Source organism: Halichoeres trimaculatus, unplaced genomic scaffold (assembly GCF_033239565.1).
Source record: "Halichoeres trimaculatus isolate MK-OKI-2021-1 unplaced genomic scaffold, fHalTri1.1 fHalTri1_scaffold_14, whole genome shotgun sequence".
NCBI classification, from domain to species: Eukaryota; Metazoa; Chordata; class Actinopteri; order Labriformes; family Labridae; genus Halichoeres; species Halichoeres trimaculatus.
This window is the reverse complement of record NW_027437192.1, coordinates 32,621,750-32,689,301: the sequence shown is the minus strand read 5'-3', so window position 1 is coordinate 32,689,301 and position 67,552 is coordinate 32,621,750. Positions and strand designations below refer to the sequence as shown.

The window sequence follows — 67,552 nt, the reverse complement described above, 5'->3', positions numbered from 1 at the left end:
AGAACCAGCACGTTGTCCTCACCTCCACGTCGTCCTAAACAATGCAGCCATGGTTACATGTAGAATCTCCAGACAAACACAGGAGAAAGGTAGTAAAAATATCACTGAAGCCACAAAAAGTTTGGTGTCCATGACCAACAATGAACCATGCAAAGTGATGATCCACTCCAAATACAAAGATGACGAAAAAGAGACGCAAAAATAAATAAATACAAGAAACGGACAAAGAAGAGGGAGCTGCTGCAACAGGCAGCTACATGGGCAGCGCCTAGCAACGGAAAAAAATAAAAAATAAAAAAAATATATTTTTTAGGGATATGTTACGTCAGCTTGCACATAATATGCCTTCCACCATGATAGGGAGATTAGTTACGTTTTTTTATTAAATGTTGAATTAAAAATTTAAGCTGACACCTAAAACAACAGGACCAAGTTACCAAACATAACTTATCATCACTCGTTAAATTAAAATCTGTTTCTTACATTTCAGCTTATCTTCCTTTAACAGCCGGCTCAGGCGTCACTTTACAGTGCTCTGCTGTTAACTCTGTCTGCCTTCTCAAATGGCTGACTGTGATTGGCTTGATCGCCATTCAATTGGTATAACTTGACCGATATGCTTTCAACAATGAATCCATCTGTAAAGAGTGAGGGAGATCATTTTCTGTGTCTGTGAAAGTGTTGGTGTCCCAGCACCCACATCCCCCACAGTCAGACGCGGTCTGCCACTGCTATTTATCTGATCTGGTATCTGATGAGTGCAGTCTGCTGAATTTACAAGAGATTATTAGCCCAAAATATGGGATGTCCTGGCTACCACGGGACAACTGGCAACCCTAAGTGTAACTGTCAGACAGAAAAAGGACAAAAGCAGAAGAAAGACAAACAGGAGAGAGATAGAGCACAAGCTTAAGGCTAAAGCACAAGCTAGAGACTAAAACCAGGTTAAGCTGTTTGTGCTAATGTTGACTCCAACCCACAGTCAGCAGTTATTCTGCAGTGGTCTGTTCAAACTTGAGAGTCTATCAATAAAATGAAGAGCGAGGTTACGTTAGCTCTGATTGGTAGATGACTGGTAGGACATAACCAGGATTTACTAACGCTACACGTTACAGACATGTCTGCAATTCCAAGCTAAAGGTGTCACTGAACTGAAACATATCTTCCTCACAGCCTCTTTAAACTTTTTATCCTAACATTGTTGAACCTTCATATGGAGATCCTGTCTGTGCGAATGATGTACAAACATGTCTATCTGGTATGAACTTTAACATCTGTCACTTCATCATGGTCCAAAAAGGTTACTCAGTAATATGAAAGAATGGGAAGGTAATGACCTGACTGATAAATAAGGAATTGTTGCTGTTGTTAGATGTTCAAGTTAGCCTGAACCGTTGATACAAGGCAGGATGGATCCATGCTTTCATGTTGTTGACGCCAAATTCTGACCCTACCATCTGAATGTGGAGCAGACATCCAGACTCATCAGACCAGGCAACGTTTTCCCAATCTTCTATTGTCCAGTTTTGGTGTTACTGTGTGAATTGTAGCCTCAGTTTCCTGTTCTTAGCTGACAGGAGGGTCACCCGGTGTGGTCTTCTGCTGCTGTAGACATTTTGTCCCAGAAATCTGCTGCTCACTGGATATTTCCTCTTCCTGGGACCATTTTCTGTAAACCCTGGAGATGGCTGTGTTTGGAAAATCTCAGTAGTTCAGCAGTTTCCATTATTATTGTTGGTTATATAGATCCATATGTCTGATGGGAGGTTTGCCTCTGTGCTGCGCTCAGCATGTGACACTCCTGACCCCGAGTTTCATTTGCATACAACCTTCATTATAAATGAAGGTTACATCCATTATCTGCTCCCTTAGGCCACTTTAACCCCCCACAGTCTCCCTTATCCTTCTCTCAGCCCACTCCCTGCCCAGCAGACACTTTCTGGACTCTATGTGATGACAGTCAAGACCTGCTGGATATGAGCATGGCTCATTAACACACATGCACTCACACTTATCTTGGGTGTTACGAAGCAAGGACTCTTGGGTAACACAGGCTGGTGTAATAGACTCCACTTAAACTCTCCTGCTCATGGTTTTGTATAAGTATAATCTATTACTTTTAACTTTTTTTTCCTTTCAGGATCAGGGGGTGGAGCCTGTTCCAGCTGCGATTAGCCGAGAGGCTAGCTTCACCTTGACAAGTCTTAAGATTATCACAAGACTGACATGTAGAGACCGACAATACAGTAATGTGTTTGAATTGGACTGCAGCGACCCTTTAGCCCAGAGTCCCACACCAACACTGGTGGAAACATGACTCTTAACAAGGCGTGTGTTTGTTTGGGAAATAAATAAAGATTAGATCTTCTTTTTAGCTCAGCTTTTCAGTGTTCAAGACATCTTTTTACCAGATACAACTCCATGAGGTAAGGTTTTTCTCGACAGTTAGGTAGAGCTACACTTTGAAACAAGACAACAAACAAAAGTTGTCAGTTTGTACTGTAGTTTAGTAGCTGGCTATACTTAGCTCTACCCACAGTCCGGTGCTCTGAGACGTGTCTGTAATGTGTAACGTAAGTGAATCCTGGTTCTGTCCTACCAGAGCTCATCTACCAACTCCAACCTCACCAATCAGAGCTAACGTAACCTCACTCTCCATTTTATTGATAGACTCTCAAGTTTGAACAGACCACTGCAGAATAACTGCTGACTGTGGGTTGGAGTCATCATTAGCACAAACAGATTAAACTGTGATTTATCCTTTAGCTTGTGTTTTAGTTTTTGGCTTATGTTTTAGCCTTTAGCTCATGATTTTGCCTTTAGCTTATGTTTAAGCCTTTAGCTTTTGTTATAGTTCTTTAGCTCATGTTTTAGCCTTTAGCCTGTGTTTTAGCTGTAGCCCAGGTTTTAGGCTTTTACTTGTTTTTTTTTTTTCTTTTGCCTGTAGCTCGTGTGTTAGCCTTTAGCTTGTGCTCTATATCCTTCCTGTTTATCTTTCTTCTGCTCTTCTATCCTTTTTCTGTCTGACAGTTAGGGCGACCTGGACTGTTTGGTCCACTTTAAACGGACCAGGGTTCGTTTCCCACGCTGGTCCGGACTTTTCGTGCAGGTGTGAATAGACACAAACAAACCCTGGTGCGGACCAAACAACCAGACCGAGACCCACTTTTTGAGATGGTCTCGGTCCGCTTCCAAACAAACTCTGGTGCGGTTCGTGGTTCTCCGGTGCAGGTCTGAATACAAACCAAGGTCCGTCCGAACCAACTACAGGATACATGTGCCTTTTGGGCCTATAAAGCCACCGTAGTCAAGCATTGTGCTTCTTTGAAGGAGCTGCTCTTGAAACTGGAAATGAGTTTGCAGCTCTAATAAGAGCACAAACACACAGACCAGGAGAGCAGCATGTAGGACTTCCATGTTTACCTCCATTTCCAGGTCTGTATTCTGTGTGCCGCCCTTTGTCAGTGCTGTCCAATGAGAGCACTGATCGTCACACACATGGATGTGTTTACAGAATATAGTCCACTTGCAAAAACTACAATCTGAATACGAACCGCACCAAACGAAAAAAAAAAAGTCCGCTTTTGGTCCGGACCAAACAAGTGGACCAAAGGACTTTTCTGGTCTAAATACAGCCTTAGGCTCCAGTGTCCACCATCACTACAAAACAATCACAAAAATCGTTTTCAGCAGAAAAAAACACAGATCTTTCTTCTGTCTACTAAACTTTATCAGTCAGCGTGGCGATAGTGACTGAGATGTGCCACAAATCAAACTTGTCCTGCTCGACCTGATCAGGAAGCTGAGAAGAAACTCCTCCATGTCCCTTTGACAACTTCACTTCCTTTGCTTTCAGCTTCTTCTTATTTTGGGTATTTGTTTCCAGTTGTTTTCTATTTTTTTCTTTTTTTTTAGTCTTCAACTGATTTTGCATCAATTTTGGATTTGAACTAGTATTAATGAGAGTGCTGACTCGTGACCCCCTAGTACCTGGGGTTGGAGCAATGCTGAACAACATCAGGAGACATTTGGAATTCAGTGTCTTGTTTTTTAGAATTACCAACAGTTAACCGGAATGATTCCAAGGTGGCATCATCCTGGAATCATTCCACTGTCAGAGACACCGGCCTACAACCCCTTCATCAGCAGATCAAAACCAACAATAGAGACGGAGCAGGTGTAGAGTGAGGAGGCCTCTTTCGTACTCCAGGACTGTTTTGAGGACACCATGTGGGAGCTCTTTGAGGAACCAAACATTGAGCTCCATACCTTATCAGTATTGTCTTACAGCAACTTCTGCATGGACAATGTAACCAAGAAGAAGCAGGTCCAAGTATTGAGTACAAGTGCTGCAGACAGAGCAAGAGCAAACTTCAACAGGAACCTTAAAATATTCTACGGCCTCTTTTACACGACAACGTTTTATCTGAAAACACAACGCAGTGAAAAAAATCTGCGTTTACACAGAAAGGCACAAGGACTGAAAACGCTGTGGTAAACATGCCAGGCCTGTAGTCGGCGCTATAACTATCTTGTCCAGAAGCAGCTTTTGGAAAATCTCCACTGAAGTAGAGTTTGCCCGATCATCTGGCGTATTGGTGAATGCTAAGAACAGAGGTGGAGCAACAGATGCTCATTTTGTTAAAGACAGTCAGCAGATTCAGCAGATTCAGCAGATTGAGCAGCACAACCTCAACATGGTAGACCACCACGATCATAACAACGGTACTGTTGGACTGTTGGATGCTCATGCACGAAGCAGAGTGTGACATCAGCATTTCCACTTAAAACCTTGGCTTACTGTTGACACGGCAATGGCAGCGTTGTTTACACGACAACGCAACAAAACTTTTGTGTTTCACCCTAAAACCGTTGTCATGTAAACGGCCCTGAGTTACAATGCAAGCAGCAGATTGAAGTCAGCTTTTGAGTCATCAACCCCCCCGCTCCATGTGGAGGGGGATCAGGAACATCACGGACCTCAAACCAAGCCACAACACCCCCACCTCACCCACTAACACCTCAGAAAACGACCAGCCACTCATCCTGCAGACCCATCAGGTGAAGAGGGCCCTCCTCAGTATAGAATGCAGCAAGGCAGCAGGGCCCTGGACGGGCACTGAAGGCTTGTACAGACCAGCTCGCTGCAGTCTTCACACCAACAAGCCATCGTCCCCACTTGCCTGAAAACAGCAACAATCGTACCAGTGCCAGAAACATTGGCAATCTCAAGCCTGATTGATTATTGGCCAGTAATGATGAAATGTATGGAGGGACTGGTACTGTTACACATCACATCCTCCATTGCCACTGGTTTTGATCAATATCAGTTTGCTTTCAAGACCAACAGATCCACAGACGACACCATCTCACTTGCATTGCACACTGCCCTCACCCACCTGGAACAGCCCAACACCTACATCAGAATGCTGTTTGGAGACTTCAGCTCTGCATCCAACACCGTCCAGCCCAGCAAACCAGTCAGTAGACTGCAAACACTGCAGTTCAGAACCCCCCCTGTGTCTGTGGATCCAGGACTTTTTAACCAACAGACCTTAACACCTCAAAATGGGAGACAACATCTTCTCCACCCTCATCCTCAACACCTGTGTACCCCAGGGCTGCGTCCCCGGTCCAATCCTTTACTCCCTGTACACCAATAACTGCACAACCACCCACAGCTTCAACACCTTCTTCAAATTAGCAGACGACACCACCATTGTACCACTGATCTCCACAGCAATGAGGCCCCGTTTACACTACAATGTTAGTCCAGGAGCAGCTTTTGGTAGATCTCCAGCTAAGTAGAGTTGGGCCGGTCATCTGGTGTATTGGGGAATAATAAGTTAAAAACTGGAGCAAAAGATGCAGATTTTGTTGAAGACATTCAGAAGATTCAGCAGATTGAGCAGCACAAGGCACGACGTGGACCTGTCCTTCCATCCATCGTTGTTGGGAACGTGGGATCTATCTCCGGTGGGATGGACGTGCTAGCCGTGCTTGCCCAGCGGCAGAGGGGCTGCTGGAGGGCAGAGTGGCATCATGCTGTTCACGGACGTGGCTGATGGAGCTGACATCGGACGCCGGTGCCACATTGGAGGAGCTTCGCCTGCTGTGAGCAGACAGGATCCAGGAGACAGAGACTGAACAGACTGCTGGGGAGGCTCAGTCCTGGACCCTGTGGAGGTGGAGACTGTCGTCATCTATTTTCTTGTGGACCTTTTTTGCACTTTCTATACACTTTTTTACTTTTGTTTTCTTGATTGCTGCTGTGACTCCTGAATTTCCCCTCAGGAATAAATAAAGTATTTTCTATTCTATTTCTATTCTATTCTATTCTCTAGTTCTCATCGTGGCGTAAGATGGCGCTACCTCCGCTGCAGAGCCACAGCTGGCTACGAGGTGCTCGCCGCTTAGTGTATCAGTCCGTGCGCTGTGTGCCAGATATAAACAAATGCAGGTAGTCTGCCAGGACGAAGAGACATGATAAGAACTAGAGCTTTATTTAGCGGCGTTTTTGTGTGAAAATAACGCGCTGAAAATTCTCCAAATAAAGCGTGAATGCAGACCCATATCAGATTTGTTTGGTGGGAGTCTGTTTATTTATGTTTTTGGTCAAGTAAAAAATGGCCCCGTCTGAGTGCAGAGGAAACCAGCAGAGGAGCAGGGAGGGGGTGTTTGGTGCGAGCGCTCTTGGCCAAAATAGTTGAAGTGTTGCAGTAATGAGACCAGGTTGCATCAATCAGGGCCTTTAATTGGAATGTGGTTGCACGTTGATTTCTATGCTGTACTGTAATACCTCACACATCCCTGTAACGCTTATCTTTTTTCCTTTAAGAAGACCTTTGACTTTTTTTCTCTGGCCAAAATAGTAGAGGAGTTACGGTAATTTAGAAAAGCAGCTGTCGAATGGGAGCTGATGGTATTAGTGTTAATAGTCCTGTATATACATACATATTTTTTTCTAGGTAACACTTCCTACATTATTCTCCTTCTATTTATTCTTGTTGTAAAAAAATATTTCTGTACTATTCACTCTCCCCGCTATGGGATGGATAAAGGTTTGTCTCATCTTCCACCACTGGTTTCTGCATGTTTAACAATCGGCGTAACATCTTTGTCATCTCAGAAAATAAATATATAAATAAAAGAATAGCAATGAAAAAGAGATTTGATTCCAGATTACAAGGCTCGTCATCATCACATCTATTTTCTGCCGTGCACTCTGCCTGAATGTCCCATGAGCCTCTTGGACAAACTGCACTGTCAACAAGGAACAGCAGGGGGGCGGAGCCACCCTGAATAAGGAAGCAGGCCTGTGGTTGGTCCGCAGGAGGACAGAGGAGAGCGAATAGAGCCGGAGAGCAGAGAGTGTGATTGAATGAGACAGGGGGGAGGGTGGGAGGAGAAGGGGGGGCACTGAGGGTGGAAAAGAGAGAGGCAGAGGGAGAGCTGCAGATGGACTGCTGCACAGCCGGCTGCACACTTCCAAAGGACAGAGTGAAAATGTGACAGTGTGTTTGTTTGCATGCACAACAGACGCTGTGTGTCGGAGGATAGTTCAGAGTTAGAAAGCTTCTTCTAGTCCTGTAAACTTGGATGCAATAATCCTCTTAGATAAAAAGGAGACAGACAAGTGGTCAGGGGACGGAAGAGGGAGCACTCTGAGTCTTCACACTGGGCCTCCCTTCACAGGCAGGTGCAAGCCCAGCATTCACTGAAGTAGATGTCAGGATAAATGCTCCAATCAGCAGCAGGTTTTTGATCATTTCATTCACTTTAAGAGAGCACCATCTTTTTCAAGGGTAGACCAGTGAGTGGAGGTCTAGAGGCACTTTTTCCGGGCACAGAAAGGGGGATCCTCTATGGTGAAGATGAGTCTGGACCCTGTGCAGGTGATGAGTGGACAGGCCAAGGAACTCAAAGTCAGCCCTTCATCCAATGGGGACAGCAGAGGATCATGGGAAGAGAAAGAAGAGTTTGATCAAGACAACTTGGGCCTCACGACTAAACCGAAACCAGTAAGTGAGCTTCACTAGTGTTAGTCACATTGTTTCTGTGTCTGTGTGGGTTAGTAACATCAGGTTTTAGGAGACTCTGACTTCTGCACAGGCTGACTGGACCCTCAGCTTCAAGTGCTGGGTGTGACAGGAAGCAGGAGGGTGAAGACCGTCTGTGTTTTAGGTTGATTTCATCATTCTTTCATAATAAGCATGGAGAGTTTTGCAGTATGCACATGAGACATCTTTGAGACAATAACAGGAAAAAGGTGAAAGTGAGGAAAATGAAGCCAAAGATTCATCATTCTCTGCCCGTGTATGCTGGTTATTTACCACCTGTTGTTAATGTTTGGGTCCTGCTCTCTGAGTACAATGTCCCTGAGCTAAAAGTGGCTAAAAGCTGAGTAATCTTTGCTTGGTGTGGGGGGATTAGTGTGGTCACTGTGCTCTATTTTTAGACTGTCAACATCCACCCTGGTAAACCACCAATCCCAATATTGCTGCTCGTCATTACGGTAATATACGGCCCTGTGGCCTAATGGACGGCATTGATCCATGCCCCCCCTGAAATACTCTGATGTGGGGGATTTAACTGTGCTCATAGGCTACACTTATCCAGCTGAAGACACTTTATGAGAGTGAACTGTGCGAGATTATCCTCCAGAGATAATGGGAGTCACGGATGATAGGTAGATTATAGGTCACGATATGTTCATGAGAACTCAGCAGGGTCTGGTTGTGGAGATGTCCACAGTTGGTCTATGGTCTGTTGACAGACACGGTACTCCACTCTGGACCCTAGTTCTTCTGAATCATGACCGGTGTTTTGGAGTAAATAGTGAACTTGTTACCTGGAGACCTTCACCTGAAGATTTCAGTAATCATTGGCTGACAGTTAACACGGTCACACTCAAATCTGTGACACCACAATCTGTCTCTTAAATGTGTTTTTGTTTCAGCACCAGGTTTAACTGTAAATCGGTCACATTAACTGATGAAACTCTGAATCCATGTTTTACTCTGTGGCATTGATGAAAAGTTGGTTTTGAGCTGAAGTTCTGACCAAATACGACACTTAGGGCTCAACATGGAGAGTGCAATGCAAAAAAAACCTGAAATCTTATTAAGTGTTTTTGTCTTATTTTGAGTAAAATGTGTCTTATTATACCCAATATGAGCCACATTCACCTGACCAGTCCAAAATGGCACAAGAGAAAAACTAGCTTGACACTAGAATAATATCTTAATACGAGTATTTTTTTCTTGTTCCATTGGCAGATTTTTTTTTAACTTGTTACAAGCAATTTAGACCTCATTTTTGTCTTTGAATAACTTGAAATAAGACATTTTTCTGGACAGATCAGGTGAAAGTGGCTCATATTAAGTCTAAAAAGACATTTTCTACTGAAAATGGGACAAAAACACTTGATAGGATTTCAGTTTTTGCAGTGAAGAAGTTTAAATAAACAGACTTCATGTTCAACGTCAAACTACCGTATATTATCAAACTCCTAACTTTAAAAATTATCAGTCTTCGATCACTAAATCATCATAGCTATGATAGATCTGGAGCAGGTTTCTGTCTGGATGTAGTTTTTTGGATTCTTAATTGTGACCCAGGTCTCAGACTCAGCGCTCTGTGAGATGGTCTTTGGTTTGAAAGGGATCATTAACACAAGTTAATGTTTTGATTTTTCAGTCTGAACTTAAGCACAGACAATTTAGTCTTAACATAAAGTCAGTCACAGATTTCAAATGCAACAGGAAGTCATTTGTCATTCTTAAAAGTGAGTTTATTATTATCATTATTATTTATTCATTTATTTACTTATTCTTTAATAAAAAAAATATTTTGCTATTAGTTGTCTTGTGTAGCTTGACAAACTGTTGCACTCAGCTTATTATGGCATTTTATATTTATCAATCAAACAAAAACACAAAAAATAAACCCAAACAAACAAACAAGCAAAATAAATAAATAAATAAATAACAAACAAACAAACAAACAAAAAAACACCAAAAAAATCCAGAAGTAAATTATTTAAATATTCAAAGTTTCTGACCCACTTTTACTCGAGGGCCTGTATGCACATCGAGCCATTGATGATGAAAATAAACCATTTGTACTGATGGTGAAAAAAAAAAATCATTGGTATGCATGAGCCACGTCAACACCCTAAAGCCCAGAGACATGACATTTTTTCAGTGACAGGTGAGATAAGGGAGACAATCAAAGTCTCAAACCATCGAGGCTCACTGCTATCAGTTTTAAAGTGAGATGTTAGTGTTCATAAACTGCTTTAAAAGTTATTCATCGACGTTCTGGGACATTGCTGTGTTACTTTTTCCCCAAAGCAGCTTTCATATTGCTGATTTTATTTTTGAGGTCTCTTCTGTTTGCTCAGAAACATCACATATATTAACTCTGTTCAAGATCTTTATCCAAATGTTCTCCTTTCTCTTTGTCTGATTGACTGCCTGATAACAGCTGCTTGTCCATTCTAGATTCTTCTAATAAAATCTCAATTTCTTCCTCTGATTTTTTTGTTTTCTTGATCTTCTCTCAGCGACACTGTTACGGCTTGACAGGTTTATAGCTGTTTATGTGTAGTAGGCATGCCAAATTCACATTTATTTGATGGGGTTTTCCAGGAGGTTCCCCTGAATTATGACGACCTGCTTCTGCCTAAGTTTCATGGTGAAGTTAGTTAACTGGACGATTATTTGCAGTCATTCATGCGGCTGGAACACTACTGTCATATGAGCCGACTAATGGTCTTGTTTGTGTGATGACTGGACATGCATAAAGCCCTAGTAGTAACTGTGTCCAAAATGAGGAAACTTTAGCTTAAAAGATGCTAAATGCTAACCATGATAATTTAGCATGTCTCTATGACTTCAACAACACAAGTACCATTATGGATTTAGAGTGACATCACAGGTTTAGGTCAGCCTAATTACATTTTGGTTTCTTTTTTTCTGATTTTTTCAAAAAGACCTTTGGTTAGTTTCATTAACAGATGTAGGGCTTGCATGTTGGTTCTGGCAGTTTTGTTTAAAGACCCTGTGGTGACTTTCTAAATGATCTTTGAGTAATATATATTTATATATGCCTGAGATTATTAGCCCCCAAATGCTTATTTCTAGATATTATTGCTCAGTATTTCAGGTTGAGTAAGGCTAAACTGTTTGTGCTAATGTTGATTCCAACCCACAGTCAGCAGTTATTCTGCAGTGGTCTGTTCAAACTTGAGAGTCTATCAATAAAATGAAGAGTGAGGTTACGTTAGCTCTGATTGGTAGATGACTGGCAGGACATAACCGGGATTCACCAAAGTTGCACATTACAAACACGTCTTAGAGCACTGGGCTGTGAGTAGAGCTAAATACAGCCAGCTACTAAACTACAGTACAAACTGACAAAGTTTACTTGTTGGCGGATATGTTGTAGCACCAGGCTACTAGCAGCGCTACATGTAGCTGACATACGGTACAAATTTATGTTCGTTTGTTGTCACGTTTCAAACAAGAGCCCTAACAGTACTGATAAATACCTTACCTTGTGAGGTTGTGTCAGGTAAAAAGTTGACTTGAACAAAGAAAATTTGTTTCAAAGCAGACACGTTAAAGGTCACATCATTACAACAACTTTAATAAAACAAGCAACCTGGTCTGCCTAGGGACGCTGGAAAAAGTGCCAATAAAGCAGAGACGAATATTGTATTAGTGACTGCTGGAAACTAATCCCTGTGGAAGGAATCTGATCAACATTACTAATGCTGTTACTTTTTCCAGTAATGGGTAATCTAATCATTTACTATTTCAAACGTTATAACAATGTTACCATCACCGTCAGTGAAATAAGGCACGTCACTACGTATCCGACCTGGCTCATTCTGCCAGGAACAAGAGAGAAGCTGCAAGTAAAATGTGTGGAAAAGCATCAGACACACAAGTGATGATAAGAACAATCATGTAGACACGTCTTTAACAAAGATCTGATGCTAAAGTCAACTTTTCATCAACAAATATCACACAGCTACCTGTGTGTGTCTGTGTAACCTCAGTCAGAGAGGATCTCCTGCAGCGTCTTTGGATTAAACCAACTCCAGGGAGAGGGGTGGATGCTTTTCCAGGTTTGAATGTAAGGCACAAGTAGACGACTTGTTTTGACTTGAAAAATATCAGAGATGACAGGAGCAGACTTAAAAATAAGTGGTTAATCTGGAGAAATTTTAAGTCGGGAGTGGAACCAGATACAGGGATAAAAAGCAGGAGAATCCCTTCAGTTACTTGTTCAATTACTCTTTGGGGAAACTAACAAGTAACTATAACCAATAACTTTTTTGAACTTATTTGCCCAACACTGGGTAAGAGTCACACCTTTATGAGGGTGGGAAATTGTGTTCATGGGAAACTGGAGTCTTCATTTCAGAAAAAAAACTCTACTGAACTCTGGCCACAGGTGTCACTGCAAACAACACCACACAGAAAGTCCTCACAGAGCCTCTTTGTCTTGAAATCTTGTCCATGTTCAGTGAGTGAATAATACCTCAGTCAGAAATGGCTCAGCTCATGTTTCCGCTCTGATGTCAGCCAGACCAGAACTTCAGAGTTCCCTCTACACTGCGCTCAGTCATACTCCTGTGTCACCATCTCTGCCAAGGTGTGAAAAAACTACATCATCATGTCTGGCCTTTTCCTCGTCTAAAAATATCCCACAACACACACAAACAGACACACACACACACACACACACACACACACACACACACACACACACAGACACACCACCCCATCTCCCACTCTGTCTTAGAATGTCCTCTATCAGGAAACCCCTTCCCTGACTGACAGGAGGAGTTTCCTACGTGTGCAGAGGTGTGAAGAACAGATTACTCATAGATCTGGGTCATGCTCAGATCTGAGTCCTGCTGACCTTGCAGATCGTTGTCTGGATTATCATATGGGATGATGGAGGGTGGAGGGGGAAGGACAGTGATAGAGCTGGTGTTTCGTAGCAGTGAAGAACAGGTTTATATTAAGCTCTAAATTCCCAGAAGGTTTAAATCCATCAACTCACTATCCGTCCACTAAATCAATAGGAGATCCTGGTCACTGGCTCCTGAGCAGAGGAGTCCAGTGAGAGATGCGTTCCCTGTAAGAGGGCAGGCTGTAAACACTTCCAGTATCAAATCACAGCGAGGATCTGGACAGTCGCTCTGCAGACAGTGTGACATTTTACTCATAGTGTAAACCAACTCGAATGGACCAGCTGAATAAAGGTCTGGTATATTCAGAGCTCTCTGAGCAGCATTCAGAGAGCTCTGTGTGTTCCTTGTTTTCCACCATCCTTCTTCATTTGTGACAGTTTCTGCTTCAGAATCTGAGCCGTGCTGAACTTTTATGAGACACATTCTATACTGGGTGTGTATTCAGGGTTGTGAACTTGTTCCCTTGTAAATTCCTGACTTTTGATGATGACCAAAAACAAACTGTCATTGTGCTAAGGTGACAGGAAGACGAGCCCGGAAGGTGGAAGGGGGCGTGTTCTTCGTAAGTATCTCCGCGTGAGGTCAGAGTTCTGTGCCTGTGGCTCCTGAATGACCATCACCACTTCCCCTTTGCCTCCTCCTAACCTCCACTGTGCAGCTTCTGTTGTGCCTGCATGGCCCCACTCCACTAACCACCAACCTGGCCTGATCTTCACCGCATCGTCTCGTGTGTTGTTGTGTTGGTTCATGAAGAAGCAGCATGTTGTTTTTTGATAATTAGACAGACACAGATCTGTGAACCAGTGCTCCTCTGGTTTTGATTTAATTGAATGATAAGCTCCATTGTTGCCAGAAGTAAACTGGTAATAAAATGCATGAATTTATTATAGTTAATATATATATATATATATGTATATATGTATATATATATATATATATATATATATATATATATATATATATATATATATATATATATATATATATATATAACTGAAGAAAGATTATAAAAGGAAATAATGAAAAAATAGGTAAAATGTATTAAGACATTATTCTAGTTTCAAGCAAATTTTTGCACGAAGGTTTTTTGTTCTATTGGCGGATTTTGACCTCATATTTTTGTCTTCAAGAACTTCACACAAGATATTTTTCTGATAAGTTGAATGTGTCCCATAACCGTTACAAAAAGAAAGCATTAAAATTAGACAAAATCGCTTTATAAGGTGTTCGTTTTTTGCGCTGTTTGCTCCTCCATTGAGTGAAACAGAGAACAGACACGAGGGGAGGAGCCCGGCGTACATGTGCTTATTTCATATGCAAATATTTCATGATTTCATCTGAGCTCCACACTGCATTTGATTAAAAACACACAAAGGATCCTGAATTTAGACCCTGTCCCAAAATGACTTTACAAGAGGAAAACTAATTCTGACCACTTTTTTCTGAATTAATACAAGTTATCTTATAGAATTACAAGGAAATTTATTTTAAATAATAATAATAATAATAAAAGAAAAGTTCAGTTACTGTCACTACGGGCTCTAATTTCGTGGCGCAGCGCAGGGGGCGCAAGCCTGGCGCACCCAGCGTAGTGTTAATTTTCTGTGGTGCACCGCCGTGCACTGCCAATTTGACAATTTGGTAGACTGTCTGCACAGAGATAGGTGTGACAGCGCGCCAGGGGGAGTTTACGGCGCACCAGGGGGAGGTGTCAGCAGATTCATGTTGGGGCAGTGACAATTTCGTGCCAAAAACAGTGCAGAAAGTGCACTGAAAGCTCGCCAGCTCCAACCTGGTCTATTCTCGGCGCAAAGTGGAGCGCACCCTCTGCAGCTGTAATTTGGTGACAGGCACACATGTCAACAAAGCCTCAGAGGCAGGTTTCCAGAGTGTCAGGCATATTTTAATGCAGTAAACAATCACAATAATCACTATTTAATGTAACCGTCTGAACCAGCATATACATTTATATCTATATTAAGTGTCCCGTCACATCTGATGTCAGATTAAAGCCGTTTGTCATAATGGAAAGTTAACCTGACGGCAGCTGGAAGTTTGATGCACATCTTACAATTAAACAATAAACAGCCTTAACATCTGATACTGAGTATATATCTGGTTCTCTCATTTCATTTAATTCAAAGAAAAGAGGGAGAGAAAAGACAAAGAAAAAAGAGACAAAATAAATGTGTGTCACTCAGGATTTACCCGTGATTTCCCATATTTCTGTGTTTTAGTCTTTATTTTTAACCTGATCTAAAAAGATGGAGTATATTATTGTAAGGACGATGAGGTGGAGACACCGGGAGAGTTTACAGTATATCACCAAAGGTTCTGCTATTTGGTGATGACAAACCAGGAGTGCAGGTGGATCAAAAGTATTCTGAATGGATAAGCCAGCTGTGTAACTGTCTCTTCATTTTGTTCTCCTATTAAAGACAAAGGAACAGATTAAATCCGTCCCAGGAGCTGGCCCACACGGTAACGCGCTTCGTGTCCTCCGATGTGCCCCGCTGTCCATTCCCCTGCTACAGGGACAGCGGCTCTGACTGTCTCCGCTACCGGGTCTTTCCAGCACACTGTTTCTGCGGTGCTGGGGATCACTCAGACCGATCAGACGCTGCGCCTCGTTGCCGGGCATTTAAAGGAGAGGAAAGGCGCTCATTTGATTGGTGAAAACAGTGCTCGGCTGTGTTAAACCCACTCACTGCTTTTCTCCTCCCTCTCTGCCATTTGCGCAGAGGGGGGCGTGGTCGCGCTCCTCTGTGCTCCTCTGCACCTCTCTGCTCCTTGACTGCGCCTCTCCTGGCACTGCAGGAAACTTGCAAAGTGCGCCGGTCACGCCCTGTCTACTCAGCAAAAGCCGGCGCAGGGCAGGTGCGCCTGCGCTTGCGCCTGGTCTATGAAATTAGAGTCTAATGGCTGAATGAGAAATTTATTTTGAATAATGATAATAACAATAAAAGAAAAAATCAGTTCTGTCTGAATGAGAAATGTGTTTTAAATAATTGTCATAAAAACAAAGTTCAGTTACTGACACCATGTCTGAATGAGACGACTTGCAGTTCAATGAAGTTACTTTGATGAATAAGTTGTTTATAGGTCATGTGTTAGATCCCTTAATCCAGTGCAGGGGTGACAGAGGGAGACAGTGTGTGTTGTTCTTCACATTTTGTCCAAACACAAGCAGCTCTCACCTTCCACACCGCATCAGTGTGTGGTACAAACACACCCTGCACATTTACCTCTGTGTATGTGTGTACACAGACAAACTGAGGGTGATCCTCATTAATGACATTTCTACATTTTCAACACATAAACACACAAAAAGTTTAAAGTTTAGACAACACCACACACTCGCTTTACAATAAGGCATCTGTTTAATCCAATCAGCCAGTCACATGGTGTCAGTTCTGATGCTCAAACTGAGCACCAGAACTTGAGAGACTCTGAATGTGGTGTGGTTGTTGGTCTCAGTATTTAACAAAACATGTCACAAAGTTTAGATCATCTCGAACTGGTTTTTGAACATGTCAGTGAGTTCCCTGGACTCCAAAGGCCTCCACAGTCCAGATCTCAGTCCAGTAGAGCTCCTTTGGGATGTAGAGGAACAGGTGATTATCATCATGGATGTTTAGCTACAAGCAGCATCTGGGTGACACTGCCATGACAATATGTAGAAAAATCTCTCAGGATGGTTTCAGCAGCACAAGAGTAAGAGCAGGTCTGGAAGTTAAAGGTATGGTGGCTGGTGAGTGTCAGATGATTTGCAAAAGCCACAACATGAACGCCAAAGCTACAACAAGATTGCAAGAGCAAAAACACAAACAGAACACAACTGAGGTAAAGTCACAACAGAAGTTGAAGAGGTTAGTTATCCCAACAGACACAGAAATTTAGGGAAATTAAGTACATGATTTTCTTTTTAACTTCATCTATGATAAATAAAGCTTTGTATGGGCCTCACCTTGTGATGTCCTTCATAGTGCTTAAATTTCTTTATTTACTGCAAAAATATGTCATCTTATATTAAACTTCATGTATCACTAACGATAGCATTAGAGCTATATCTATCATAGCTGAAGGTAAAAATGAAAACAATCGTTAATTTACTTTCACAGCTTTGGAAAACTATCCACTTTACTTCTGTTGTGTTGTTGTGTTTATATTTGTGTTGCTGCTTTTGAAAATCGGCTGACACCTACAGGCCACCGTAAAAGGGGGGTCAAGAAGGACCTAATAACTTGGGCAGGGAATGTGTATTTGTGTGTGTGTGTGTGTGTGTGCGTGCGTGTGTGTGTGTGTGTGTGTGTGTGTGTGTGTGTGTGTGTGTGTGTGTGTGTGTGTGTGTGTGTGTGTGTGTGTGTGTGTGTGTCTCAGTAGGTAAGTAGGTGATATGTCAGCAGGCTGTGTAGGAGAAAGGCTAAACAGAGAAACAATGGCTCTCTGCCCTCATCAGTGTGTGGCCTATTTACCAGCACACAGCAAGTGGTGCATGGGAGCAGAGATTACATATCAGTCTGAAAACACACCAAACGAAGGGAGATGTAGATTTGAAGATGGCTGAGATGAAATCTACAAAAGAAATGTTTGGTGTTGTGTTTTGTTTAGCATGGACGTTTTAAATCATTTTTCCTCTAAAGAGTGAAAACTTTCTCCCTGATCATTATCTCTGTTTTTTTTTTTACTGTACAAGCCTCATAAGTGACCTGGATCAACCTTCACACACACACACACACACACACCCACACACACACACACACACACACACACACACACACACACACACACACACACACACACACACACACACACACACACACACACACACACACACACCTCAACCATCCAGGCATCACCTGAGTTCAGCTGCCTGCTGTGGTCACCAAAGCTGGCTGCCCCCACAGGAATGTCTCCTCCCCCCTCCTGACATATGCGCTGCGTGCACACACACACACACACACACACACACACACACACACACACACACACACAAACACACACACGTACACTGGGCAACATTAGCACAACGTGAGCCCAGTGTGCTATCTAGTACTGATCACATGAGCCTTCTGAGCTCATTTTGTCCTCTCATTCAGCCTTTAAGGCCAGCTCAGAAACCAGAGCTTTACAACGCTCCCTGAAGCAGGTGCCACAGGGTTTAATGATGGGAAGTGTTAGAAAAACATGAAATAAGTGAAAACATTTCAAAACGGAGCACAAAATATGTTTTTATCTTAACTTTGTCTCTTACATCTCGTCTTCTCTCTTGTGGATTAGCTTCATGTCTATAAGTATGGTTAATTTCTCCCTCATACAAAATCCTTCTTCATTCAATGGTTTTTGAACTTTAACATTGATCCCAGCTTGAGAGTGCTCTACCATTGTATTAATCTAAATGCAGACACCTTTTTTTTAAGTGTTTTTTTTCTTTCTTTAAGTGGAAAATGTCTTTTTGACTCATTGTGAAGCACATTCACCTGACCAGTCCAAAAGAAAATGTCTTGTTTCAAGTTATCCAAAGGAAAAATAAGGTCTAAATTGTTTGTAACAACAACAACAACAACAACAACAAAAAACTTCCAATAGAACAAGAGAAATGTTACTTGTACAATAGAATAGAACAGAATAGAATAGAATATTCTTTTATTGCTCTCCATGGGGGAATTTTTTTTGTCACAGCAGCTGTAGTCAATACGATAACAATAAGAAATAGAATCATAATAAAAATATGAAATTGCAAATTTGTAGTAAAAATAGAAAAGTAGAAAATATAAAAACAATAGGAAAATATTTTTATTTACATTTTTACCTTAAGAGAAAAATATTTATATTTACATTTCTATTATTCCATTCGCAGCTTTTTAAAATTTTATTTGTTCATTTATTTATTTATTTATTTGTTTATTTGTTTATTTACAAACAATTCAGACCTCATGTTTGTCTTTAATTAACTTGAAATAAGGAATTATTCTGGACTGGTCAGGTGAATGTGACTCACATTGAGTCTAAAAAGACATTTTCCACTTAGAGTAAGAAAATAAACCCCACTTTATATGATTTCAGCTTTCTCCTGTGTGTGCAATAAACTTATCCCAAGGGGCTATTCAGTTTGAGCAGCCTACCCCGACCAGACATACATGTACCAACACCAGGCAAGAGTCTGCCAGAGACAACAGACCTCTAACAAACAGTCAGTACGTGTATAAGTGGCTACCATCAAGGTTAATCAGCCTGAGCTGCGAGAGCTGGAGCTTCAAAGTGATCAGTAAAGTCTACAAGGAGCACCAGAGGAGAGGAGAAAGAACAGGAGCGCTGTGATGTGTCACCCTGAGGACTGGTTTGTTCTTGCTCTGTGAGAAAGTGAGGAGCAGCTGTGCTGTTGTCCTGCTGCCTGTCTGAGTATAAAGCATGAACCCTGTGGCCGTACCTCAGCAGACCACAGACGGCTCCATCCCTCTAATGATGTCTGTTTAACTCTGCGTGTCGGTCAGGAAGGGATGGAAACAGGCATGACGATGTGTTTTCTGTTCTTGCATGTGACTCAGCATGTTTTGTGATGTCTTAATGAAGTTGGATGATGTTCCTCTCTGGGTCACTCGTTAAAAAGTGTTTCCCTCAGGGTTTGTTGGGCTGTCAGCTGAGCACCACAGATTAAACACTCTGCAGAACTGACACCTGTCAAATCTTTCTGTCTTATTTTTAGACATGAGCCACAGCCTTCTTCTTAAATATCTTGAAATAAGAATTTTTCTGGACTTGTCAGGTGAATGTGGCTCATGTTAAACTAATTAGACATGTTTGATTAAAAATAAGACAAACACGTGATAAGGTGTCAGTTTTTCAGTGTCAGACTCAGTCTTTCCTGTCATTCCTCTCACCTCCCTTCCTCCTGTGTCATCTCTTCCTCGTTGTCTCCTCTGTTCCTTGTTCCTTATCATTTCACCTTTTCTTTCTTTTCTTTCCCACAGCCGAAACCAGAGAACGCGGTGACCATCGCCGTTTCCACTCGAGTCTTGTTTCGCACCGACCGGGAGCAGAAGGTGTTTGAGCAGAAAGGGGTGGAGGAGTATCTGAGGTACCAGATCGAGCACGAGAACGAGCCCTTCGCCCCGGGGCCTGCGTTCCCCTTCGTGAAGGTGAGTGTCAGATGGACCTCAGAGCAGTCTTCATACAGACTGTTCTGTGATGCTGACTGCTGTCTTTCCCTCTCTCATCGACCTTACAGGCTCTGGAGGCTGTGAACGCTCGGTTGCGAGAGCTGTACCCTCAAAGCGAAGAGCTCTTTGACATCGTTTTGGTGACGTACAACCACGCACACGTCGGAGTCCGACTCATCAACACCATCAACCATCACAGTAAGCTCTGGTTAGACTCAGGAAATATAAGCCGCCATTAAAGCAGGTACACTCCTGGTCGAGATGTTCGGACCAGATGAAAAAATGTACACATTTATGTTTTGCACTGTTGGATCTCAAAAAGGTTTTAAGTAGAGTTTCAAAATGCAAAAAAAGAAAGAAAGAAAAGGAAATGACACTAAGCCTCTCACAGCGCACCATCTCTGCTGAGGTTGGACACAGTGAGATTGCCATTTTGGATTTCTACAAAGACCCTGAGGGTTAGGGAACAAAAAAATCCAGAGGTAGACCCAAAAAAAAACATTTCGCCAGAGCTGAGCTGGAGGATCTAACTGGCTGTCCATCAAGACATGAAACAATTCTGGTGACAAACTCAGAGGTTGAACCCATATGCAAGACTCCAGAATCAAAAACAAATAAATTTATCAGAAAAGATGAACAAAATTCAACACAAACTTCAGCAAACACCTGGAAGACACTTGGCATGAAACCCGAGGAAAGCACAGGACGAGACGTTACACAACAAACTGACACAGGACTGAGGGAGACACAGATACTTAATACACACAAGGGAAGAGAAGAGATGGAAACAACCAGGAAGATGACAGGAAGTAAAACTGAAAACAACACAACTAGACAGGACTACAAAACAGACATTAAAAAATCAAACTTGACTGACACAGCATGACACCTGGACCCAAATGTAGTCTGTTACTACAGCTGACTGCAGCCCAGTAACCATCAGACGCCATCTGAGAGAGAAGAGCACGTCAAAACACGTCTTCAAAGGCCTCGTCTCCTTCAACACCACAAACTCACTGTTTGGACTTTTTCAGAGAGCAGCAAACATGGGACACTGAAAGTTGAAGAAAGAAAAACCTTGACGTCCTGATGGCTTCAACGTTACTGACATGACCAGGAGATCCCACTGGAGATGTTTTCACGGCGGCACAGTGGAGGGGGCACCATCATGATCTGGGGCTTTTTCTTTCAATGGACCATTGGAGCTTCAGGTTGGTCAGGGGTCAAACGGCGGCTGGCTCTGTGGAGATGTTGCAGAGGGCCTCCTTCATGACTGAGGGCCCTGGTCTGTGTGGGAATGACTGGGTTTCTGGACTTCTTCCAGAGGAATCAGCTCACTCTTTGGACCATCCTGATGTTCACCTGATCTAAATCACTCTGACAACATTTGGGGATGGATGGAGAGGGACGTTTACAGAAATGGACATCAGGTCCAGACAGAGGATGATCCTCCATGAAGACATCTTCACCACTTGGAGCAACGTTCACACAGCCTCCTGGAAACACTCACAGCAAGCATCAACAAGAGCCTTCATTACAGAGTCCTTTTGTTAAACTTTGATTTTAAGGTTTTAGGAGGACTGTGGTCTTATTTTTTTTTTCCGATCAGCTGATTCTCATTTTTTCTCTCACTCCCAAATGAGTTTGTTTGTTGTTTCAGATTAATGAAATGTCTGGAAAATAATCCCACTCCTGCTCAGTAAGAGAAGATCATTTAAAGTAGCAAAGTACAGACTTTTTTCCCAGCATCTTTGTGGCACCAACGTGTTTTCTGACCTGAGGAGCTGAGCTCTAGATGTGGTTCTTCACCAACAGACAGCTTGTCTTAGAGACAAACATTAAAGTGTGTGGACAGCTGACTATCAGGACCCTTCCCAGGGACATTTTCCACCCTGGCATGACGTCATCCTCTGAGACCACTTCCTGTTTAGCTCTCAGGATGTTTTCAGATCCTCAGAACTTCAGGCCCCGATGAGTTCAAGATGAAATCCTTTGGGATGTAAGAATAATCCAAGAGGCCTGAAACACAAACAGGTCCTGGTGGAGCCACCAAAGCAACACAGGCTCCACTGTCAGATCTCTACGGTGGCTCTCTGCATGAGGGGCCCAGCACAGTCAAACAGGCCCCTGAACCCTGACCTTCCTTACCCCACCAAATGGAAACACAGCTTCTTTGAGATCACAGGGGTTTGTCCAACATCATCCACGCAGAGCTGAGCTCCAGGAACCTTCATTTAATGCTTTGCTTTACATTTTCATCTAACCATGAGCTCAGGAGATCACTTCTAACAGTCACTCATCTTTCAGCAGCTGCTTACTCTGGTTATTTTTACCAGCTGCAGGATGAGGAATAAAATGTCACACCCTGTGTTCAGCCACAGAACAGTGAGTGCTCGGACGGCAAGCGTGAAGGTCCAGCCAGCTTTATCATGCATGCACATAGATGATTGGGTGTTTGTATGATGTCATCACCACGCTCTATAGGAACCACAACATGTGCTATCACACGCACACTGAGCTGGTTCACATGGCGGAGCGGTCCGGTCTTTGATGTGACGGCGTCTCTGTAGTCCTGCTGACTTCCTGCTTTCAGATTAGCATGTTTTAGATCTTCTGAACAAGCAAATATGCCTCACAAAGATTTATGATAACAAAACATCATGACCAGAAAAAAGAAAAACATTTTCCCACACTGAGGTTCGGTAGGGACATAAGTCTGCAGGGCCCATCTTAAAACCACGGAGGAAATACAGAAAGGGTCACAGGTTCACTGACAGAGCTGAGCTCACTCACACTGCAAAAACTAAAATCTTATCAAGTGTTTTCTCATTATTTTAAGTAACAATTGTCTTGTTATGCTTCATACTAGCCACATTCAACTTATCACTCCAGAAAATGTCTTGTTTCCAGTTTTTTAAAGACAAAATGAGGTCTGAATTTGCTTGTAACAAGGAAAAAAAACCTGCAAATGAAACAAGAGAAATGTGCAAGAAAATTTGATTAAAACTAGAATAAAGTCTTAGGGCTCTAATTTCGTAGACCAGGCACACCTGCCCTGCGCTGGCCTACGCCGCGCAGACAGGGTGTGACCGGAGCACTTTGCAAGTTTCCTGCAGTGCCAAGAGAGGCACAGTCAAGGCACAGTCAAGGCGCAGAGGAGCGCAGAGGAGCGCAGAGGAGCGCAGAGGAGCGCAGAGGAGCGCAGAGGAGCGCAGAGGAGCGCAGAGGAGCGCATACCAGTAACGGCCCTTTTTATAATCCCATGAATAAGAAACCAATTTAAGATTGTTTTGGCTCTGATGTGCTGCTCCTCTCTGTTTAAAGTCATTTCTCCACCTCCAGCTTGTACCACCCACAGCACCATCTGCTTTTTCTCCCTTTGGAAAAGGATAAAAAGTGATTTCAACTGCAAATATTCAGGAGCTGCTTGTTGCTGCTTCGTTGAAAACATTTTCTCCCTGTCGTTTAGCCAGATATGGAAGCCCTAGATGGCCAAAACGCTCAAACCTAAACCCACATGAAACGTTATTAGGAAATAAAATAATGCATCCAATGCTTTTAATAGGCTGCACAAATTCAATTAATGTTTTAGATAAAAATGTATTTACCGTAGAACACTTTAGGGAGTGTTTTATTATTTAAATTTTTAATTTAACTTTATAAGACTGGGAGCTGTTAATAAACATATACTTAAAGGCATTTAAACAAAGTTAAGTATTGGAGGTTGTATTATTCAAAATCTTGACGCTTATTTTCTTACTTTTACTGCAATCGGCTCCAGATATCGGTTATCAATGTCTTTGACTACTAATAATCAGTATCAGTCCTGAAAAAAAAACAAAAAAACATATGGGCCTATCTCTGATCCTAACTCCCAGAATCAGCAAATCACACAGAGGTCAGGCTTCAGGTTTTGACCCTGAGGTGTAGGTTTGAGCTAAAAGTCGTGATGAATCAGCTTCCTGTCTGTTCTGACAGTTTGCTAATGAATTATGCTGCTTACTCAGAGGTTGTGATTTTCTGACTTCTGACTTCAAAAGAGCACACTGAAGTTGGAGCTCCAACTCTGAAACTCGGAGAAAAATATCCATCCAGACTTTACCAAATCTGGTTCATCTTACATTAGCCAACAATGGCAGCCTTCAGTGAAAGCCACGCATGAACGGTATAAATTATGTATTTTATAGACAGGTTTGTATGTAAGAAGAGTTTATAAATGTAGCTGTCTTGTTTGATTCAGCAGCAAATGATATCAGAGTTTTCATTTCTGAAAATCCTGACAGCCAAGTTGTTTATAACGCAGCAGAAGACCCTCATCTTTATCTTTTTTATTGATAGACAGTGTGATGGTTGGTGAGGCTGAAAATGAGAAATAAGACCTTTCCAATCAGCTCGCTACAACCTCCACCTTCTCTGTTTTAGAAGTGAGCTATTCTCCAGCCTCAGCTCCTCTCAGATATAACATCCACCTCTTTCACAGTGTCAGGCTGATACTCTGTCCACAACAGTCCCTAATCTCCTCTTATCTCTGACCCTCATACATATGAGCTCACTTTACCTGACCGGCTCTGCCAGGATCTAATTACTTCATGTGCGTCTCCCTTCACCCTCTGCGTTTCTCCTTAGCTCTCTTTGGATCAGCCAGCAGGAGTGAAATGAGGAGCCTCTTGAAGCCAAACTGCAAGCGGACACTCCTGCATCGGTCTTAATTCCTTGCCCCTCTAACTGTCCCCCCACCCCCCTTTAGGTTAACCCCCTTCTTTGGACCCCCTCCACCATTTAAGTACTTGTAAGTTTATCCTCCTGCTCAGATCTTACCCCTGTTTCTTCTCCATGTCACCCCCTCTGACCCTGGGGCGTGTTTTTAAAATGCAGCTCATGACAAATCCACAGAAAGTGGATCAGAATTATTTAACCACTTAAAGTCCAGTAAGGTGGAATGAGAACAGGGTACAGTCCTGCACCTGGTCTGTTCTGATCTGACATTTAACACGGAGGAGATGTACTGAAACCTGAAACCCTGTCCCTGTTTGTCCCTCCTGCTTCCAGACTTGTTTATTGAGAGGTTCTGTATGACGGGGGGCAGCAGTCCCATCGGCTACCTGAAGGCCTGGCACACCAACCTCTATCTGTCTGCTGACTCGGAGAAGGTCCGGGAGGCCCTGGCTGAAGGTAGGCACACACACACACACACACACACACACACACACACACACACACACACACACACACATGCACAGATGAAGAGGACCCAGAAACTGGTCTGGTCTCATCAATGAGCTCCTGGTTTATCTTACTGTTCACGTCCCATATAAATCACAGGATGACATTTATCTTTGCCTCAGGATGTGGAAGTGACAGAGCCTCTGTGTTTGTCTGGAGCCCACTGTGAAGGATAACACGTCTGCTAACAGGCCATTTATATGGGCCCCTGTAACAACAGCACTGATTTGCATCGGCATGCATGCCAAACCCCTCCCACTCCCACTTCTGGAGCATTCCTCTTCGCCCTACGCTAATGAGGTTTAGCTTCGTGTTTCAGAGTCAAGATGTCGAAGGTTAGAGCCAGATACGCCAACTGATCCTTTGTGTGATGCACAAACTGACACAGATGACCGGGTTTTGCTGTGCTAGCACTCCATGATCAAAGCAAACAGTGTTTTTTTTATTCTAACAGCAAAATGTTGGCATCAGTGGACTGTACTAATTTGTTCATCTGTTCATCACCACTTAAGCTCAGTCTTCAACACAGAGGGCTCAACATACTGAGGTACACAGAAGGCATCAAGTAGGAGGAGGTGTACCGAGGGTCAAAACTGCCAAAATTAATAATAAATAAAGGTGAAAATAAAAACAAAAGTAAAAAAAAAACGTGCATAAGTAAGTATAACAAATACAGAAATAAATAGAAATACCAAAATAAATGTTGAAATAGAATTAAATATCAATAAATAAAATAAAAGCGCCCTGCTCTCAAATGTATATATTATTATAGTTATCCATTTATTTTTTTGTAGCAGACACTGTCAGCATGAAACACAGAAGAACAGAGAGAGAGAGGAAACATGGGAGTAAAACACACAAGCATCAGGTGGGTCTCACAGCTCCAGAGTTTGAGCGGGTAACCACGACAAAAAAGTGACACTTGGCCTTGTATTTAATCATTGGACTAGTGCGTCCTACAACCTTTAAGAAAACACACACAGAAGTTTCTTGCTGAACTGATTGCAGATGACGCATTCACTGAGCCTTGTAATTCTTCCTCCTATTCAGTCTGTTACAGTATCAACAAGAAAATTCAGGAGAAAACTGTGAGAAATTCCGTATCAGAAGTTCAGAGGGTTTAAAAACGGGAGACTGCAGAAAATGGGAGTGTTAGCAGGCGTGGGTCAGAGAGCAGCAGGAGGAAGAACAGGCGAGCAGGAGATGATGAGTTTCTTTCAGTGTTTTGTTCCTGTCTGTTTTGAGTTGGTGTGATCATGGCCGACAGTTTGATCAGTGAATAAAAACACTTATATTCATGAATCAGCATCATCATCACTGCAGCGTCCAGACAGACATCACATTTATTTTAATCAAGTTGTGCACAACTCTAGTCGTAATGGAAACACCCAAAGCACAATGGTACTTTATGGAAGCTTCAATAATATTGCTTTGACTTGCAATGGAGTCATAATGGAGATGCAGTTACTGAGAGTTGTGTGGTGATTTCCTCTTTCTATGGCTGTTGACAGGTACATCTAGTCCATTTCTGACCTCACTTATAGATCCACCAATAGGCAAACAATGAAAGATCTCAGTGAAAAATTAATGCATCGCTGGATGGATATAAGTCTTGTGACATCGCATGAGCTTATTCAAACAATACCACAGAGAATGTGTGCTGTAATCAAAGATAAGGTGGCCAAACAAAATAATAGAGTATGACCTTTTTTTGGTGACGTCTTTTTGGCCAGGCAGTGTATTTCCAAATGTAACATTTGATCAAAGTTATGAATGGTCGCCAGACTCAGATGAGGATGAAGGAAAGGAAAAAGACCTGGGTACATCAGCCCAAACCATTTGTGCTGATATTACAACATCCGACCTCAACAATTTAAAAAAGAGCAAAAATGTAACACTGTAAGGCAGATAATCTGGGCTCTGAACTGCCTTCAGACGTGGCTGAATCTCAAAAACATCCAGGTCAACTTTCAGTTAGTTACAAAGATTGAGCTGAACACAGTGATGAGGCAGTTTTATGGATCAATCTGGGCAAAGTAAGGGGAGGTCTACAGCAGCAGCAGGTACCCTGGACTCTGGGCTAAAATGTTTTTTTAACAAACCTCCCATTAGCCAGCCGGACCCAAAGTTTATACCAGCTAACAAGGTTTTCAAAGGAATCGTCAAAGAGAAAAGAAGAGCAAGGAAGGACAAAATAACACACAACCCTCTGATCTTACCTGAAGACCAGTGCAGCTTAAAATATCCCACAGCGATGAGTCCATACGATCCCAAAGGCTTACTGAACAAGCTTATAATATTCAGTTACACTTGGTACGCAGAGGCAAAGAGGGGAATCAGGATCTCAAACCTGACTCATTCATCCTTAAATGTGACGACAGCGGAACAAAATATTTCACCATGACGTTCAATAAAGAAACAATAAAAGTAATGAAGACCCATTGGGACCCACTATCGGGGCACTATGTATGAGGAGCATGGAAATGCACTCTACCCAGGAGCGTCTCTTGAAAAATATCTAAAGAAAATTCTCCCTGAATCAAAGGCCCTGTCTCTCCAGTCAAGGAGGGTAACAGCCTCTGGTGTGTTGCTGTTTCCCTGAGAGTAAACCACAGATTTTACCCTGGATATGCCAAAAGGCAGGCACACACGTCTTACAAAAAACACTGCCATGCCGAAAAAATCTCACCAGTGCTAATATTCAGCACAGCAGCACTCCCTCTCATGTGATACTACTTAATCCTGAAGCTCAGGTTACTTTGATAGCAGCCTACAGTTCATTTGTGTTACTGGGTCTGGATTCCCTAATTATCCTCTCGGCAATACCTCAAAGATTCTCTCTGAGGTTTAGGTCCAGAGAGTTTTCTGGAGAATCAAGCACAGTAATATCACAGTCATTCAAACAGCTTTTTATAGTTTTGGCGCTGTGGGCAGGAGCCAGACTATGAAACCAGCCTCTTCATAAAGCTTCAGATCAGAGAGAAGCATGAATGCTCTAAGGTTTCCTGTTCAACAGCTGTGTTGACTCTAGAACACAGTGGACCAACAGCACCCGTACCCCCCACCCCCTAGACTTTGGGTCCCTGACTCAAAAATGTCATGGAAACTGATTTTCAAGACTTCTGACTTCTGAGACAGCTGTAGTCAAACTCTTTGATCTGTCTGAGCATGGTGGCTCTTCATGCTCTGACTCCAGACTCTGTTTGCTCTTTGTGGAGTTCTTGAACAGGTCTGTTATTTTTTAAATATCTTCCACTCCTTTTTCTTGTAATCTGCTTGGATGCAGCTCTCTGTGAACAGCCAGCTTCTTTAACCTTTAGGGCATGGGCACGTGTGGGCCAGGTGTGTGCCTTGAGTCCGGTTTATATTAGAGTAGTTTGACTGCAACCAGAGGTGAGACGGTGCTCTGGGGTGCAAACATGCTTGAGTACAGTGGGGTTTGGCTGGCCACTGTGACCGCACCCTTAGTGTCGTACCCTCCATGTGGAGGGGATCAATAGCTACATTTGGACCATAGGAACCAGGGTCCAAACTTAGCTCTGGAGTAGTAAATATGCCCTTGTGTGGAAACACAGACAAACAATGAGCCAAAGAACTAGTTTAGTTCTGGTTAATGTTTTATATGAGGAACTAAAAGTTCCTGGACCCTCTGGTGGAAATGTAGGATTGAATCTGTCTTCTGTAAACCTGTCAGTCAGCAGACCTCACCTGATTATCCTTAGAGCCGCTTTTAGACACTACTGGATGTGCTGGTTCATACTTTACCAACAAGCATGTGAGTAGATCAACAGAAAACTAACAACGCATGTTTTCTATGGTTGATTGTTGACCGGGGATGTGTTGTCTGCATAATTCAAAGAGATCTTTGAGTTGTCCTAAGTTCAACGTGAGAAATCTCAATGCTTCCTACTTGCAGCAGTTTGTTCATCTAAGCGGTTGACCTCATTTTCATGATAAGGCTTCTTGCACTGTGCTCTGTCGGGATACCACAGGGCTCAATCCTTGAACCAATTTAATTTTCTTTATCCATGTTCTCCTTAGGTCATCTGATCCATCAGACTGGTTGTGTGCTTGATGATCATCAAGATGATCATCAAACTTGTGATCTTCCAAATCTAGCTACTCTGTCCAAATGTCTAGATGTCTGGGTAAAGCCACTTCTTTACCTGAGAACCATTGCTAAAACAGATCTTTCTAATCCTCCCAGGTGATGGGAATGGTTGTGTGTTCCTTTGTATCCTCTGTCTCAACCCAAATAATACTAACCAGTTACCCTTGGTCCATTTCAACAAAGACCTCCCATTGTTCCCACATCACCCTGGCTCTGGTGTTGTTACACTAGCTTTTAATTCAACTTCAGCTACAGGTCCTCCTCGTGGTCAGAAAGGTGATGGATTAATAAAGCCTCATACTTTGACTCGGACCTCAGGTCCTCTGAACAGGGAAAATCTTCCACTGGGAGTCAAACCAGCAAACTCTGTTGGGTGTTTTCAGTAACTGTCTTTTCTTTCAGTGTCTCTGACCTGAACTGTCCATCCAAATCACGACTGAGCTCATCCATCTTTGTTTTTGTCCTTTTATGAGCGCTTTGTAATCTAGGTTTTGACAGGTGTGATAAAAATACAAATTTACTGATGTTTTCTCCTTGATGCCTTTGTCTGTGTGTCTCTGTGTGTGTACAGGGATCGCAGCAGCTACAATGTTTCTGCCAGAGAAGCAGACCGAGGTATCGGAGTCTCAGCTGAGGGTAGCGTTTGATGGTGACGCTGTCCTTTTCTCTGACGAATCTGAGCGCATCTTCAAGGCCCACGGGCTGGACAAGTTTTTTGAACACGAGAGGGACAACGAAGACACACTACTCGATCATGTAGGTAGTTCAGTTTTCAGTTCAGTGACTTATAAAGTAGGGTCCACGAACCATAGCTGGTTCCTAGCTATTATGTTGATAATAATGATGATTATTCAGTGACATCACATCTCTGCTCACTCTGACAGGGTCCTCTGAAAAGTTTCCTGGAGGCGCTGGGGAAGCTGCAGAAGAAGTTCTATGCTAAAGGCCAGCGCCTGGACTGTCCAATCAGAACATACCTGGTCACAGCTCGCAGCGCAGCCAGCTCTGGGATCCGGGCGTTGAAGACACTCAGAGCCTGGGGCCTGGAGATCGATGAGGCCTTGTTTCTAGCAGGAGCACCAAAGGGCCCCATGCTGGAGAAGATCAGGCCTCACATCTACTTTGATGATCAGATGTTTCACGTGGAGGGAGCAGCTGAAATGGGAACCATTGCTGCACATGTTCCGTATGGGATAGCACAAAAACACCCTAAACAACGCGCCAATGTCGGCAAATAGACGAGACAACAGTGACACTATAAGAGACGAGGGCAGCGTGGAGCAAGAGGACTGGAGGAGAAATGGAGAAAGTTCAGATGTTTCAGAGAGCCTGGAGATAAGTGATATGTGGAGATGCATCATTGCCACAGCAGAGCAAATGTTTTTTAACTTTGTTTTATTTCACATAAACTGCCTGAGCTGATGCTGACACGCTCAGGGTTGATCAAGAAGAGGTCTGGAACCTGAGAAGACTTGAATGTGAAATATCCCTCTGCTTTGTATGCAATGATGAAGGCTTCTGATAAGCCGTCTGTACTGCCTGTCCTGGTGAAAAGACACCGCTCTGATGGATGTGAGCCAATGGTTTCAGTGACAATGAAACTGTAAAGTAGAGTACAGACATGTCACTCTGGGTTGTTAAGACAGGAGCCACACACAGAATGTGGGGATGCCAAAGTGCATCTCGGAGGTTTTCTGTCTCAGTCAATTAATGTGTAGAAAGTTATATTCTAGTCTTTGTTTGATGAAACGTATGCAGTAATACATAACAGCAGCTCCTGGAGGCCAGATTTCTTTACCTCTGCGTCAAAAACAGAAGTGACGTGAGCACAGGGGAGCAAATGTCTGACAGTGATAGATCTAAATATTTTTTCACATGTATATGACAGGGTGAGGAGAAAGTGCTGGATGTTCAATCTAAAGATGTTCAGATTTTCAAATCAACATAAGATCTCCACCAGCTGATGGGGTCATCACATGAGGATCTTCATACTGGTTTGTGACACATTTGAGGGCTGGGCCTCAAACACCAAGGGTGCCCGTAGCTCAGCCCCAACAGGTCTCCAGAGGACGGGCCAATTAGAAGAAGGGTGAGGGCAGGAAGCCTTAAAAGCCCCATTTCCACCAAGCAGTCTGGTTTGGATCAGTACAGAGTGGTACAGGTTGGATCAGTAAAGCCTGATGCCGATAGCTGCATCAGTTAAATAATAGCTTGATGCCATAGCAGTGCAACACAGTGTACCCCACTAAAAAATCCAACGAAGAAGAAAAACATAAAGGGCAACGGTGTGGGACAACCAGAATTTTGTTTCAGAGAAGTGCGTACTGTACCGGGACAAACTGAAGAGACAACAGCAGGGTCAGATTAAAGAAGCTCAATCTCTCCTGTGTTTCCTTCTCAAAGGTGCCGTAGGCAGGATTTAGCTAGTCAGTGCTATTTTTTTGTGTTTTCTTTGGATTAAATGTTAGAGTATCCATTGATAACCCTTTATGAGTGTAGTATAATTGCACTACCGCAAGGTCGCAGCATTTCCATCCGTCTCTGTTATGAGCTGACAAGGATTTTCGACCACTCCAGGCATCTTTGACCAATCAGAAGAGCCCCTGAGGCTCTATCCTGATTGGTCAAGGGGCGGTGCTTCGTCCTTCAAAGCTCCTGTCATAACTCCTGGCTCGCATATTTACCTGCCTTGTTGCACTTCCAACCCCCAAAACACCGAGGAGTTAAACGAGGACAGCACAAAAAAGAAGAGAGAGGAGAAGAAGAAGAAGAAGAAGAAGAAGGGCAAAAAGAAGAACCATAAACTCGTGTGTAAACTTCTTGTGGGAGGGGCTAAACTTGCGTAAGGGTGTTATGTCAGAGAACACAGGACGGGAGGGGCTGTGCTGGTTTTCAAATTGCCATCCTACATGGGTCAAATCACCATCTTACCTGGGTAATCCTGCCTACGGCACCTTTAAGTCTTCTATGTTAGTGTTCCTCAAATTATGGTCCCTTAGTGGTCTACCATGGCAATGAGTGTATTGGGTTTTTTAACAACAAAAAAAGACAAGTTCACCAGTATTCACAGAAACTTCCTTGACCCCCAGGGCAAACAGTCAAACTAACCCTTACACACTTAAAATGTTGGGTTAAAAACAACCCAATATGGGTTATTTTTTAACCCAACACTGGTTAAATATTGGACAGACCACATGCTGGGTTATTTTGACCCAACAAGTTGGGTTGGTTTCCTTTAACCAACAGTTGGGTTATTTGAACAACCCAGGCTCAATTTGACTACACTGTTGGGTTCTTTTTACTCAGCCAGTTGGGTTGTTCAAATAACCCAACGTGACCCACAAGAAGCTATCGCTAACGTTAACTACAAATGACCAAGAGCTCACAATCACTGCTTCACACGCTCATGTAAACGGTAAATGGACTTAAGCTTATATAACCCTTTTTCTCGTCTTTGACTACTCAAAACTGCTTTACACCGCAGGTTACACCTACCCATTCACTCTCACATTCATTCAGTGATGGTTTTGAGTTTCTGTGTTAGTTGTCCATCAGTACTCTAGCACATTCAAACCATTTCATGCCCATGTACAACCTTACTCCCACTGATGCAGCAGTGGGAGCAACTTAAACAACTTGAGTCTTGCCCATGGACACACCACCACGTGTTGTCAGGATGGCCCGGATCTGGGCTTGAATCTGCAACTTCCCGATCATTGACCAAGTGCACTATCCAACTGCGCCACTGATGCCTGTGTCACATAGTATTTGGATAGCCAACATACACGGTTACTGCAGTGAGCTTTATATACATTTTATTAATATAAATGGAACATTGTGGTGAAAGAATAGTGCACACGTAGCAAACCTTGCTTGTATAGAGCTGAGTCTCTCAGGGTGTCTCTCAGTATGCGATGCTGCTAGATGGCGGTACTGCACGTAGAAGCCCGCAAAGAGAATCGCGGTTGGGCCATAACAAGACTTGCCCATCCAGTGTCCTGACTGCAAGCAGCTGGGGGGGGGTCGAATGAGTGGGGGTAAACTGGGGGTAGCTGTTGGTCAATCATGCGCGAGCATCAACCCAACATGTTGGGTAGTCGGAAATAACCCAACACAATGTAATGAAAATAACAACCCAACAGCTAATAATTCAACTGCCAACTACAATAACCCAACAATCTGGGTATTTAGATTACCCAATTTACTGAAAACAACCCAATTAAATGAACCAACAGTCTCAACCCAGCTGTTGGGTTGAAAAAATAACCCAACAATTTTTTGTGTGTACTTCATTAGCCTTCTGACAAAACCATTACATGTATTTAAAGGGTTGTAACGTGTATGAGCTGTGACATCGCTTTAGTAGCTGGGCTGTTGCTCTGAGACTATCCAAAATGTGGTCTGTGAGATTTTTTGTTGCTCTTTAATTGGGGGTAGGGGGTGATTAGTCTTTGGTCTGAAACAATTTAGGAAACACTCCTCTGTGTTATGATTGTCTCCATGTATTTTAGCTGACAATGATAGGGGGTGAAACCTATTCACTGCAGTCCATAATAATTCAAGCAGGTCAAAATAGACCTTTGATAAGGTCTGAATGTTCATCATGCAGATTATTTTGTTTATTCTTCACACTGTAACTAAATCTGAAGTCTAATCTATATTTTTAACTAATAAATATTTTAACTGTGGAGGAATCCTCATCTTTGTAAATAAAGTTTTACTTGACTTTGCCCCTTCAGTTTATAAATCCAGATCTCCTTTTGTAAAGCCAACCTTTTTTGCTCAGGCTGATGAAAGTGACATGAAAGAAACCGAGAGAGAGGATGTTTCCTTAAACTGGGCCTCATCATGACACTGACTGAGCACAGGCAGAGTGGGAAGCTTGAGAACTCGTGATGTAATATGACGTCCGGCACAAGGTGCAACAGGAAAGGTTGTTTTGTTTGTTTTACCCTAAATGCTTCATTTTGTCTTGTGAAATGCATGAAACAATAATTAAGTTTCTCTGCAGCTATTTTCAAACAATGTTGTAAAAATTCAACCTGCAAGTTGCACTTTCAGGGATTAAAATGTAACAACAATCTAATGTCACACACAAGAATGTAAAGAACATGCGTTATTACAGAATATTGAAAAACTCTTCAATTGACTGCACAAGTTTTTTTAAAGGAACATTACAGTTGGTGACTCGGTGTCAACGTTGACTGTTTTTCCCAAATGTATATATTTTTTTTATTCCTTAATTTCTTTTGACATTTGAGGGTTTTGTTGACCATGGGAACTTAGGTCTATTTTTAGTTCTGGGCTGATTAATTTACCCCTGAAAATGATCCTCTCTGGGGGGTTGTACTTTCTGGGAACTATGGTGGGCGGGGCTTGCAAGCTTAAAATTTCTAACTAGTTTAATACCTTGCAAACAATGGCCTTTATTGAGCCTGATAGTGTGAATGTGTCTCTGTCAGCTCCCGGTGTTCCAGTTTCAAAAGTGAACCTTTAAACTGGAGACCTTCAGCTGTACATGTTGGGAATGCTCCCTTGTCGAGTCTGATATGTGTGTGTCATAATCTCCTCATTGGATCATGATTTAATGATGAGCTAAAACTATTTGAGAAGGACGCACCACGCTGAAAGTCTTCAATCAACAGGTTTGTTTTTACACTGAAACATGAGTCGATCTCCGTTATCTTCATGGCTTTTTCCAAAATGAAAAAAAACAACAACTTTTTTTCATCAAAATGCTACACACAGCACTCTACAATGACTAATACATTACATGTGCAGAAGTATTCACAGCTTTTACCATGAAGCTCGAAGTGGCGATGTTCCTACAGCTCCATGTGAGTCCACCTGTGCTGAATCCAGCTGATTGGACCTGATGTGGAAAGGCTTACACCTGTCTATATCAGGTCCCACAGGTGACAGAGCGTGTCAGAGCACAAACCAAGCATGAAGTCAGAGGAAATGTCTGTAGACCTCAGAGACAGGATGGTCTCCAAGAACAAATCTGGGGAAGGCTCCAGAAACATTTCTGCTGCGTTGAAGGTCCCAATGAGCCCAGTAGACTCCATCATCTGTCAATGGAAGAAGTCCAGAATCACCAGGACTCTTCTAGAGCTGGACCCTCTAAACTGAGGGAGAAGGGTCTTACTCAGGGTGGAGACCAAGACCCCGATGGTCACTCTGTCAGAGCTCCAGAAGTCCTCTGTGAAGAGGGGAGAACTTTCCAGAAGGATAACCATCTCTGCAGCAATCCACCAATCAGACACCATTGGTGTAACCACGATCAGTTGCCCTTCACATGATAAGTGAATGATAAGTGAAAGGCTTTTCTGTCTGCACCTGCTGCCATTTATTACCTGAACAGGAAGAGAGTACGTTCTGGACAGTCATACAGTTGGCTTGGTCCAAGGAGCACCCAGGCACCACACTACAGACAGTAGAAACTAGTTAGCTAGCTTGTTCATTTACAATGTTTTTTTCTGACATGTAAGCTCATATAATTGACACAAACGAGTCGACACAAACATTGCTGTGTATTCATGAGACCATTAGGTGTTAATATCTACATTATTACATCATTATTGGTTGCAGGGCTGCACACAGCAACTCACCACAGCATGTTTCTCGTAGAGTGGTAAAATAGCCATCATAGATTAGAGTATATGTATTCTGCCTGAAAGGGGCACCACTGAGCCAAGTATAGAAATTGAATAAATCCTATATCGTACAAGTGGAACAATAGACCATTTAAACTCTGGTACACATGTATGGTTGAGTGTCTAGACAGGAGCCACTCCTTGGTAAAAGGCTCATGGCAGCCCACCTGGAGTCTGCCTAAAGGCCCCTGAAGGACTCTCAGACCAGGAGAAAGAAAATCCTCTGCTCTGGTTGGACAAAGATTGAACTCTTTGGTGTGAATGCCAGGCGTCAGGTTTGGAGGAAACCAGGCCCCACTCATCACCTGGACCATACCATCCCTACAGTGAAGCATGGTGGTGTCAGCATCGTGCTGTGGGGATGTTTTTCAGCAGCAGGAACTGGGAGACCAGTCAGGATTGAGGGGAAGATGAATGCAGCAAAGTACAGAGACATCCTGGATGAAAACCTGCTGCAGAGAACTTTGGACCTCGGACTGGGGCTACGGTTCATCTTTCATCAGGACAAAGACCTGAAGACCACAGCCAAGATATCAAAAGAGGGGCTTCAGGACGTCTCTGTGAAGGTCCTTGAGGGGCCCAGCCAGAGCCCAGACTTAAAAATTCAAATAGACTGGAGGCTGTGCCTGCTGCCAAAGGTGAATCAACCAAGTATTGAGCAACATCTATGAATACTGATGTACGTGTGATGTCTTAGTGTTTTATGTTTGATAAATTTGAAAAAATATATTGAAATCATGTTCTCATTATGGGTTTTTTTTGTAAAATTTTAAGGATAAAAATGAATTTATTCTATTTTGGAACAAGGCTGTAATGTCACAAATTGTGGACAGAGTGAAGCGCAAACATTGAGCCACAGAAACTTTGCAGTGTTTTATCATGAATTAAGAGCCACCTTTTGAAACAAACAAACAAACAAAAACTTCGCTCTAGCCGTGCATTGAAATATGTTTTCTGGGAGTTGAGGAAAAAAAAAGTTTTGACTTTCTAAGAGTGAAGATTAAAAATATATAAATAAAAAATAGGGTCTCAATGTCACTTCAACAGTTTGCTCTCTGAATGCAGACAGCTATTCATATTGAAACACCAGCAGCTGCTATTGTTAGAGCAGCAGAAGTTATGAAGACTGAAGTTTCCACATAGCAGATGGTAAACAATCCACCAGCTTGATGTTACTGCCCTCTACTGTGCATCAAGGCTAATACAAGACCATGCTTTGGTTTGCTTTAAAGAATCAGACTACAGACTAACTTATTCTTTTATATAGTTAATCAGGCATTTCAAACCTTGCTGCAGTGGAAGGATCACTTTCTTTGAACCACTCTGAACCATAACAGTGTCCTTCACACAACTGCTGCTGTGTCATTTTAACACATCTGAAACTACACAGAACATAAGTCCTCCAAATCTTCCTGCTACTGATGTTTCATTTCAACCCAACAACAGCAACATTTCCACTCTACACAGCAGCCTTCAGTTATAACACAGAGCTGCACTGCTGTGTTTGTTGGCTGACATTTGCACTGACATGATTGTGAGTTATTAAAGGATAGGGTTTCAGTCTGAACTTCAGGATGACATTTAGGACCAGATGAATGTGACCAGTAAGGTACACTTTAATCTTAATGCAGCTCATTCAAGAAGATTTTATTGAAAATGTGAAGAGGTAAAGGAACAAGAAGTTGTAAACAGAATAATTTTAATCTCTTTCTTTATCCATAGGAACAAACTGTTTAATCCTCTATGGTTCAGGTTTTAAAACAGATCAAATAAGCATAATATAAAGAAATTGTGTGTGTGTATATATATATATATATATATATATATATATATATATATATATATATATATATATATATGTATATATATATATATATATATACATATATTTTTCAACACACTTTCTTTTTTCATTAATGCATGGATAATTCTTCAAAACACTTTACAATGCATGCCATAAAAAGTGTAAAAACTAAAATAGTAATAATAATAATAATAATAATAATAATAATAATAATAAAAATAATAATAATTATAATTATAATTATAATTATAATTATAATAATAATTAATAAAATAAAATAAAACAAAACATTTTTTTTATTTTTTTTTTTTAAATAAGATGTCATGTCTGAACGATGCCTGCAGGCAACATTGTACCGTTGAGGTACATCCCATTGAAATGAATGGGTCAAAGAGTCTAAACACATCCAACTTTGTGTGAACTATTTGACCAAACACTTCACTCCTGTAGCTTTCAGGATACAGACTTTTCATCGTTGGACTGGAGGAAAGCTCCTAAAAGTTTTACTTTGCAGCTCCTCTTTTAAAGGACATGAAATATTAAATGAATTATCAATGAGTTTCACACTATATCTCATAATAGTTGTACCTGTCCTTATTTTGGCAAAAACCTGTCACTGCTTTCACCCTCAGAGTCATCATCATCCTCATTTTCAACCTTTAGGCTCACAATCACTCACTTTCTTTTTGCAGCTCGTTGCCTTCATCACAACTTAATTCTACTTCATTCTCACTAACATCAACGGAGAGTGTTAGTTTAAACTATTTCCTTGCAAAGCCACAGAGTGATGTTGGGTTCATTCTGTAGATGAGGAAAAAAAAGTGTGGTGGATTTGAGCCTGTGCTCTGTAACAAAGGCTCACAAAGTTTACTCGAGTAGACCAGGGCCACCAGTGTGAGCCTGAACTTAAACTATCATCAAATGTATCAAGGTGAAAAAAAAATATTAATGAGCAGTTTGTTTTTGAAAAGTATGTAAACCCAAAGACAGCAGCCAAAATGTTTTCATGGTGAATCTGTAATGGTACAGTGTTGCCTCAGGTCAACATTTGCATTTTTATATTTTACTTAATGAGCAAATAAAGTGAATTAAACCAGACAATTGTACGAGTCCCTCCGATCCGAGTCCCAAGCAAGTAGCAAGTCATTTGGTCCAAGTCTCAAGAAAGTGTCAAGTTTTTCTGTTGCGGGCAAGTCATGTCATGTCAAGACATGTCATGTCAAGTCAAGTCAAGTCATGTCAAGTCAAGTCAAGTCAAGTCATGTCAAGTAAAGTCAAGTCATGTCAAGTCATGTCAAGTCAAGTCAAGTCATGTCAAGTCATGTCAAGTCAAGTCAAGTCATGTCAAGTCAAGTCATGTCATGTCAAGTCAAGTCATGTCAAGTCAAGTCAAGTCATGTCAAGTCAAGTCATGTCTAGTCAAGTCATGTCAAGTCAAGTCAAGTCAAGTCAAGTCATGTCAAGTCAAGTCATGTCATGTCAAGTCAAGTCATGTCAAGTCAAGTCATGTCAAGTCAAGTCATGTCTAGTCAAGTCATGTCAAGTCAAGTCATGTCAAGTCAAGTCAAGTCAAGTCAAGTCAAGTCAAGTCAAGTCAAGTCATGTCAAGTCAAGTCATGTCTAGTCAAGTCATGTCAAGTCAAGTCATGTCAAGTCAAGTCAAGTCAAGTCAAGTCATGTCAAGTCATGTCATGTCAAGTCATGTCAAGTAAAGTCAAGTCATGTCATGTCAAGTCAAGTCATGTCAAGTCAAGTCGGTAGACGGGGCTTGCTGCCATGGATGGAGATTATTTATGCAGTCACAGAGGCTACAGTAGCCCATTTTGACGTTAGCCACAGTGGCAAACTTCTAATTTACTTAGCTTGGTTTCACTTCCTTGGCTTCGTGTCAGTCTTTAAATGGAGGATAAATTTGGATGTTGTTCCCTCTTTTTCCTTTATTTTAGCACGGCATATCTTGCATTGCACATCCCTCCTTTTACCATGCGAGTGGACGTTTAAACCAAGGGCGTAGGTTTGCATAGGGACGGTAGGGACATAACACTACCAACTTTTCAGGGGGCACAAATTGTCCCCACTAACTTTTAAGCAACCTTTTTGCATTATGTAACGACTTCAGTTATATAGGGAATTTAGATTGTCTTCCCATATGTTGTAAGGATAGAATTGACCATTCCGTTATTGAGTAAATTATTTTCATAATGTTCAGACATAAATTTACCCCTTTTCACTCGCTGAATGTACCGGTCCAATTTTTTTTTCCTCAAACGCACGTTAGATTGGCTAATGACCCCCCACCGACACACACACACACACGCACACTCACTCACCCCCGACAGAAATACGTGTCGACAACATGCCGCCTCCTTCGAAGAGGAGGGATATTAGAAGTTTTTTTCGGCCAGCAGCAGCCACTGTAAGTAATGTAAAAAGACGTCAATGTTGTGGAGGCGGGGAACACACCACTAAATTTGATACTGAAAGTCCGACCTGCATCAGAGTTAGCATACTGCGCATGCGCAGTGCTTTCTAGAGCGCTGACTTCTTTCTTTGAGGGACAAAAGTCTTCGTCAGTTCAGAGGTCACAGCGCTGTCTGGAGGGACACGGACTTTAGCAGATCATTGATATCTAACCCGTTGCGGACTATGATGGAATATTGGTGAAAAACACAAGTTTTTGGACGATTAATGCAGTTTTAGGAGCGGTGCTGTCTATGAGTTTGGCTGTGATTGTGGACAAAAGCAGTAGTGTTTTACCTGAAGGAAGGCTCCATTTTTATCTATTTTTGTTATTCTCTGACTAAGATGTTTTTTCAGTTATATTTAATTTATTTATAAGACAGACAATGTTGAGTGGTCTTAAGACAAATGTTTATTTTTTGCATTCAGTAACACGTTTGTATTGTGTATGTTACTATGATTTTAAGTTATGTTCAAATATTGCAATTTAAATTTGCTAATAAAATCCAGACATTTATTCTGGAAGTTTTCAAAATGTTTCTATAGTAGTTTTTGAAAATAAAGGTTTGAATTGAATGGTGTATCAGGTGAACCAATACACATGAAAGTTAGTATAAGTCAATACAGATTTATTTTGCATTGATCATTTAGCCTGTATATCCATTAGGTTCATATTTGTGAGAAATGTAGCCCTGACCCCCGTCCACCCTATCTGTTTGGTCTTATTAATGTCCAGTCCCCAGCAAAAAGTGTACATGCAAGGTATGGTGTTATATTGTCCCTACCAATGTTGAGACCAAACCTACGCCCTTGGTTTAAACTCAAACTACTCGACTTCTAGAGCAGCAGACCTGGCTACAGACTCAGGGGCAGTTGCCATTACTAGCTAACAACCACACTGTGTTGTGCATGCCCATTGGCTGCTTGTGTGCTTGTGATCTTGCTACACGCCTATCTCCAATCAATCAATCAATCAATCAATCAATCAATCAATCAATCAATCAATCAATCAATCAATCAATCAAAGTGTCAGCCTATAGTAGTGAACATGTTACGGATCATCTGAGTCAGCTTGTCTCAGGTCAAGTCTCAGGTTTTTTACCCTCAAGCCGAGTAGAGTTGTAAGTCGTCAAATGCGATTTAGGTCAGTCCAACTCAAGTTGAGTCTCTATGACTCCAGTCTGATTGTCTGAATTAAAATATTAGAGATTCAGCTTTACTAGTCTATTAATATGAACAAATTTGTTTCTAGACTTAGAAAGGCCTGGTAAAAAGTTATTGGACAGTTTCGTGGACTTGGCCAAGTTGGTCCTTGTACGAAAGCAAAAAAAGGGATTCTGCCTGACCTCCAGAGGGTCATATGACAAATTCAAAAACTGTTATTGGTTCCGAAAGGTCTTTTCTCTCTCTCTCTCTCTCTCTCTCTCTCTCTCTCTCTTTTGTATTTAATGGCAACTGGGATGTACTGTATCACTGTAAAGGCCAAAAATAGGTATGGAGCCTGGAGGCAACAAGGTACCATAGATGGTGAAGTCTTTCAGTGATAAACTCGACTCCTGAATAACACATTTAGCTGCACCCCTTCTTTTGACCATCGAGTGGCAGCACTGGAATGATAAATGACTTCCTCCAGCATTTGTATGTATGTATGTATGTATGTGGGAAACTCAAGTTAGACCACCTCAGAGTGGTTTTATAGCATGTAATAAAATTCAAACATATAAGAAAAAAAAAAGTAGCGTGATTTATAGCAACTTTCATAACTTTTAATCCCCACATTAAGCAGATTGTTATTACTGCCCACTCTCTCCAGACAAATATCTGTGATAAATGTGTTCATCTTTTCATTTTCCCCCAGCTGAATTGGATCTTCCGGGCAGAGCAGAGGTAATAAAACCCCGAAGGAGCCAAGATCCAGAGCCGTTCCATCCAGAGCCACACTGCTAACAACAGCATGCAGACAGGCCCTGCTGGTAAACTCTGATGGATTGACTTTCATGTGGATTTTATGGGCTCCCACCCAGCAGGCTGGAGCTGCTGGCAGACACAGTAGAGGGCAGGGGCACAGGGATAAGATGTGGCCAGCTGAAAAACTCGCCTTAGCCAAAGCACAGTTCATAATGGCCCACGTTTACAAGCTGCCAGCTGAATCCACAAACTGACGATACTCACCCTCAGCATGGGAAGAGAAAAGGAGAAGAGAATGGCTCAGTGCTGCCTGAGATGTTCTCTGGGGACAGAAAAGGATAAAAAAAACTCTGCAGCCTGCATCTTTCAGATATTATATTAGACTGTGAATGCTGAAAGATTCTAACAATGCAGAAAATATTCTTAAACATGGATCAAGTTTGAAAAGATTTACATATGTTTATCTTAGAAGTCTGCTTCCCAAAACAAAATTAAGTGGGTTAGCAATATGGTTTAAATGTTAGCTTCTGTTAGCTTCGTGTTGGTAAACAATATGGTTTTAATGTTAGCTTCTGTTAGCTTCATGTTGGTAACCGATATGATTTTAATGTCCATTTCTGTAAGCATCATGTTGGTTAGCAATATGGTTTGAATATGATTAGTCTAAAACTAACATGGCGCTGCCCAAGTAGCTGCCTGTTGCAGCAGCTCTCTCTTCTTTGTCCGTTACTTGTAATTTTTTCGTCTCTTTTTCGTCATCTCTGTATTTGGAGTGGATCATTACTTTGTATGGTTCATTGTTGGTCACGGACACCAAACTTTTTGTGGCTTCAGCAATATTTTTACTACTTTTCTCCTGTGTTTATCTGTTGCAGCAGCTCTCTCTTCTTTGTCCGTTTCTTGTAATTTTTTTTTCTCTTTTTCGTCATCTTTGTATTTGGAGTGGATCATTACTTTGTATGGTTCATTGTTGGTCACGGACACCAAACTTTTTGTGGCTTCAGCGATATTTTTACTACTTTTCTCCTGTGTTTGTCTGGAGATCCTACATGTAACCATGGCTGCATTGTTTACATGTGAAATTAGCTGTTAGCAGCCTGTAGCATGTCAATGCTAACTAGTGTAAGGCTTAATGATTTCCCTCAAGGTGAGGAGGAGGAGGTGAGGACAACGAGCTGGTTCTCAGGTGTGAGCTGGGAGGTGACGACGTGGACCTGTCCTTCCATCCCTCGTTGTTGGGAACGTGGGATCTATCTCCGGCGGGATGGACGAGCTAGCTGTGCTAGTCCAGCAGCAGAGGGGCTGCCGGAGGGCAGAGTGGCGACATGCTGTTCACGTGGCTGATAGAGCTGACATCGGACGCCGGCACCACATTGGAGGAGCTTCGCCTGCTGTGAGCAGACAGGATCCAGGAGACAGAGACTGAACAGACTGCTGGGGAGGCTCAGTCCTGGACCCTGTGGAGGTGGAGACTGGCTGGGCTGGAGAGTGGTGGACGGGATGTCATCATCTATTTTCTTATGGACCTTTTTGCACTTTCTATACACTTTCTTAATTTTGTTTTCTTAAATGCTGCTGTGACTCCTGAATTTCCCCTCGGGGATAAATAAAGTATTTTCTATTCTATTCTATTCTGTTCTATTCTATTCTATTCTATTCTATTCTATTCTATTCTAGTCTATTCTATTCTATTCTATTCTAGTCTATTCTAAATGTGAGCTTCTGTTAGCTGCATGTTAGTAATCAATATGGTTTAAATGTTAGCTTCTGTTAGCTTCATGTTGGTAATCAATATGATTTTAATGTCCATTACTGTTAGCATCATGTTGGTTAGCAATGTGGTTTAAATGTTTGCTTCTGTTAGCTCTATGTCAGGAAACAATATGCTATAAATGTTAGCTTTTGTTAGCATCATGTTGGTAAACCAAATGTTTTTCCTTTTAGCTTCCTGTTGTTAAACAATATGATTTAAATATTAGCTTCTGTTAGCAACATATTTGTAAACAATGTGGCTTAAACATTAGCTTCTTTATCCTCAAATCAGTAAATAATGTGGCCTAAAAGTCCATTTCTGTTAGCATCATGTTGGTTAGCAATATAGCTCAAATGTTAGCTTCTGTTAGCATTATAGTGATTAAAAAATGTTTTAAAAAATAGCACCTGTTAGCATAATTTGGGTTAACAATGTTGCTAAAAAGTTAACTTTTGCATCATATTGATAAATGATTTGAGTTAAACATTAGTTTATGTTGGCTTTGTATTTATTAACAATGTGGCTAAATAATTAGCTTCAGTTTATATCATACAGGTCAGCACTGTGGCACCAGCTGTAACTTGTGTTCTGATTGGGGATCCTGTCCAGCAATCCTAGAGACAGCAGAGGAACAGGTAAGAGAAACTTTATGTCAGCAGTCTCTACAAAGAATATTAACCATGATTGCCATGGCTTCATGGTTTCTTATTAGCTTTTATGTCATATTAGCTAATACGACTCATGAGTTAATATTAATAAAATACCCAGAAATGTAATAAATTTATATTAAAATTTCAGGAGCAAAAAGGGAAACTGGCTTTTAGATGATGAATCCATCATTCTGACTGCCATCAGTGACCAGATGTGGAACACTGTGAACCAAACCATGTCCCTGAAAATAAGCTGCTTTTCTTCCAGATGTGACCCAAAGAGATGACGCTGAGTGAGGCTGTTAGAGCCTCGATCAGCGCTGGAAAAGCCTGTGAAGACAGACAGTGAGAGAACAACGATCTGAATAAAGAGATGAAAGACAGATGGAGAGGAAAACAGCTCTTACCCCAGAGACACAGATAGCAATATGTTGTTTTCCTTCTGCTCGCTAACAAAGCAGAGCGACACTCTAAGGCAGAAGACGAGTGACTCACTCCGCCACTCTCTGAGAGGAGAGTGGTAGGACTCAGAAGGAGTCCACAGTGGGGGTCTTGACCACAAAATGTTTTCAATCTGTTAAAACACACTTCTAGCCTGAAGTGTACCCAGGCACTGTCACTTTTCAAGCTCCAGAAATAGCTCCGTTTTTAAAGTCATGGCCAATCTCTTACATGGATTTTTTAAAAAGGTTACATTTGGGGTGACTTTTCTTTGAAATAACACTGTCAAATGAGTGAATTATCAATAATTCTTTAACTGCTGTGCACTGATTATCTTCCAGCAGGCTTGATTTCATGAGGAGCAGCTGTTGTCTGATTGTCTACACACTGTGTGTCCAATCAAGCTTTGAACAGGCAAGACATAATGAGCAAGAACACCAGTTCATCCATGTGCATACACACAACTGTGTGTCTGTGTTTTAGTATGACTGAGAGGATTTTCTTCCTTTTTATTTGGTTATTTATTTATTTGTTGGGAACTGACAGAAAAAAATGACTGCAGAAAAGAACCAACAAAGCAGCTCATAACCTGAACCAGATGGCAGCAGCTGATTATCCATAATCTTTTTGTCTTTCCTATCCAAGCTAACTGGAGAATGTGTTTATTCATATTCATTTGACAATGTTTGGAGTCTTTAAATACACGCTCCTTGTTATTCACAAAACACTTCTGTCTTATGTTGTGATATGTAAAGTAATGTTTGGATTTTTCAGAAATGAATTTTCTAGTTTAAATCCCTGTGTGGAGTTTCTAAGTGATCTTAAAAAGTCTTCCTTCTAGATGTATGCCTGATTGTAATCCACACTTTAAAATGAGATTATCTTCACCAACATGGGTTATTCATATATCAGTCCTTCTAGAATGTTGCAATGTCACAATCACAACAATGAACACAAATTCAACCAATCTCTGTGAATTCAGGGCAGCCTTCCAATTTTATCCAATCACCGCGACATATTCCCAAACTTGACCAATCAGAATAGTTCAACCTGCCCCTCTGGAGTTTCATTTATGGGAGCAGTCAGTCCCCCAAGAATCTTGTTTCCTCTCCTTCCCAAAATTCCTCACATTTGCCCACAAATAAACAACAACAAGATGGTGTGAACACAAATGAAAATCATACACTTTTCTACATGTGCAAACACAAGAGGGAAATGACTGAAGCTAACGGACAACACATGAGACAGATCACAGTCACAGGGGCTGCATGAGGTATGCCTGAAACAAACGTGTGTAATAATGATGTGTTTTCAGCATATTTAATTTTAAATTAATGCAACTACCTTTGCGATTTTTGCTCACTGCTGCAGTTTCATCGCATGCATCACATGCATCACATATTTTTCCAAAAAGCTGCAGCAAAATCAGATGTTTTAGCCTGTAACAATCACAAAACAAGGCTGCCACATCCTGGAGGAACAGCTAAATGCTACTCCTTAGCTTACCGATCAGGTCTGATAAAGTTTAGTAGAGAGAAGAGAGATCTGAGTTTTTCTCTGCTGTAAACGATTTCTGTGATTAATTTTGTAGTGATGGTGGACACAGGAGCCTAACTGTCAGACAGGGCTAAAACATGGACTCAAACATGGGTTAAAACAAGCTAAAGGCTCAAACATGAGCTAAAGGCTAAAACACGAGTAAACTGTGCTAATGTTGATTCCAACCCACAGTCAGCAGTTATTCTGCAGTGGTCTGTTCAAACTTGAGAGTCTATCAATAAAATGAAGAGTGAGGTTACGTTAACTCTGATTGGTGAGGTTGGAGTTGGTAGATGAGCTCTGGTAGGACAGAACCAGGATTCACTAACGTTACACGTTACAGACACGTCTCAGAGCACCAGGCTGCGAGTAGAGCTAAATATAGCCGGCTACTAAACTACAGAACAAATTGACAAAGTTAGCTCGTTGTCACATTTCAAACAGTAGCTCTCCCCAACTGTTGCTAAATACCTTACCTTGTGGAGTTGGATCTGGGAGAAAAGTTGACTTGAAAAAAAGCCAAGTTTAAAAGAAGATCTGATCTTCATTTATTTCCAAAACAAACACATGTCTTGGTAAGAGCCACGTCTTCACCACAGTGTCTCAAACTGGTAGTCCTCATAATCCCTTTGACTACATGAAAGTATGTAAATGAATTCTGAGAATGTGATTCAGTGTTTGGATGTAGTGTGATTGGTTGGACCCAGGACAGCTGACAGATTTACCTGGACAAGGTGACTAATGAGGACCCCTCATGACCTGAAGTTATAATTTACAGCGAATGACAAATTCTTGGGATATTTGTAAAGGAACCTGCTTTCCTCAAAGTGAATCAGTCACTTTGGTGCTGCTATAAAATTTATACAAATGAATCATCAGTTCACAGAGCTATAGACGTCTGCTGTATTTACACAGAGAACTCCTTTTTCAGTTTGATCAACGAGAAGCTACAAGACGTAGACATAATTTATAGATACAAACATTACAAGTGAACAAAGACACAAACATTGGAACAAATCTAGAAGGGTTATGTTCAAGAAGCCAGATCAATACACCAAAATCACGACAGTTCAGGGGCCACATACAGCATAGTTTGATCTCAAGTGGGCTGGATCAGCAAACTCAGAGCAAAATAACATAGAAATACCAACAACTGTTTTTTCCTGATGTTTTATCAAAAAAAAAAAGGAGTACGTTTTCACATTTTCACATTTTACAAATGATACAAGTGATCTTTGTACAGAAATAGAAACAACCTGGAATTTCTAAAAATCCAGACACACTGCTACACTGAAAAAAATGTTTTGTTGAATTAACCCAATTTTATTAATTTTAGCAGTTGCACGCAATATCTTAGTCTAGATCTAGATAATTTATTTAATCTTAATGTACATGTTATATTGAAGTTATTTCAAATTAATAACATTTGTTGTTGTAACTCAAATACACAAAGTAGATTTTACTCAAATTTCTTAAGAGATCACAACTAAACCCATGTTAAATAATTTAAGTTGGTCCAACTACTTCTATTATTAGTTGTAGCAATACAGAATTTCATGTTGATATGATCCACAAAAATACATTGGAAACCTTAACTTAAATATTGAGTTGGATTGATTAAAAAAATTACATCACTTCAACTGATTGACAGACTTTTTTTTACAGTGTTATCCTCTGGCTCTGTTCTCTGATGAATAGGGCCTATTGCACATTACTGCCACCTCCTGCTCTGGAGAGGTGTTGCAGATGGGATTCCTACCTAAACCAATTAGGTTGAGTTAACATAAAGTGATTTTGTTGTTGTAACAATTTTGCACATCATGCTGAAACAACATGTTTTAATCATGTTTAACCACTGAACATGAAATAATCTAGTAGAAGCTACATGTTTTATTTATGCTGATTGAACAAACACCAATGTTCCTTTTTTTGAGTGTATGCTAATACACTCAAAAAAGGAACATTTTTAAGTGTATGCTAATACACTTTTGGGTCTAATATCCACTGCACTCCCTCCTCACTCACGGTTTGAAATGAGTCAATTTAATAACTCAATATAATTTAGTTCAATGAACATGGATTTAGTTGTGATCTCTTAAGAAATTTGAGTAAATTCTACGAAGTGTATTTGAGTTAGAACAACGAATGTTATTGATTTGAAATAACTTAAAGATAACATGTACATTAAGATTGAATAAATTATCTAGATCTAGATAAAGAAATTGCGTGCAACTGCTAAAATTAATAAAATTGGGTTAATTCAACAAAACGTTTTTTTCAGTGTACAAAAAAGGTTGCACTGAACCAAACTTTGTTACTACAGATCAATGACCCACAAACTCTGCCAGAAATCTGGGTGTCATGATTGATGACCAGCTGACCTTTAAGGTTCATGTGGCCTCAATTTCATGGTCTTGTTGATATGCCCTCTATAACATCAGGAGGATCAGACCCTACCTGACACAACAGGCCACACAGCCTTTGGTACAGGCCCTTGTGATTTCACGAATCGACTATTGCAATTCCCTCTTCCCTCTTGGCCCTCCTGCGTGTACATTTAAACCTCTGCAGATGATCCAGAATGCAGCAGCACGTCTAGTCTTTAACCAGCCCAAAACAGCACATGTCACCCAGCTGTTAATCTCGCTTCACTGGCTTCCAGTGGCAGCGCCAATCAAGTTCAAAGCTCTTCTCCTGGCTTACAAAACATTAACAAGAACGGCTCCTGCCTACCTGGGGTCCCTCATCCAGGTCTACACTCCCTCTCACCCACTACGCTCTGCTTGTTAAAGACGCCTGGTGCTCCCAGCCCAGCGCGGCTCCAAATCACTAGCCAGACTCTTCTCCTCTGTTGTTCTCAAATGGTGAATGAATTACCTGACTCTATACGATCCACAGAATCCCTTTCTACTTTTAAGAGAAGTCTGAAAACTTATCTGTTCAAGGAACACTTGTGCACTTAAGCTGACCCTTCTCCTCTTTGTCCCCAGGGGTAGACGGGGCCAGATTGGACTATCTGGTGGACCAGTTTTGGCTCCAGTGTGTCACCCCAGCATTGGAGGACATGTAACTGCTGCAGGGTCTGAGCTGGACTTCTCGTTCAGGCTTTACGGATGCTTTGGTATTTTTTTACTGGTGCCCTGTTTAAAAAAATCAAAACATCTTAAATTCTGATTAATTTTTAGTTTATAAATAAAAATCTGCCTATCCACAGAGGAAACACATGACTCAGAAAGCACCATATGTTATGCAGACAGTCCAGATCACAGAAAACGAGGCTCTGATAAACACGCTTTTCTTCACTCTTTTTGTTCCACTCTTCAACCATCAGGTCTGAGAGAACACCTCTCTCTGTATGTGTCTCTGTTCTGCTGTAACCACAGGCTGTAAATGTGTTCTGACCTTTTCATATTCAGCTCTGAACTGTTTTTGATGTGACTGTCACTGCGACGCCCTCAGCCTGGCTCTGAAACTCAAAAACAGGAAAGAATTTAACCTCACAGAGAGTTTGGTTCTGTGGTGTGTGTCATGTCAGGTGCATTTCATTCTTACAGCTCACATAACTTCAAAAACTTTAAACAGGGGAGGGCTAGACCATGTTGTCTGAAGTGCTTTTGAAACCCTTGAACTAAAAAAAAAAAAAAAAGAAAGAAAAATTTACCTTTTATTGGACGTTGAGCTTTAAAACTCTAGAGTTAGTAATGTGCATTAATGGAACATTCTGAATATGCATGAAGGATGAGATGTAGAGGGAGGAGCTTGGTTTAATGGTTGGGACTAAAATAATGGAGTTGCATAGGTGTGAACACTCTCTTATAACTCGGGATGTGGCAGTGTTCACAACCCCAAACAAATTCCAGCTCTTCTAGTCTGATTTTCCTGACATGATTTTTCTCGGTCTCATTTTTTTTCTCCATCACATAAACCTGAGAGAGCTGAAACTTCCTTGGGGACCTGACGTCATAAAACAGAGGAAACTCAACCAGCTGACTTCATAGTGAAAGCACTGAGCTAACAGCGAGCTGATCAGTGATCATGATGAAAATCACTGAGGAAGAGTGCACGTCAAACTACTTTTGTGCAAACAAATGATTGTTGCAGTACCGTTATTTTACTGACTCCTAATTCATTACAGTATGTGTTAAAAACAAGGGCAGTGTTCAAGAGGGGCAGTGAGCTGTGACCTGCTGGACCAGCCACGTAGACAGACCATAACAGAGCAGATCCATTGTGAGTTAACATATTGATTTCAATAGAAAGCTATCTAAACTAAGGTCATGATGAAATAGAGATGGACTGGAGAGCTGAGAGTCGATAAAGCTTTATAGAAGAAATCTGAATCGTGGGAAACTGGTATAAAGAAGTGTGAAGGAAATACTTAGCTGCAGTCACTCACTCATAAGGATGTCTGAGTGAGCCAAAAGCTCCAATGTTTGGCTGCATTTCACCAAACCAAAACAAAAGGAGGAGGAAAACCTCCATAACCAAGCATATGGGCGTAATCCACTATATTAGACCAAAGAGTAAGTCCTTCAATGATCTTCAGACTGAGACCAGACCACCAGCTCCGCCTTCAGCGGGAAGCTTTAAACTGATGTGCACTTTAGGGCGTAGTGCAATATTACCTAGCACTCATGCACTTTAGCACTCGACACTTTACCCTGCACCTGTGCACTTTAATCCTCAAATCGAAACTCTTATGGTCCCCCTACCTGTGGGCTAGCTCCCCACCCACAGTCAACCTGCATTGCAATTTATCTGTCTGTATATTATGGTTTGTGCTTTTATTTGTTTTCTTTTGGTGTCTTTCACTGTCAATGCTTGTTTTATAATAATACGGCTCATTTTCTCTCTCTCTCTCTCTCTCTCTCTCTCTCTCTTTTATTCTTACTATGAAAGGTTGTACCATCTCATTATGTTTCTATGTGAATGGGACTACAGATAAAAATTAGCGTCAAGCTACAATACAGCATCTTTACATGTTTTAACATGTTCATCAATGTGCACTGTCCCATTCAAATAAACAGATGATAAACCAGTTCCACCTTCAGCGGGCAGACAGCCCTCCTCAAAGACCCAGAGGAGCCATGGTATGTCCTCAAAAACTGTTAATCAGGTTCGTCTGTGCTCGAATGGCTGGGAAAAATATTCAGGTAACTCAACTTCACAAAGAAATGTAGCTATCATGATAAAGCGTTTAAAGTTCTGTCAGAAAATAAAGCATTTCATAAAATTGATCCAAAGGTCATCATGTGTTCAAATGTAAATTAAAAAAAAAAAAGGAAACTTTGGTTTTGCCAAGAAACTTTAAATAAATGCAGTTTTTGGAGGTTATTTCTTGGAAATATGAGATGTTTTGTATTTCATGACTTTTTTTTTTTTTTTTTTTTTAACAAACTATTAAAGTAAAATAGGGAAAAAATCATTACTAGCACCACTAAAGGTGAAAGTTTTTTTTTTTTTACTAACAGCTACATATGAAACTCAAAAACATAAAAAGAAACTTACAAAGTATATTTTATTTCATAAAAGATATGTCACCTTTAGTTTGTATGCTAAAGAAACATTTGGAGGCACCCTTTTTTTTTTTTAAACCAACAAACTACAGAAAAGTATCAATAGTGGTATTGATAAGCGTGAGGGTTAGGGTTAACTCTAAACACATAAAGGTGAGCAAATGGGCATTATGAAAATATCTAGATATTGAAAGAATTTCATCCATTGCTGTCACAAACACCATTGATGAAGTCCAGTTTTGTGACAGTGCTTCCCACAGACTCGTATTTGATGATTTAAGAACAAAAGTATTTGCAAGACTGCTGTTGACTACAGACCAACATTACCTAATGAATTGATTTATATTGAATCTATTGTACAGAAAGGCACACAAACCTACTGAAGGTCTCTCTCTACATTCATTCTCTACTTGCTAGCCCAAATTGGTTGGGCTAGCTGGTCACAGTGGGCCAGTTGCATTAACTATGGATGTTCTGTTTCTTCTCATTATGTCTGTTTGTCCTCCTAGTCAAGCTAAATATGAACTGATTTTGACATAGCTCATTTTATATTAAAAATCATTGGGTGTTTTTAGGTAGTTTCTGGTTATGACTTCCCATCCCACTAAATCTAACCTACATTGAAACTATGCGTCAAAACTCCACATCCATCAAACATAGAATGGCTGTGTATTACCTGTAACAAGATGGAGCAGCCATGCAGACGAACTGCAACAGACTGGATCCAGTGTAAGTTGACAGATTGATTTGAATGAAACCTATCTGATCCATTGCTGTGACAGAACAGAGACAGACAGCAGACACATCTGGTGTATTTCACCCATGAGATACAAAGTGTATTATACAATAAACGCTTGACGAACCAGGTGCTGTTTTCCTCCTCAAATGACAAAAATATTAAATGTGAAATGTGAAAGTCACAAGATTCGTCTAAAACCTTCAAGGAAAGTAAAGATAATTAAATTTGCATCTAAAGTAAGGTACTCAATTGATTTTGTTGTTCCTATCCATCAGTGGATAAAGTTGTTTCAGTCTAATCATTGGACGAGCATGAAAAGTTTCTCAGACTCTCCAATGTTTCTTCAAAAGCACCTTTCGTCCCTGGGTTGGTATCCATAGCAACAGATTAAGGCTATCCCCTGAGTCAGATAAAAGAAGAGATGAGATCATGAAAGTTGGTGTGTAAGTGTGTGAGTGTGTTTGCTGAGGTAGGAAAGTAATCTGTGGATTGCCCTTTACAAAGTCTACTCTGTTAGCAGCACACTTCACTGTGTTCCCATGGATACCCTGTGCAGCCTGTCAAGAGGTGGAGAGAGAAAAACAGGAGAAAACAGTCGAGGAGTGTGTGTGGAAGGTGAAGTGTGAGAAAAAAAAAAAAGGACTAAAACAGGAAGTTCAAATTAAGAATTCATAATTATATACTAAGTTTGTATACACTTCACTTACATCATTTTTTAAATACATTTAAAAAATGTGTTGAGACATTTATGGGGTCTCCAGCTCACACTTCAACCAATGAAATATACAACATGGAGCCCACAGGAGAAGTGTCACCTGAAGTGTTCATACGCACACACATGAACCCCCACACACACAGATCCAGAGGTAACACTCGAGTGAGAGCGTGGCGAGGCTGTTAAGCCCTGCCAGATCTTTAGAGATAAAGGGGATAGAAGTGTGAGCAATGAGAGGTGTTGACGGATAAGAGCAGGAGGAGGAGGAGGAGGAGGAGAGAGCACGGAGTCGTAAAGGGAGGCAGGGCAGGAATGTTTTGCTTCACAGAGCTTCATCTGATCGATTGATTTTTCCTCAAGCTTCATATGAGCAGAGCTTAACTCCAGTTGGCTGCAGTCACATCCAGCTCCGCTCCCAGTCCAACCATCTGGACTGGGCCAGATATGACCAGAGCGTATGATCGGGTTCAGATGGTTTCAAATCATTTCATCTGCAAAAAGACTGAACACAAACAGAAAACGACTGATGGAAAAAACAAACAAACATGGTTAATGGAATGATTGGATATTCTTGAAAGTAAAGATGAATTACTTTGTCAAAAACTGTTTTTGCACATGTAACATTTTTTGTTTGTTTTTTAAGTCTGCGATGACTACTCATTTGCTTCTTTTTAATTCTACTTTTCTGGCTCTGTGGGCGCTGTGGGCAGGTGAGTTTAACCTAACCATGAATGCTAAGAAATAGCATTTAGAAAAAAACAATTCTAGCACTGATAATCTCATTTTAAATTGTGGATTATGATCAGGCAAATAGGTATAAATCTAATGGAAGTGTCTGTGGCTGCTGCAGCCGGTCTGAAGTGGACACTTGAAGAGTTTTTGGCTCCTCTGCACCAGCTCCATATTTCAACACTGACTGTTATCATCTCAGGTTTAAGTGATAGGTCTGTGGCACCTTCCACAGAACACAGCCACAAAGTGTTTCACAAAATTCTCTGTTTCCTGTTCAGAGACTACAGGTGTAAAGCAGCTCATGGTGCTCTGTGGCACAGCTAGATGGCCCTTTAAAATAAACACACAAAATAAGTAGGGGAGACTGGGAATAATAGTAACACTCCGCCTCATCCTCCTTACAATAATGTACTCCATCTTTTTAGATCACGTTAAAGATAAAGACTAAAACAGAGAAATATGGGAAATCACGGGTAAATCCTGAGTGACATACATTTATTTTGTCTGTTTTTTTTCTTCGTCTTTTCTCTCCCTCTTTTCTTTGAATTAAATGAAATGAGAGAACCAGATATATACTCAGTATCAGATGTTAAGGCTGTTTATTGTTTAATTGTAAGATGTGGATCAAACTTCCAGCTGTCGTCAGGTTAACTTTCCATTATGACAAACGGCTTTAATCTGACATCAGATGTGACGGGACAGTTAATATAGATATAAATGTATATGCTGGTTCAGACAGTTACATAAGTGATTACTGTGATTGTTTATTGCATTAAAATGTGCCTGACACTCTGGAAACCTGCCTCTGAGGCTTTGATGACATGTGCGCACATGTGCGCCTGTCACCAAATTACAGCTGTGGAGGGTGCGCTCCGCTTCGCGCCGAGAATAGACCAGGTTGAAGCTAGCGAGCTTTCAGCGCACTTTCTGCACTGTTTTTGGCATGAAATTGTCACTGCGCCAACATGAATCTGCTGACACCTCCCCCTGGCGCGCCGTCACATCCATCTCTGAGCAGATGATGTACCAAATTGGCAAATTGGCAGCACATGGCGGTGCGCTGCACGGAATTAACACTGCACGGGTTGTGCTAGGCTTGCGCCCCCTGCGCCACAAAATTAGAGCCCTTACACTTAAACTTCTACTTCACCATCACAGATCATATAAATGAATGTCAGATGCAAAGAGGTATGTTGTTACAACCTACTGCAGTTGTAATACTACTCAACAAAGAAATTTCTATGCTTGAAAAAGATCCATACTAGTAAGCACTTTAATGCATAAGAAAGAAGGAACCATCAACTTGTAGGACTACATTATTATTATTATTATTATTATTTTTATTATTATTATTATTATTATTATTATTATTATTAGTTTTATTATTATATATTTATTCATTTTAAGTTAAATATAATAAAATTAATACATTGAAATAACATTTTTTTAAGGTAACAATTAACTTGGCAAACTGCCTGAGGCACTATGTATTTAATTAGGTGAGAAGTTGTGGCAAATCTAGTTTCCTTGTCTGGGGTGGAGGCTTCATGAGCACCACATCTACAGTGCTTACCTACGCCAGGTAGCCACTGAAAAAGCCAACTGTTTTTAGCAATTAGCTTCAAAGCTTGCACTGATGCAACACATCAAACTAGACTTAGAGACTAGAGAAACTAATACTAAGCTCATTATGTATATGTATACATATATTTATATGTAAATGTATATGTATATGTACAAGTGAAATGATTGGCCTCTGGCTATGCCACGCCCCCTCCAGGTGCATGTGTCACAGTAGGAGACATTTCACAAGAAGCTGTTGATGATTGTTGGAGACAGAAAGGTCACAGATCATCTTTCAGTCACCAAAAGTCTCTAAAGTCCACATTGGAGGGAGATATGAATCATTTTATTGTTGAGAAGCTCAATAAAAAGCTTCAGTTACAGACTAAATTTACAGCTCCCAGAGCTAACCTGATAAACAGCATCTGGTTAGCATCAGCATCTCAGACAACAAGACAGAGGATCAGCATTGGTCAGGACAAAAATATAACCTCCTTTTTACCATCTTAACCAAGAGTGAGTCTCTGTTAGTTTGGAGCTTCAGGATTTACACTGAATCATTCAGCACAAGGTTTGACAACATTTGTTATCTCAGCTATTACAGATAAGCTAATGAAGCTAAGCTCCAGAAGCTAACGTTACCTTAACTAGAGCCCTTTGGACAACAGTTAACAGTGATGTACAATCACCAAAGAACAAAAGCTAGAACAAAACAGGCCAATGAACTCCAAACAAACAAAGAGACATGATGAACAACACAGCTAGGAGCTAACGTTAGGCTAACTTTAGCTAACGTTAGAGAAAATCTCAAAGCGTCAGACTGCAGTGGTGGTTCTAGTGTTAAAGATAACCTTATATTTCTTTACAGCAAAGTCACAATCTGCTGCCTCAGATACGATGTCAGCTGACCTTAGAGCAGATGGAGACATCCTTCTTCATTTGATTCACACAGAGATGATGTTGATCTACTGCTCAACTTTATCCAAAGAAGACACTTTTCTCTGTTCAGGGTTAATAATACACCCCGTCACCCAGACTCTCAGGATACTTTGTGTCAGAGTTGCATGTACCTCATGAACACTGTTTAACCATTGTTTAACTTTAAATCTCAGAAAAACTTAACAAGATTGAACAAAAAACTGACTTTCTGCATTTCAATGGATGTACAAGCAAAGGATGTTTCAGTGTATGGGAATCACTATATACACTGTGATTGGCTTATTGTGTTTGAGGAAGGGACTCTGCCATCTGTCAATTGTATACAATACAATACAATGGTGTTGAAATTTTTTTACTTTCTTGCCTAAAAAAGTTGTTGTTGTTTTTTTCTTCAGAACAGATTTCAGCTCTGAGACATGAGGCTTGACTAGTGAGCTCAGTTTGTGAGCAGGCATGGACTGTACTGATGACATCACCACAGCTAGTTTCTGGTTGATCAAACTGAGAGAGTTACAACTATCCCTTTCAACAAAATGATAATTTTAGTAACAAAACATACCATAAAATGCTGTGTCAGAAAGCACTTTAACTGATGAAAGCAACATGCTACTTTAACACTTTATGAATGAAGGTTTCATACTAATCATCCTCTTAACATTAGAACCTGCCCTTTAGTACCCGTTGTGCAGTATTCTCATACTGACCCTGCACAGATACAATGTAATAGTTTTAGGTAGTGCACTTTGACAAACACACATCAGTCGAGCCATGCCAGGGTTAGAAAAGCTCAGAAACAGGATGTGACATTGGCTAAAAGGCTTTTATCACTAAACAGCTTTGATTTGTATAAAGCCTGACACAGGCCGACTAATTAAGGCAGGAAGCCTTTTAAAGATGGTTATGTAACTCTGAGTTTTCATACAGTCCAATCATGTACATTTTGTTCCAGTATCATGTTACCGCAGATGGAACATGATGAGACATGGAAAACAAGTAACTGCTGTCAGTCTAAAATGAAATGATTCAAGTAGTTTAGCCTTCAAATGGATTCAAACTGACAAGGAGCCAGACCTTATGTTATTGTCGGAGTGTAAGATAATTCAGCCACTGTGGGAGAAAAATTAGATACATGACTTTTCTGGACTCCCATGATGTTTTGCCTCTTCATAAGTCTAAATAAGCAAAAGGATTTGAATAAAGAGACGATAACCCAGCTCTGCTCTCTTCACACTGTATGTTTCAAAAATCTTTAAATAACCTTACCTGTCAAAGGTGACATTTCATTTAGATTAACAGACTGGGAAAACATTGAATATGAATTCATAGTGTGACTATGAATTTACATGTGATAGTTTTGGTAACTTTTTGTGCATGTCGAAGGCACCAAATTTGAGGTTAAGGAGGCACACAAGGAAGAAAGAAAGGAAGAAAGAAAGAAAGAAAGAAAGAAAGAAAGAAAGAAAGAAAGAAAGAAAGAAAGAAAGAAAGAAAGAAAGAAAATAAAATAAAAACATGATCAATACATGGGGATGCTTGGTAAGGCCAAGTTCAGGTTCTGTCCAGGGTTATGACTTAACACCTTTGGGGTACATGAGGCACCTTGTTGTTGTTGTTGTTTTTTTCAGGCTTTGGCTTTTTGCTTCAGGAAACAATTAGGTCCTTGTTGACTGTTTTTCTCTCACTGGGGTTTTAGAAACCTTGTCTTTCATCCTCTGTCTGAAACACTTTATTTTAACTGCTGTCTCTTTAAGGCTCCAGCTCCCAAAACCTTCTTTACTCTGAAGCCATGTTTCCACAGAGCAGCCTGGTCCTGTTCGTCTTGGTACGGCGCACATTTTCCGGCATTTCCACTAACTTATCCCGGGACAGAACCCCAACGATCCGTCCCACTTTTTGCGACCTTTTCGTATGGGTGCCAGATTGAACCAATCCACTCTCAGAAGGTGGAGCAACAACACTGCAGACTGTTGATTGGTCAGCGGAATTGTCACTTACCCCCACAGGGGCTGCATTTCTCCTGGCCGCGCCCCCTCCAGGTGCAGGTGTGAAGCAGCACACAGACTTCTCTGAAACAAAGCTTGATTGCACTTTGTATCAAAGAGCTACATGCCAATCACAGAGAGGACTAAATGCTGCATGTCTTCCATCACTGCTCTTTGTTTACTGTGTTGGGTTTTTCTTCTTCGTTGGATTTATTAGCAAGGTAAACTGTGTCACGCTGCTATGGTGCCACGCTGTTGTTTAACAGCTGCGGCTTTCAGCATCCAGCTTACACACCGCCTACCACGAGAGGGCACAGTTTGCTGTGGAAAAGCAAACAGGATCAGGCTAAACTGTACCAAACCATCCTAAACCGTACTGAACCGACCCGGACTGCTTGGTGGAAACACAGCTTAATTGGCCAGCCCTTTGGAGGCCTGTTGAGGGCAGAGCTATGGGAAGACCTTGGTGTTTGAGGCCAAACCTTTCAACGTGCCATGAACCAGTTAACATCCACTCATTTCAGCAGTTTCTGAAATGACCTGATTGTCTCAGCAAGTCTCATGAAAATTTCATGCTACTTCAAAAGAAAAAAAAAAAGAAAGAAGGTTGATTTTGGTAACGTAAGCTGTTTCCTCAGTGGAGCACTTGGCTCCTCCCCACAGCGCCAAAAGTACCAAAAGCTGGTTCAATGACCATGATGTTACTGAGCTTGATTGACAAGCAAACCCCAGAGAGAATCTACAAGGTTTCATCAAAAGGAGGGCGAGGGACCCCAGATACAGTAACACAGACTAGTTAAAGGCTGGTATCAAAGCAACCTCAGCTTTATAACACCTCAGATATACACACTGCTTGGCCTAAAAAAAGACACCACCAAAAAAAGGTCAGACACTCTAATATTTTGTTGGACCGCCTTTACCTTTAATTACAGCACACATTCTCTGTGGCATTGTTTCAATAAGCTTCTGCAATGTCACCAGATTTATTTCCATCTAGTGTTGCATTAATTTTTCACCAAGATCTTTCATTGATGATGGTAGAGTCTGACCACTGAGCAACGCCTTCTCCAGCTCATCCCAAAGATTCTCAATGGGGTTAAGGTCTGGACTCTGTGGGGGCCAGTCCATGTGTGAAAATGATGTGTCATGCTCCCTGAACCACTCTTTCACAGTCTAATCCCGATGAGTCCTGGCATTGGCATCTTGGAATATGGCCTTGCCATCAGGGAAGAAAAAGTCCACTGATAGTGGAACCTGGTCATTCAGTATATTCAGGTAGTCAGCTGACTTCATTCTTTGAGCACAGACTGTTGCTGAACCTAGACCTGACCAACTGCACCAACCCCAGATCATAGACTGCCCCCACAGGCTTGGACAGTAGGCGCTAGGCATGATGGGTGATCACTTCATCTGCCTCTCTTCTTACCCTGATGGCCCATCACTCTGGAACAGGGTCGATCTGGACTCATCAGACCACATGACCTTCTTCTATTGCTCCAGAGTCCAATTCACTGACCAGTGGTTTCCTTGAAGCTACACAGCCGTTCAGTCCCAATCCCTTGAGTTCCCTTCACATTGTGCCTGTGGAAATGTTCTTACTTTCACTATTAAACATAGCCCTGAGTTCTACTGTTGATTTTCTTTCATTAGATTTCACCAAACGTTAAAGTGATCACTAATCACCATCATTCAGGATTTTTTCTGACCATATTTCCTTCTGGAAGACGATGGGTTCCCACTATCCTACCAGTTTGTAATGTGTTGGAGAGTTTTTAACCCAGTTGTAGTAGTTTCTGCAATTTCCTTCGATGTTTTCTCTGCTTGATGCATGCCAATGATTTGACCCTTCTCAAACAGAGGAACATCTTTTCCACCACCACAGGATGTGTCTTTCAGCTCATTGCATCACTTGGGTTAAATAACTTATTATCAGCTGAAAGTTAATCATCCATGCAGTAATAACCCAATAGGAGGCTCCTACCTGTTTGCTTAGTTAAATCCAGGTAGCTATTTTTTCTTTTTTTGGGGGCCAGGTGTAGCAGACTTCAGATGATTGTTTGGCAGCACAGAAGTCACTCACACAGTTGGCAGGATTTCTTTAACATTTATTCCTGTAAGGAGCACAGGGGAAAGTCACACACACGCACACAATGGCAGAGTGTCCCTCCCTCTCCTGCTGCAGATCAAAGAACACACAGACCCGTCGTCAATCTGGACGTGATTGTAACGTTTAACGACTGTTTTTAGCGACAAATTTTAATAGCCAAACACTCTCATAAGATAAGGAAAGCTATAACACTCATTAGAGACGGTTTTGGGCAGATTAAAAAGTTTTTTGACCGAGTTAGCTCAACAAAAGGGAGGAGGATGTTAATAGACGTCTTACCAGATCAGTAGCTGCACAACTTTTGCCGCGAAGGTGCCGCTACGTCACGTTTGTGTGTGAGTGGGTGTTACACTAAAAATAGACCCCCAATGCAACAACAAAAGGAACACAAAAACGTATTTACATTACATTAGAATAGAATACATATATAAGGTCATGGTGCATAAAAATACTTGTTTCACTGATAAATTGTGCAGAATTTAAATTAAAGTTTTGAAGAAGTTCACAAAATTAAATGACAAAGTATTTCAAAATAAAATAAATATTCACTTGGCTACACAGGCAGTGTAAAAAAACAAACAAACAAACAAAAAAGGATGCAGTCACATGATCGAATGTTCCTGTTGTCCAGTCACTATTGGCCTTTCCAGGCAGCAGCATCCTGACTCTGGAGACCTTCAGGTTGTACTGTCATTATGATATCTATGGTGGTGGAGCAGAGAAAGAGTCTAAATGCCGACAAGGAAAAAAGGTCAAAAGGGTCTTTATTTACTAAGTTGCTATAGCAACTCACAGGGCATGGTTCTTCAGGAGCAGGATGAACCTAATTTGCCTCAGAGAAGGAGGAACAGGCTGCCTCGGATGATTTTAACAGTGCTGTTTGGTATAATTTTACCCACAGAATCAGAATCTGCTCATTTTGGCCTGAAAATCTGAAGCAGTGCAGAAAAGCCCGAGTGTTGAGTGTTGAGGGATTATTATTTTACCAAGAAGTGAGTAAAATAACATAATATGGAGTCAATCAACACCTTCCTCCACTGTGAAAAAAAGAAGTCTACCATCTGGTGTAGTCTGCTCAAGCTTTGCCATATAACGTTGGCTAATTAGGCTCCTGTTTTTCTCTCTGCTGTGGGTTTAAGAGAGCAGTACATTCATTTCACTGCTGCATCTGTGGAAAGTAGACTTTACTCTCTAATAAAACAGTAAAAGGGTTAGCTGCCCTCAGATGCTCTAAAGTCCCTCATCACTCCCCGGGTAGAGAGCAGAGAAAATAATTGACCATAGAGATAATGTTTCCACTAATGGCCTTAATTTGTACAGATGTTCATCTGTTCACGGCCTAAAAGTGAAGCAGTAATGTAAATGGATTTACAAGAATTCACAGTCAGCTCAGAAAACTGCCGGGCACTGACATGGACTGGCTTCATCGAAGAAAAACTGTCTGTATTCTGATCAGAACAGCTCTTTTGTTTTGTGTGAGCATTTGCCTCTATTCAAAAACTGTTTTTTATTTTTATTTTTTCATTTCAGGATGAAAAGGAACAGCTCTACTTTAGCTTTTGTGTTTAAAGGAGATAAATGACTTTACTTGTTGAAAGTAACAGTACATTTCAAGGTACAGTGTAGAATATAACGTTTTAAAGATTTAGAAGAAAATGTAAATAAATTAATTACCATGTAGAATACAATAGACTGGTGTACACTGTAAAAAGGGAATCTTCAATCAGTTGAAGTGATGTAATTTTTTTAATCAATCCAACTTAATATTTTTAAGTTTTCCAATGTATTTTTGTGGATCATATCGACATGAAATTCTGCGTTGCTACAACTAAAAGAAAAATAAGTAGTTGGACCAATTGGTCACACCTAAACAAATTAAGTTCTTTGAAATGAAGTTAATAAGTTCAATTAACACAACTTAAGAGGTCAACTGAACTAAATATTTAAATTCTTCTCAAATCAACATTTTGCATTTATCCAAATTTAAGTTTTCAGTTGTTTCAACTCAATAATCTGCAAAACCCAAAAGGAAAAACCGTGGGTGAGGAGGGAACACTGTGTATATGAGACCCTGATGCACATTGAAATACTTAAGTGTGTCTGGGCACCATGGCATGAACCTGCTGTCTGTCATCAGTTCAAGGCGCTGGTTGGCTGGATGACTGGCTGCCTGGCCTTGCCCAATGCCATAGGCTTCCTAGCAGTGCCCTGCTGCCTGGCTGCGCTCCACCACAGTGAGGGCTCCAATTAAAATACTCCCTCAGTAATGGTAATTTAATATAACTGAGGACAAAACCCGGTTTGTCATGTCTAATCATATTTTTAGCCCATCAACACATCTCGTTTATTAAAATATAAAGCATTCGCACTTAAAGGTACACAGTCCATGCCACAGGGCACAGACAGCAGGTCCATGCCATGTGGAGCACAGAAAGCCTGTGCTCTTGGCAGGTTAACATCTTAATGTACAGTGGTGTCTAATATTCACTGCATTCCCTCCTCACTCACAGTTCGAAATAAGTAAATACAATATGCTGTCAAGTAAACTTTACAAGTAGATAAAAACTAACTAAACTAAAATACTAACTTTTTCAGTGCTATTGTTTTCTTGGATTCTTTTCAACTTACCACATTTTTACAGTGCAGTAAAGTATAAAAACACCTCTTCAGATTTTACTTTGAGGTTTTGCAAATAATTGAGTTGAAACAACTGAAAACTTTGAGTTGGACTGATGCATGAGACTGATTTGAGAACAATCCAATTTTTAAGTTCATTTGATTAAATCAATTGTGTTGACCGAACTTATTAACTTCATTTCAAAGAACTTAATTTATTTAGGTGTGACCAATTGAAGTGATGATTTCAGTTGGTCCAACTGTTTTCTTTTTTCAGTGTAGAATAGAATAGATCCAATACAACCGTATAGAACAGAATATAATAGAATAGAATAGAATAGAATGTACTTTGTTACATCTTACATTCCCCATAACCATGGATGGAGGACAGGTTGATGCCATCTCTTCTTAGCTCACACCACAGCACCAGCACATTGTCCTCACCACCTTCTTTTCAGCTCGCAGATAACACCAGCCCCAACACCGGTTAGCATCGACATGCTACAGGCTGCTAACAGCTGAAATCGGATGTGAAAACAATGCAACCATGGTTACATGTAGGATCACTGGAAACACACAGGAGCAAAAAAAGTAAAAATACCACTGCAAACACAACCAGAGATATAAAAAGTAAAGACAGGCTCCATATATGCAGAGAAACAAAAAGAATCTTTAAAAAAAGAAAAAAAAAAAAAAAAAAAAAAAACGATACAGAGACAGCTGAAACTCTAAGCTCCTTTAAATCCAGGTTAGAAACTCACTTTGAGTATTTTAACAAATCTTTCCTTTTACTGCACAACTCTGCACTGCGATTTTTATGCTTATAAAATCTTTTTTAACGTTTTTTTTTCATTTAATTTTATCTCTGTAAAGTACTTTGCATTGACTTGCTGAAATGTGCTATGCCTTCAACTCACCCCTATACGTCACTAGACATGCCACTTGTCAGTTATAATAATAATAATCATCATCATAACAACAGTAATCATTATAACTATAATAATAAACTGCATTGTTTTGCCCAACATACTCATACTATCCTCTACTCAAGGGTTGGTGTCTGTGGACCCTTAGAGAGCTGCTATCCACATGCTAAAGCATCCTTGGAAACTTAACTCCAAACTGCCCCTGTAAACACAGTCCATTAACCTTGTTCTGATACAGCCACCGTTGCTTTTAACCAGATTCTTTAAGTGGGTGCTGTCAGTTGTGTTGTTTTTCTGTTTGTGAGGATCAGTCTCTCTTCCTCTCTGTCTGTCCCACCATATATCAGACCACACAGTCACAGCATATGGCTCTGAACAGGCTGTCTGTCAGCTGCAGGGGGTGTAAGTCAAGTAAAGTCATATTTTGAGTTATGATGACACTTTATGGATGAATATTGGTCAGGTGACCAGTCAGAAGGCCCCTGCTTTATTTAACAGTTCTTCATTGCGAGGAATAGCCCCTTGAGATAAGTTATCTCGTTTTCGAGGGGATCCTCAGATTCATAACAACATAAAGAGCAGAGTAGCGTAATACAAGATAGCAAAATAATATATACACATGAAAAAGTATATATAAACATAAACAGCAATAAAAAACAAAACAAAAAACAAAACAAAATAACTACAAAAAAAAAACAAATCCAAATAAACACAACAAGCAAGAACATAACAGCACACACACACATACACACAAACCAGCTCTGCATGTTAACCCCTCCCACCCAATACCGCCATCACCGTCACACTACACCAAATGAAAAACATTACAGTAATAATGTCATTACAATCATTTATAGTCTCTCAAAGACAAAAACAAACAAACAAAAAAAATCACATGACCAAGCTTGTCTATGGTCCCACAAAGCAAAGCAACCACAACAAAAGTAAAAAGTCACATGACCAAGTCCGTTTAAGGCTGTACAAAGCAAAATAACTAAGGCAAAAAAAAATAAAATAAAAAAATAAATCACATGGCCAAGTTCATTTGTGGTCGCACAAAGCAAAGAAATTACAACAAATAAATTCAAGCAAACTAGAAACAATGGCAGGTATTTAGAAGATATGTTAATAGAGCCATACGGAATGAAGTTAACAAAGTTACAGAGCGAATAGATACAGGAAGATTGTTCCAGTCATTAGGAGCCCTAACACGAAATGCATGTTTACCTACTTCTCACTTAACTCTTGGAACTGTAAAAAACATTTGTTCATCATATCGTAGGTTATCCTGCGAGTTATAGAGCACTAGATTTTGCTTTAAATAATAGGGAAAATTAAGATAAATACTTTTGAAAATGAATTTGCAGCCAATGATATTGTCTTCTGGCAGAGGTTGAGAGCCAGGACAGTTGTTCATACATGACACAGTGGTGTGTCCTATAAAGGCAGCGGAGGACAAAACGACATAGACTGTTGAAAGCGACATCAATGGAGTGTAGGCTTTAAAGATAAGTGATCATCAATCCAGCAAACAGACGCAGAGTCCTGCTAACTGGTGCCTTTCCTGAGATCACGAGGCCACAAGTTGTATGGAAAATGTGTCACTATGACTTAGTGTTACCTAAGACATTTGCTTTGTACAAAAATCTACAGAAAACAAAAGGAACAGACTGAGGAGTTAATGAGTAGATTACCAAAGCTATGGTGGAGGAATGATGATGATGCTGATGATGATGTTCAGGATCATTTTGGAGCCGTTTATCCCAACCAGCAGATGAAGCAACCGGCTGTCACTTTAACAACCACACACACACACAAACATGCACACACACACACACACACACACACACACACACTGGACATCCCTCTCCATCACTGTCACACGGCGTCTCTCTCCTCCAGAGGGCCTTCTGCCAGCATCCACTACCTCAGCCACTGCGTTACAGGGATCCAATCATGACTGATGGTCTGTCACACACATGGGAACACACACAGCATACACAGCAGATAGACAAGTGCATGGCTGAGCTGTGAGTATACACACACACACAGAAGGGAACCTACATTATTGAGGTCAGTGGGGCTGTGGCAGAGCGTATTTGTTGAGCTGGTCCTTCTATTGACACTTCATCATTATAGACACAGATGTTGAAGGCGTTACTTCCTGGTCAGCTGTCAAGATTTCAGGGTTGGTCTTGGTGATGAATCACCAAAATCTGACAATATATGTTCATTTTTTCTCCTCCTATCCTCTCCTCGCTATCCTGAAAAATGATGATGAGGAAGATTGGACCAAGATTAAATCATATCCATAGCTTTTGTGTAAAACCTACTGACATATTAGAGTTTGTCAGATTATTGCAGCTTTTTGACAGTTAACCTTACACCATTGTAGCCCTTTTATTCCCCTTTTAAATAGAGCTGCATCGATAGGTAACATGCAGCAGCAGAGCCCAGTCTGTGGGTTGGGTTAAAAAAAAAAAAAGGGCTTTGTTTTTGGGGTCTGGAATGGATTGATGTCATTTCAATTCATTTCAATGGGGAAAACTGATTTGATTTGCAGGTTAAAATCTTTCCATGACAGAGCTTGAAGCTCAAATTACTCATCCTTCAAACCAGTTTCCCCCACTGAAATGAATTGAAATGCCATTAATCTGTAACCTGACACACCAGGCGGACAGTTTCATATATCGGCCACAGAAATATTTCACCTGTCTATCTGGATTTGTTTTCAGAGGCGGGACCTTCAAAAAAAACGGCAGCTGGTGATTGGACGAGCATTCTGATTGACACACTCACCTCAGACCAATCCACATCAAGCAACGGTATGACATGCATATGACAGCACTTATGTGCGCCGCTTCTGAGAAACAACAGACGAACAACTGCAGGAACACGAGAAACAGTTGTGATATTGGCGTTAGACGACTGCTGCCGTTTTTGTAAAGATAACTTAAGAATCAAAGGAACACTGACAAGTACGAAAGTCTGCTGACGTCACGTCTGCTCATCAGTCCCACT

At 41.1% G+C, this 67,552-nt stretch overlaps 1 protein-coding gene across 2 annotated transcripts; it reads left to right on the top strand.

The window, feature by feature from the left end:
- Positions 1-7,489: 7,489 nt before the first annotated feature.
- nt5c1aa (5'-nucleotidase, cytosolic IAa) lies at positions 7,490-34,467 on the top strand. Of its 2 annotated transcripts, XM_074686831.1 has the most exons (7): positions 7,490-8,021; positions 13,509-13,553; positions 19,963-20,130; positions 20,220-20,349; positions 25,201-25,323; positions 30,057-30,241; positions 30,370-34,467. In XM_074686831.1, the coding sequence occupies exons 1-7, from the start codon at positions 7,866-7,868 to the stop codon at positions 30,721-30,723; spliced, it is 1,161 nt and encodes a 386-aa protein (XP_074542932.1). In that variant the 5' UTR covers positions 7,490-7,865; the 3' UTR covers positions 30,724-34,467. The 2 variants fall into 2 exon arrangements, with proteins under 2 accessions (XP_074542932.1, XP_074542933.1); XM_074686832.1 differs by lacking the exon at positions 13,509-13,553.
- The last annotated feature ends 33,085 nt before the right edge of the window (positions 34,468-67,552 follow it).

Bases quoted from the DNA above. Each gene is read 5' to 3' on its own strand.
- nt5c1aa (XM_074686831.1), top strand. From the start codon at position 7,866: ATGGTGAAGATGAGTCTGGACCCTGTGCAGGTGATGAGTGGACAGGCC. The intron at 20,131-20,219 runs GTGAGTGTCAGA...TCGACCTTACAG, and splicing joins CTGCGTTCCCCTTCGTGAAG to GCTCTGGAGGCTGTGAACGC. The intron at 30,242-30,369 runs GTAGGTAGTTCA...TCACTCTGACAG, and splicing joins AAGACACACTACTCGATCAT to GGTCCTCTGAAAAGTTTCCT.